The sequence below is a fragment of the Mesoplodon densirostris genome, chromosome 1 (genome assembly GCF_025265405.1).
Source record: "Mesoplodon densirostris isolate mMesDen1 chromosome 1, mMesDen1 primary haplotype, whole genome shotgun sequence".
NCBI lineage: Eukaryota > Metazoa > Chordata > Mammalia > Artiodactyla > Ziphiidae > Mesoplodon > Mesoplodon densirostris.
This window is the reverse complement of record NC_082661.1, coordinates 88,338,448-88,410,536: the sequence shown is the minus strand read 5'-3', so window position 1 is coordinate 88,410,536 and position 72,089 is coordinate 88,338,448. Positions and strand designations below refer to the sequence as shown.

General features: G+C 39.9%; 3 protein-coding genes across 4 annotated transcripts; 2 read left to right on the top strand and 1 right to left on the bottom strand.

Annotated features, from left to right (window-relative positions):
* Positions 1-36,984: 36,984 nt before the first annotated feature.
* On the bottom strand, positions 36,985-62,406 carry BBS12 (Bardet-Biedl syndrome 12). Of its 2 annotated transcripts, XM_060105703.1 has the most exons (4): positions 62,278-62,406; positions 46,755-46,821; positions 43,278-44,188; positions 36,985-43,172 (listed from the first exon to the last, which is right to left on the bottom strand). In XM_060105703.1, exons 3-4 carry the CDS (start codon positions 44,176-44,178, stop codon positions 42,037-42,039), a joined length of 2,037 nt encoding a protein of 678 aa, XP_059961686.1. In that variant the 5' UTR covers positions 44,179-44,188; positions 46,755-46,821; positions 62,278-62,406; the 3' UTR covers positions 36,985-42,036. The 2 variants fall into 2 exon arrangements, with proteins under 2 accessions (XP_059961686.1, XP_059961675.1); XM_060105692.1 differs by having other exon boundaries at positions 36,985-44,188.
* LOC132494504 (A-kinase anchor protein 10, mitochondrial-like) lies at positions 37,844-40,138 on the top strand. Its single transcript, XM_060105704.1, is given in 3 exon segments — positions 37,844-39,127; positions 39,130-39,893; positions 39,895-40,138. Coding segments are annotated over 3 exon segments (1,965 nt in total). The 5' UTR covers positions 37,844-37,978; the 3' UTR covers positions 39,947-40,138.
* A 678-nt stretch (positions 62,407-63,084) lies between the features above and the next one.
* Positions 63,085-66,416, top strand: LOC132488322 (centrin-4-like). Its single transcript, XM_060096349.1, is given in 7 exon segments — positions 63,085-63,189; positions 64,276-64,322; positions 64,324-64,417; positions 64,813-64,861; positions 64,864-64,940; positions 65,551-65,688; positions 65,890-66,416. Coding segments are annotated over 7 exon segments (600 nt in total). The 3' UTR covers positions 65,980-66,416.
* Positions 66,417-72,089: the final 5,673 nt, after the last annotated feature.

Genomic DNA, 72,089 nt, shown 5'->3' with positions numbered 1-72,089 from the left:
CAGAAATCAGACTTAGTACCTCTACTTCCTCTTGCGAATATTTTCTGGGCCTATGACAATTTTTAGTAGTTTCCTTAATTTTCTATCCTCTTGACTTGTTAGTGTTACAGTGATTTTATTACAGCGACCAGAAGTGAAGATGTTTAGTCAATTGACATTCTTACTTACCTGAATGAAAAGTAAACTCACATTTTGCTTGGGTTTCAATGAACCTCTTCACTTGAAGGCACTCGGTCTAGACATTTTGCACTGTTGTAGATTGAAAAACCTGGGTACTCTCATTTTGCAGCTCATCCTATCAAGAAGAGGAGTCTATTCCCCACCCCTTGAATCTATGCTCTTCTCATCTCCTGCTTTGACCAAAAGAATGTGGTAGAAGTGTAGCTGTGTGACTTCCAAACTAGACCTTAAGCTTCTGCCTTGGTCCGCTGGGAATCCTGTCCTGAGACTGACACAGAGGCAGCCAGTCTAGCTTACTGAGGATGAGAGGCTACTGGAGAACCAAGTGCCCCTACTGATAGCCAGCACCAACTGCAAGATATGTGCCAGAGGCCATCTTGGACCTTCCAGCCCAGCTGACCTCCAGCTGTTTGCCCAGGCAAAGCCAGCAAAGTAGCACCAAGCCAATGCACAGAATCATGAGAAATAGTAAATGGCTGTTGGCTTAAGCAACTAAGTTTTAGAGTGATTTATTACACAGAAATATACAATTCATACTTTTTCTTCTTATTCCTGGTAGTATAGTGGAAAACATTAGATAATTTGGAAAAAGGTAGTGAACTAAGGAGAACAGGCAGTAAACTCTATGAAGATGGATCACATGCTTTACTTCATAGACAGCAAAGGGGGAAAATGAAGCAAGTCTCATTGCAGATTGGAAGAGATGAGTGACTCTGCAGATTGGGGCAGTAAGCAGCAAGTTGTAGAGGAATGGCTCCGCCATGGCACACTGGTGACCTTGCACATATCCAAATAGGCCAGGTTTAGACTGCAGTCTGTCGTAAGTCTGGCAGATCCTCCTTAGGATCTTCCTGAAACATGAGAGCATGAAGGCTTGCAATACCAGGACACTTCTCACTTGCTTCCTTATCTGTCAGGGAGACTGACAGGAGACGGGTTCTTATCACCTCCTGGGTTCTGAGAAGGTGTGAGGCTTTCTGCCTTGTCCCCAGTAGACAAAGTGCATGCTATAAAACTGTTGAGTTGCAATCTAGAAGTCCCTGCTTGGCAAGCGTATGCTGCAACTGCTTTGTAGTCATCTGGCTCTTTTGTTTCAGTGACACCTTTTTGGTCTGTAGAACAAGAACCGTGGGAAACTGGCACCTTTGGCTACTCTTCTTTTCATTGTCTATGTAAGTAATAAATCATCTAAAGCTAAAAAGAGCTCATTTTGTCTTTACTGGTCAAATATGGCAGGGCTTGGACGTGGCCTTCACTGCCTTGTGCTTGACACAGGTCAGTAATGAAATCAAAAGAACCAGTCATGAAGAATTAAAAAAACAAAACAAACAAACCCCAAACTGTATTTCTGCAGTTGAGGTGGGATAGATTTGACACATTTTCTGAAATATGATTAAGTGGATTACGTTCTTCCTCCTTCAATCTTCTTTAAAATGTACAGAACATAATATGACAATTATAATAAAGAAAATAAAAAATAGTAACTGCAAAATTAAATGGGGGGCCTCCCTGGTGGCGCAAGTGGTTGAGAGTCCGCCTGCCGATGCAGGGGATACGGGTTCGTGCCCCGGTCTGGGAGGATCCCATATGCCGCGGAGCGGCTGGGCCCGTGAGCCATGGCCGCTGAGCCTGCGCGTCCGGAGCCTGCGCGTCCGGAGCCTGTGCTCCGCAACGGGGGAGGCCACAACAGTGAGAGGCCCGCATACCGCAAAAAAAAAAAAAAAAAAAAATTAAATGGGAATTACATGTTTTACCAATTTAGGTTTAGTGATTTCTTCACTGATCTGTACGAGTTCTTTACATAGTAAAGACATTATTCTGTCATATTTGTTGAATATATGTTTTCCCAATTTGTTTACTTTGGGGGCTTTCTGATATCCAGATTTCTACATTTTTATATAACCAAATCCATAAATCTTTTCATTCGGCACTTCCTTCATCTTTTCTAATTTAAAAAGTTCTCCCCATTCCAAAGTCTTGATAAATATCTCCTTTTATTTTCTGTGACAAAAACATTAATTCTTCAATCCTTCCAGAATTTGTTTCAGTAGATAGTGCAAGGTTAGCCTCTAAACATTTTTTTCCTAACTAGCTAATGAATTTTCCCAGGACCATTTATTTCTTAAACCTTAACTTCTCCATTGAATTTTTTTTTAATGTTGTGCCTTCTTTTAATTAATTTATTTTTTTAAATTTTTGGCTGTGTTCAGTCTTCGTTTCTGTGCAAGGGCTTTCTCTAGTTGTGGCAAGCAGGGGCCACTCTTCAGTGTGGTGTGCGGGCCTCTCACTTTCGTGGCCTCTCTTGTTGCGGAGCACAGGCTCCAGATGCGCAGGCTCAGTAGCTGTGGCTCATGGGCCTAGTTGCTCCGCGGCATGTGGGATCTTCCCAGACCAGTGCTCGAACCCGTGTTCCCTGCATTAGCAAGCAGATTCTCAACCACTGCACCACCAGGGAAGCCCATTGAATTTTTTTAAGTTTTAAAAATTTATGATCAAATTTACATGCAGTACAATTCACTCTTCTAGTGTGCAATTTGACAAATGCATAGAATTATGTGATCACCACCAGGACCAAGTTTCATCATCCTTAAAAAAAAGTTTGACACCTCGGTGGTCAAATTCTTCCTCCACTTCTTTTTTTTTTTTTTTTTTTTTTTTTTTTTTTTTGCGGTACGCGGGCCTCTCACTGTTGTGGCCTCTCCCATTGCGGAGCACAGGCTCCGGATGCGCAGGCTCAGCGGCCATGGCTCACGGGCCCAGCCGCTCCACGGCACGTGGGATCTTCCCGGACCGGGGCACAAACCCGTGTCCCCTGCATCGGCAGGCGGACTCTCAACAACTGCGCCACCAGGGAAGCCCCTCCACTTCTGAATAAAAGGCTTAATGAGATATAATTTACATACCATGCAACTCACCTCCAAAACTGTGTAACTCAGTGGGTTTTTTTTACTATAGTCAGTCAAACAGGTGTGTAATCATCACCACAATTAATTAATTATGTTGCATTTTGAGTATTCTTGGTGCAAGCATGTGGTTTACAAGTATCTTTCCAAGTCTGTGACTTGTCTTTTCATTCTCTTAACAAAGCTTTCAGAACAAAAGCTTTTAAATTTGAAAATCCAATTTATTAGTTTTTTTAAAATGGTATCACTTTTGGTATCACATCTAAGAATTCTTTGCATAACCCAAGGACACAAAGATTTTTATGTTTTCTTCTAAAGGTTTTAGAGTTTTATGTCTTACTTTTAGGTCTATGATCGACTTTAAGTTAATTTCTGTATGAGGTGTGAGATACAGATCAAGGTTCATTTTTTGGAATATGAATATCTAATTTCTGTTGAGTTTTAATGTATCAGCCTTTTAGATTTTTGTAATATAATAGGATCTATTGTTAAGCTATTTTTCTGCACCATTAATCTGTTTGATACCTTATGCATTTGATAATCTAATGCTAGTATCAGATTGTTTTTATTACTATAACTTTATAAACTTAAAATATATATATATACCATAAGTTGAACCTATGCTTCCCACCCTATCCCAAATCTCATCTTCAGTAATGAACACGTGGAATCAACACTTCAATTATTTGTCATCCATGTCCCTAACCAACCTTTACAAGTTTATCTGTACCACCAATAAATGCATCTCAATAAATAAAAAACCTGTGCTCTGGAAAGATAGCCTGGGTTGACTCAGATGTAAAAGTACAGTAAATATTTGAAACTTTAGCTCATATGTCAGTGAAGGTGCAAATACTTTGACATAAATGGTTCCAAGTTGTTGAAATATTTAAGATAAAAATTCATGAGTTTTCTTTTTTTCCTGGTCATTGTTAACTGTCCACAAAGGAAAAAAGTCAGAAAAATGAATCAGTAATACTAAGAATTTAAATTCACTACCATGTAAATATTTTTCCACATAAACAAAATTTGGGTGAAACAGATATTGTCTCTACAAAAGAACCTGATTATCAGAACTGCATAAATACACCTATGATATTAAAGTCTTTAAGGAAGCACATAGAATTCAGGGAAACTTATTGTGAAGATTCCTGCTCCAAAAATGTTTATAAAAATTATTTTCTTCTTTCATTCTCCCTACTCTCTGAATGTGAATAGAGTCCCTAAAAGGTAAAACACTGGACATTAGAAGGAGTAAGAAGAAAAGCAAAAGACCTGAATTATAAACAGAATAACAGAAGCTCTGAGTAACCAAAAAGTATCTGTGAAAACAAACATCCTGTGTTCAAAACCTAAGCAAGGATTCTGCCCACTCTGGGCACACAGAGTGCTACTGCTCCAAGTAAATAGCAAACTAAATGAGCCCGTTTTTATTAATGTCAACAGTGAAAGTGGTCTAGCCAAACTAGTTTCTACCTTATGCAGATATCATTCATTCTTCCACAGTTAAAGATTTTTAAGTTTGTGCAGGCCAGTATGGAGGATGGGGTACTCATCCATGAATAAAAACATAACAATTTAACTGACATTCACTGAGTGCTAACCATGAGCCAGGTACTGTGATTATCCCATATGTCACCTTGGGTCCAGCTTTCCCTACTTTAATCCACTTCTCTGCTTAAAATTACTCCAAGGCTGCCCAGTGATTCCAAAATGAAACAAAAACACCTATATCTGGGGTAGACAGACCAGCTCTTGCCAGCCAGCCTCTCTGGGCTCCTCCCTGTGAGTCCTCCTTCCTATTTTAGATCTCCAGCCCCAGACAGACTTGCAGGTTCCCAAAGGTACCGTGACTTTGATGCCTTTGCACATGCTGTAGCCTCTTTCTCTCCCTACCCTTTCCATTTCCAAGGGAGTAAATGTTCCTTCTTTACATATCCATAGCATAATCTGCCCATGACTATACCAGCACTGATTTCACTGCAAAATTGTTCCCTCCCTCATCTTTGTGATTCTAGTGCTTAGCACAGAATAACAGTCAAAAAATGTTTCTTGAATGAATAGTGGACATTAAGATATAATCTGGAATAGTGTGAGTTTAGGTAGTGGAAATATTTGTTACAGGGAAGATGAGAATAATTCTTCAGAGAAAGAATATGCCTTTAAAAATGGCATAGAGGTGTAATTTTTCAAAAGCCAACTACATTGATGGCTATGGATGCAAACTCTCTCATGCAGGGTTCACAGGAGTCCAGAAACTCGTTCTTATTTGTGAGGGTAAAAGAAAGGTGTGGGCTTATAAATAAAGGGGACAAGATTCACATGGCTTTGTATCAGTCTATAAGAGGTAAAAGCCAGAGGACTAAAGTAAACCTTAGTTTTCATGATTCATCTAAGGCCATAGAGCTCTAGTTTTTTCCTGATACAAGCTTGGGAAAAAATGCATAAGTGGCTCTAAAAAATTATACTGGGGGCTTCCCTGGTGGCGCAGTGGTTGAGAATCTGCCTGCCGATGCAGGGGACACGGGTTTGTGCCCCGGCCCGGGAAGATCCCACATGCCACGGAGCAGCTGGGCCCGTGAGCCATGGTCGCTGAGCCTGTGCGTCTGGAGCCTGTGCTCTGCAACGGGAGAGGCCACAACAGTGAGAGGCCCGCATACCGCCAAAAAAAAAAAAAATTAAAAATAATTAATTAATTAATTAATTATACTGACAGAGATTGGGCTAAAGCTTCTGGGACCATAATGAATGCACAGGACTTTCTTTGGAAGGGTAAAATTAGACTGGTGTGCTATGAGTCAATAGAAATCTAGGAACAACTTCAAGGGATAAGTAAGGAGGAAGAGGAAAAGAGAGAACTCCAATATTATGGAAATATTACTGGACTTGGAGTTATAAGATCTGAAGGAAAGTCTGCTTATCCTTTTTTAATACTGGCATAGGCTAGCCATAACTTCTTTATGCTTGTTTCCACAATAGAAAGAATATGATAAAGTGTCTCTGAGACTTCCAGTTATTATGGTAGATTGGGCCAATAATGAAGATCTACTCATTCCACAAAGTTTTAAGACAGGCTTGAATGTAAGAAAGAGAGATCTCCAAATAATAAAATAAAGAGGAGGGCCTCCCTGGTGGCGCAAGTGGTTGAGAGTCCGCCTGCCGATGCAGGGGATACGGGTTCGTGCCCCGGTCTGGGATGATCCCATATGCCGCGGAGCGGCTGGGCCCGTGAGCCATGGCCGCTGAGCCTGCGCGTCCGGAGCCTGCGCTCCGCAACGGGGGAGGCCACAACAGTGAGAGGCCCGCATACCACAGAAAAAATAAAAAATAAAAAAAAAATAAAGAGGAAACAAGAAGCTAAGATGTAGAGGGTGAGAGAGAGCTAAAAACACTCACAGGGGCATTAGAACAAGATATACAACTAACAGGCTGGGGATTTCTAATAATAGGAGGAAATAGGTTAAGGTGTGTATGGCCCCATGCATGCTAGGTGCTAGACAGAGGTTCCTTCATAAAACTAGGGGCCCAAAAGGCTCAGAAATGGCCTTTCGGCCATAAAATGGGGCCCAGAAAACTCCAACATCTATCAGGGATAGGCATGGAGGAAAACCAGTTGTATACTAAGGATCTCTGTTTGGTAGAAGGGTTATATATTGATTAAATTTTATTAAATTAAATATACATATTAAAATTGAGAGTAACCACTCGAAAGAATAGAAATAATATGTTAACCTTCTTCTTGTCTAGTAGATCAATAACAGACTGTAAAGAAGAAAACAAGAATTAATGTCACTAAAATGACCATACTACCCAAGGAAATTTGGGGATTCAATGCAATCCCTATCAAAATACCAAGAACAATTTTCACAGAACTAGAACAAATAATTTTGAAATTTGTATGGAAACACAAAAACCCCTAAATAGTCAAAAAGTCTTGAGAAAGAAGAACAGAACTGGAGGGATCACTCTCCTTGACTTCAGACTATACTACAGAACTAGAGTAATTTCATGGTACTGGCACGAAAATAGACACATAGATCAATGGAACAGAACAGAGAGCCCAGAAAAAAAAATCTACAAACTTATGGTCAATTAATCTATGACAAAGGAGGCAAGACTATACAATGGAGAAAAGACAGTCTCTTCAATAAGTGGTGCTGGGAAAACTGAACAGCTACATGTAAAAGAATGAAATTAGAACATTCTCTAACACCATATTCAAAAATAAACTCAAAATGGAGTAAAGACCTAAATGTAAAGCTGGAAACCATAAAACTCCTAGAAGAAAACATAGGCAGAACACTCTTTGACATAAATCATAGCAACATTTTTAGATCTGTCTCCTAAAGCAAAAGAAATAAAAGCAAAAATAAACAAATGGGACCTAACTAAACTTAAAAGCTTTTGCACAGCAAAGGAAATCATCAACAAAGTGAAAGGACAACCTACTGAACAGGAGAAAACATTTACAAATGATATGACCAATAAGGAGTTACTATCCAAATACGTAAACAGCTCATACAACTCAACATCAAAAAACCAAACAACCTGATTAAAAAATGGGTAGAAGACCTGAATAGACATTTTTCCAAATAAGACTTACAGATGGCCAACAGACACATGAAAGGATGCTCAACATCATTAATCATCAGAGAAATGCAAATCAAAACCATATTGAGGTATTACCTCACACCTGTTAGAATGGCCATCGTCAAAAAGAACACAAATAACAAATGTTGGTGTGGATGTGGAGAAAAGGGAACACTTACACTACTGGTGAGACTATAAATTGGTGTAGCCATTATGCAAAACAGTATTGAGGTTTCTCAAAAAATTAAAAATAGAACCATCATACGACCCAGCAATTCTACTCCTGGGTATATATCCAAAAAACCCTGAAAACACTAATTTGAAAAGATAATGCACCCCAATGTTCATAGCAGTATTATTTACAACTGTCAAAATATGGAAGCAACCTAAGTATCCATCAATAGATGATGGATAAAGAAGGTGTGGCATATGTATACAATGGAATACTACTCAGCCATAAAAAATGAAATTATGCCATTTGCAACAACGCGGATGGACTTGGAGGGTATCATGCTTAGTGAAATAAGTTAGACAGAGAAAGACAAATATGGTATGATATCACTTATATGTGGAAGCTAAAAAATAAAACAAACTAGTGAATATAACAAAAATGAGATTCACAGATATAGAGAAAAAACAAGTGGTTACCAGTGGGAAGAGGGAAGGCGGGAGGGGCAACACAAGGTAGGGAATTAAGAGATAGAAACTACTATGTATAAAATAAATAAACTACAAATCAATAAGCTAGGATATATAGTACAACATAGGGAATATAGCCAATATTTTATAAGTATAAATGAAATACAACCTTTAGAAATTGTGAATCACTGTGTTGTACAACTAAAACTTATATAATATTGTATATCACCTATAATTCAAGTTAAAAAAGGAAAAAAAAGGAAAATAAGAAGTAAAGAAAATTCATGGTAAATAAACACAGAAAAGGTGGTGAACATAAGTTCAACTATATTACTAATCACAATAATAGTAAATATATTAAACTTATTAGCACGAATTAATGACAATAATATATTAATACTCAGCTCATAAACTTTTAAGATTTAAATGAAATTAGATGCTTTGTAAATTTTTATTAGTTACAACACAAAATGTTCACTCTCAATCCAAGTTCAGGTTTTGCTAATGACCTTTAAGACAAACCAGCTGGAAGATACTTTCCAAAGCATTTAGAGAGTTCAGTACTCAGCTTTCCACAACTGCCTCTCATTTAATGATTTCTTTTTCTCCCAGCAGACCAAGAATGGCAGCCTTCTGACAAGATGAAGCACCCATGTCATTGAAGACTTCTGGCCTTGTTAACTACTCACCATCTGTTTAGTGTTACTGGACTTAAGTTGGAAAAGAAGAAGGAAAACGACAAATTTGGCTCCAATTTTCTTTGTTCTTTGTTCCACTTCTTTAAGAGTTCAACTTGAATCTGTTTTACAATGTAAACATCATGTTAAAAATACAAAGCAAAACTCTGAATCACACAAAGAGAACTGTGGACACTGTCTATCCCAGTGAGTTTCTGGTGCTGTTCTAAAGAGCCTGCAAGGCTTTGGGAGCCACAGCAGGGAGGGTGAGGGAAGGTTCTGAGCAGGAGAGCCCCAGGTGCCTTCCCATAGCTTCCTCAACCTGTTTGGGCTTCAACCCGGCTTCTGTGTGAGATTTTATTTGAAAAGAGTACCACGTTCTTTGTTCAACAGAGGATGAAACAGAAGTTCAGAGAAGGTAAGTGACTTGCCCACTGTTGACAAAGCAAATAAAAAACCAGGGACTAGAAATCAGCCTTTTTCTCTAATACTGTCTGTACACTAGAGACATGATTTTGTTTCTTCTCCTAACAAAGGAAACTCAGGCATTGTGTTAAGTGCTGGGACTAAAAATATAAATAAATTGTGGTCTCAGCCCACTGGGGCCTTTGACTCTATGGCATCATATTGTAAGTCAGATAGTTAAACTATCCAGTGTAGCCTGAGGTTGCCAGGTAAATAGAGACACTCTTATTAAACAGGACATTCCAAGGGCTCAGAGATCATCTCCTGGGAGCTGAGGGAAAAGGCCAGGTCTTTCTTTAGATGAGGATAATTCTTTACCTTTATAAATTTATAAATTATATATGAGTTCTACATGTAAGTGCATAATGAACATTATGAAATACATAAAAGTAGAATTTATTAAAGGAATACATAAAAAGTTAAATACTAGATCTGGAATAAGGAAGCCTAAGTCTCATCCTACTCTGCCACGAAGAACATCTCTGTGCCTTAGTTATCTCGTCAGTAAAATGGGACAATCAACATTGTTCAATGAACAACAGAGTTCAATATCTGTCAGCTGTTATTATTATCCAATGGGTATCTAAAAAAGGAAATAGAGTATGAGTGTGTGAAGGGATGGATCTTTTCTTGGAGCAGTTACATTTGGAAAATTTAGTAAGAGTGGAGGGGAAAAATACTTGAAAAACCAACAACAACAAAGAAAAATACTTTGCTCTGAGGAAGTTCTTAAAGTTGTGCTAATATATATGATAACGTAATAGATGGTGCTGAAATAGTTAGCTTGAACAACTGGTACTGAAAAAGAGCTAAATGATTTACCAAAAAGTTTTAAAGACATTAAACAAGAGAAGAAGCCAGGGGCTTCCCTGGTGGCGCAGTGGTTGAGAGTCTGCCTGCCGATGCAGGGGACATGGGTTCGAGCCCTGGTCTGGGAGGATCCCACATGCCGCGGAGCAACTAGGCCCGTGAGCCACAACTACTGAGCCTGCGCGTCTGGAGCCTGTGCTCCTCAACAAGAGAGGCCGCGATAGTGAGAGGCCCGCGCACCGCGATGAAGAGTGGCCCCCGCTCGCCACAACTAGAGAAAGCCCTCACACAGAAATGAAGACCCGACACAGCAAAAATAAATTAATAAATTAATAAACTCCTACCAAAAAAAAAAAAAAAAAAAAGAAGAAGCCAGAATGGCTTGATGTGACCACATGTTAAAATATTGCTTTGAAAAGAAGATGTAAATGAAGTAAAAGGAAACAGTAAAGAATTGTGGAAGATAAAAATGGCTTTATTAGCAACTAACTATATGGATTTTTCTCTGGGCCTCAGTTTCTTTATCTATAAAATGAGGAGATTAGAGGAGAGAATCTATAAAATCCCTTGTAGCTGGAAAATATTACCACATGGACTTGGTTCTCAATAAAGGGGAATATGCATATATATACATTTTTTTTAAATACGTGTTTTACATACATTTGCTTAGTAGCTAAGAACCAAGATGTACTTTTCTTTCTGTAACTATTTTTCTTATGGGAAAAAAAATAACATCATTAATAAAGAGTTGACATAAGATTTGTCAATCAGTGAAGAAACAATTGGAAAAACTAAGAATTAGAAAAAAATACTCATTATCTCTGAATTTGGCTAATATTATTATTAGGATGGTGATGTCCTCAGAGAAATTAGAACAATTAAGAACAAAGCAAATTTAAAATGATGTTTGTTTTCTTTGTAAAATAAATAAAACCTTAGATGTAAGAATATAAAGGCATAACCTACAAGTGGCTAATGGAAAGAAGGACTTCTGGAAATTCATGAAAAGATTTCAAAGGATGTAGATTGCTTGCAAAACAGAGCTTATGAAATCAGTGGCAATGCTAAATTGAGTCAATTCTAAACATGTAATTCTGGAGCCAGAGGAGTCAGTGTTGAACCGTATTGTTTAAGCCTACAAACATTATTGCAAAAGGAAGTGGACATTTTCCAGAACCTCACAATACTGTAGTCATTTCTAGAAACCAAAGGTCTTAGAAATACGAACAGTGCTAAAGAGATATAAAAAGAGGATGAAACTCTGGAGCGTATGAAGAAAGAAAGTGGGAGACATTCAAATTCATAGAGCCTGGAAAAGCAATAAGCAAAAAAGAAAGGAAGGAGAATCTAGGATTGTCAGCATATCAGTAGCAATTAAAAAATTACTGGGAGCTTCCCTGGTGGCGCAGTGGTTGGGAGTCTGCCTGCCAATGCAGGGGACACGGGTTCGTGCCCCGGTCCACGATGATCCCACATGTCGTGGAGCGTCTGGGCCTGTAAGCCATGGCCGCTGAGCCTGTGCGTCTGGAGCCTGTGCTCCGCAACGGGAGAGGCCACAGTAGTGAGAGGCCCGTGTACCGCAAAAAAAAAAAAAAAAAAAGAAACGAAAGAAAGAAAATATTACTGTCAACAATAGAAAAGAAAAATTTTAATTGAACTTAGGGAAATTCAGTTTGATAATTGGTAAAAACAGATTGCAATAAGGTTTGCTGTAACTAAAAATACTTGATTAGTTAATTCTCTTTGGTAAGTATCCTGTTATAGGAATTCAAATTTCCCAGAATAAAAAGTAACTATAAACTAAAGGTAGTCTCAAAGAACTGGATTAAATCTCAAAATATTATTTGGCCAATTACCATAAGATACCATCCCCAAATAGAACTGATTTTACAGCAAGGCTATTTTTCAGAGAGTTCTGAGGACAGAGATTCTATAGCGCCTTTGGTAAACAATCCAATATTAAGTGAACCCTGCTGTCAAACATTGTCTTTATGTTTCATCAGACTTGCTTTTTCTCATAGGTTAAGATAGCATCTTAGTCAATCTTTCCTGTATTCTCAAGTGGAGGAGCCTGAATATCTTTTAACCTTCTCTTGACGACTCAGTTTTTCCAAAGCACAAATCATAAAATATAGAGCTCAAAAATGAAAGATCACGAAGTGAATTCTCCCCTGTAACCACCACCCAGGTCATGAAATAAGAACCCTGCCAGCACCCAAGACCCCTCCTTGTTCTCCTTGCCAATCGCCACCCCTCCTGCCTCTGCAAAGATAACCACTGACCTGACTTCTAATGCTCTGGTTTACATATGCCTGTTTTGGAAATTTACAACAATGGTTAAACCATGTGTTCTCTCTTTCTTAGTAGCATTTAAAATTGAGATATACTTCACACAACATAAAACCCCCCACTTTAAAGTGTCCATCAGTCTGTTTTTTTTTTTTTTTTTACTATATTCTCTATGTTGTGTATCTGTCACCACTATCTAGTTCCAGAACACTTCTACCACCTCCCCTCCTCTCCAGCCCCCTGCCAAACACCCTGTGCCTGTTAGCAACCTTTTGTTCACTGTTATGCTTGTGAGATCCATATGTTGTGTTTAGCAGCCAATGATTTTTTGAATAGAGCCTAAGGAGTAAAGCACAGGTTTTTCTAATTAATTTTGGTTCCATACACAAGACTAGCGGTTTCAACCCTGGTTGCACACTAGTATCCACCAGGGAGAGTTAAAAATCACTGATGTGTAGGCTCCATCCCAAAAAAATAAATGACAATTCGATGGTGTAGAAGGAGCATTAGCAGCTTGAAAAGTTTTCTAGATGATTCTGTTGTGTGGCCAGGGTTAGGAACTACTAGAAACAACTAATCAGAAGACTTAACCTCACCAGAAGTAGGCTCTAGTTAACAAGACTGATTCTCTTGGGCCCTGGGGCATACTGAATTAGAATCTTCAGTGGGTGGGTCTGGGAATCTGCATTTTGACAAGAGGTTCATGTGCTCCTTATAAGACAGTTTCAGAAATGCTGCAGGAAACCAATAATTATTTCTAAGAAAATAAATGACTTCATCAACAGAGGTTTCTACTGCCTTTAAACAAGAAAACACAAATGCTAGTTTAAAATATTTTTAATACACCAAAAAGAAACTATTTAACGTATAATTTAGAGTAATGAGGAGAAAAATGTATTACATCTGCCTCACTTCTTTTGTTTTGATACTAGCCCAAAGCGGAAACCTATTGGGAAGTAGCCTTTTCCACCTCCTGCTCTGAGGTTAACACAGGAAAACAGGTCTACTTTTTTTAGACGTCAAGCCAGTCTCAGTGCTGTCAACAGACTGTGCAATTCCCAATTGCTTTTCATTCGTAGTGGAAAGTGTACAAAGAATCTTCTTCACATCACCAGATAAACACATTGGGAAAATTTAAAAATGCAATTGCCAAGAAAACTGGCAAACAAAATGGAAAAGGAAAAAGAAAATTCAGAAAGGAAAAAGAAAATTCAGAAAAGAAAAAGAAATCTCCAAATAGTCTGAAACAGACTTCATTTCATATTGTGGTATGATACTAACAACTTCACATAGGGAGAAGAAAGAACATTTTGTTAGAAGCTAGAGTTTGCTTCCTGCCCTTGTAATACCCCGTGTAATGTGCTCTTATCACCTGTCCTGATGGAGACAGCTTATATAACCAGGGGCAAGGGCAGGGCTTTATGTAGTACTTTCCAGATCCTCAGCTCTTAATAATGTATCGCTCTCTTTACTGAAGGGTATCTTCCATTATGACAAGAGGTGTTCTCTTGTTCTACCGCCTGATTATAGACATGACCTCATAATCATTCACCTTAGCAGCTGGACACTAACAGTAAACTAGGTTCTGTTATTTAATGCATTAGTTTAATACACGAGATGGTGTTAAAGTTGTCTGAATGTACTAATACACTTTAAAATTTAAAATGTAATTTTAGTATAGTTTAGATGTATAGAAAACTTGTGAAAATAGCCCAGAGAATTCCCATATACCCTGCATCTAGTTTCCCTTATTATTAAGATCTTATTTTAGTATGGTACATTTATTATAATTAATGAGTCAGTACTGATACATAATTATTCATTAGAGTCCTTACTTTATTTTGATTTCCTGAATTTTAACCTAATGTCTGCTTTCTGTCCCAGGATCCCAGTCAGGACAGCACATTACTTTCAGTTATCATGTCTCCTTACGCCCCTCTGTGCCTATTTCTCACACTTTCCTTGCTTGGTCATAACCTTGACAGTCCTAAGCAGTGCTGGTCAGACAGTTTTTCGAATGTCACACACTAACAAACTTTTAAAGATACCTGATTTATTCCTATATTCAATTAATACACTAGAAAAATTTGACTTACAGCAATATTAAAAGGAAAAAAATCTTTGGGAGGTGGTTCAAACTATTAGAATCAACTCTAATAGACTTGAATAATTGGTCTTAGTGTATATAGAGATACAATACAAGATAGAATAAAATTATGAGTAGTAGTTAGAATTATTGTCATTTCTAAAAATTGGAACTTAACTTTACAAATTAATAAGAATTGACATTATTTACATTCTTCTGGGTTCCAGTCATTGTTACTGTTTTCACATAGCCATAAAGTTAATATTATCTTGAATTCTGATTTTTAATTTGTCATTATTTATAAACTTGTTTATGTGTTGAAGTAAAATGCATACTCGACATTTTAAAGAGCAGTACAGTACTCATTCCATCATATTAATATATTCATCTAAATACTCCCCGTTGTGGAATATTTGGTTTGTCTCCACTTTCTATAATACTACCATTAACACTTGTGTACAAGAACAATTTAAAGTTGAACCAGGACTTCCCTGGAGGCACAGTGGTTAAGAATCCGCATGCCAATGCAGGGGACACGGGTTCGAGCCCTGGTCCGGGAAGATCCCACATGCTGCGGAGCAACTAAGCCTGTGAGCCACAGCTGCTGAGCCTGTGCTCTAGAGCCCATGAGCCACAACTACTGAAGCCTGCGCTCCTAGAGCCCGTGCTCTGCAACGAGAAGCCACCGCAGTGAGAAGCCCACACACTGCAATGAGGAGTAGCCCCTGCTCACCGCAACTAGAGAAAGCCCGCGTGCAGCAACGAAGACCCAAAGCAGCCAAAAATAAATAAATAAAATAAAAATTTAAAAAATAATAAAATAAATAAATTTGAACCAATTTGCATTTTCTCCAGCAATGTATATAAATGCATGCTTTCCCACATGCTCACCAACACTGAGTTTTATCTTTTATATATTTTCTACTCTAGTATGCAATGCTTCATTAAAGCAAACACTGCATTATAGGAGCAAGCTGTGCATTTTCCATGTCTCCTTGTGTAAATTGTTTCTCCTTTTTAAAGTGGAATTTAAATGTCAACCCTATAGATGAAATTAGATGGTAAAAATTTTATTTACCAATATGCCTCTTAGGGAGAACTGTCCTTTTGGGACAACAGGCGTTTATAGTCAAGGGTGAATGTAAGAAGAACTCTTCCTGAAACTAGGGATGATTTAATTGATTAAGGAAGAGGGGAGAGTGACAGAGGAAAAGCAAGAAAGGAGGGAGTAATGAGGAAATAGTGAAAGGTCAGCATGCCACATTCTGAATCCTGCCCTCTCTGTAACTTACTCAGATCTTTAATAAAGTACTTTTAAAAGCCCATAAAGTGCTTAATATGAATGGGTAGATTAGCTGTAGACACTAAGATTAGAGAAGTAAAGGGTGTTAAGAAAGGAAAAACAGAAGCAAAAGGACTGTATGTGCGTGTGCATGTGCGTGTGGTGTGTTTGGGGAGCACAATAAAATTCTCAGAAGTGATATCAAAGTGATATCTGATATCAAAGTCACTTTGATATCAGAGTGACTAGATTTAAGTTAGGGAGACTCCAACTGCTGCCCAGATTATACATATTCACACATTTAAAATAGTAAGCTTTTAATGGTGTGTCACACTTAGTTCTTCCTGGCATTTGAAAATGTTTTTATTCTTGTAGTGCAGAAAAATGTATGTTGTGTTAATACCTTCTTCTGCTTTTTAAAATCCACTAACTTATCTCCCATCCACAAAAGCGACATATACTATATACATATACTATTCTGGCTTCTTTGGGTTTTTATCTCTTATATTTTGGTTTCTTGCAGATTTATATTTTATATTCTACTTGTGAACCCATTACTACTAATTTGGCTGCAGTGACAACAGATCTAAGTTAATTCTTTTTCATATCATTGAAAAAAGTTATCTCACTCTATTGTATTATTCCCTGTTTGCAATAAATTATTATAATGGTTTGAATCTATAGTTGGCCAATTTTTGAAGCTCCAATATTATACACATCATGTACTAAAGATTTTTGTAATCAATTTTAAAGTCTGTCCTTATTATAATCTTTAAAAAATTTTTAATTTATTTTATTTATTCAGTTTTGGCTGCACTGGGTCTTCGTTGCTGCGCTCGGGCTTTCTCCAGTTGCGGCGAGCAGGGGCCACTCTTCATTGCGGTGTGCGGGCTTCTCATTGTCGTGGCTTCTCTTGTTGTGGAGCACGGGCCCTAGGTGCTTCAGTAGTTGTGGCTCGCAGGCTCTAGAGCACAGGCTCAGTAGTTGTGGTGCACGGGCCTAGTTGCTCCACGGCATGTGGGATCTTCCTGGACCAGGGCTCGAACCCGTGTCCCCTGCATTGGCAGGCGGATTCCTAACCACTGCGCAACCAGGGAAGCCCTCATTATAATCTTTAAAGAAGGAATTTTGGACATTTTTGCTCCCTTTCAAACGAGTTTCACTGTCACTAAAAATCTGTCAGGGATTTAAATTTGTTACAAGGGTCATAAAATTTAGAGCTGGAGAGTATAATAGGGATGACCTCATTCAACTCTGTGATTTAAAGGTGAGAGAGAGGCTAACAGAACTTGAATCACCTTCCCTAGTCCCAGCTAGTTAACAGCAGAGCTGGGACTCTGACCCAGGTCTGTGCTGACCATCTCAAAACATATAATAATTAAAAAGGAACTGCTGTTACTTTTACTGGTCCTTTTACTTTAAATCTCCTTTACCTTTATATTTATGCTAACCCACACTAAAATAATCTCATCTTTCTTTCTGTGGACTTTAAACAAGCAGGTCAAAAATTTAAGAGCATAAGAATGAAAGTTTGCCACCTACAGGTCAAAAGAAGGAAGAAATGTTTTACAGTTTTCAGAGTAAAGCTCTGATGCCCCTTATGAAGCAAAAGTGTTTTAGAATACTTCTTTGAGACAGTAGCTCTCAATATAGCACAGGAAGACTTTTATAAAGGGGATTCTGCCTTCATTCTCATCACTGTTGATGTGACAAGTTTTTGCTACATTCTTTTTTCAGTAGTATATGGTAGCAGAAAGGAATGATGGAACACTGAACAGCATGAATCCATAATTAGCCAGGAATGAAAATGTTTCATAGCAACTGAGAACATGGTATTTCTCTTTCTATTGGTATCTCCTCCTCACTGCTAAGAAATATCTGAATGGACAATGAAAACCCTATAATGATATTGGGACAACTAGATAACCATTTAGAAAAATTTCTTTTATTTCTTTTTATTTTTTTTGCGGTATGTGGGCCTCTCACTGTTGTGGCCTCTCCTGTTGCGGAGCACAGGCTCTGGACACACAGGCTCAATGGCCACGGCTCACGGGCCCAGCCGCTCCACAGCATGTGGGATCTTCCCAGACCGGGGCACGAACCCGTGTCCCCTGCAACAGCAGGCAGACTCTCAACCACTGCGCCACCAGGGAAGCCCTAGAAAAATTTCTTTTAGAGCCATATCATCTACTAAAATAAATTCCAGATGGGTTAAATATTTAAATGTAAAAGATGAATAAGACCTTAAAATTACTAGAAGTCTACATAGGTGATTATAATATAACCTTGGGGTTGGAAAGACCTTTCTAAACCTAACACCAAAGGAAGAAAATCAAAAGAAAACAGAGACATTTTACAAACATTAAAAAAGTATAAAGAAAAATCACTGTTCTTTCTTTCACACTAATAATCATAGAAAGGTTAATCAAAATGAGACTGCATTTTCCCTCAAATTAGTGAAACAAAATTTTGGTAATAATATCCAGTGTTGACAATGGCTGTGGAAATGACTCTTCCATTTACAGAGCCTTTTGGAAGAACAATTTGGCAAAAATATATTAGAAAAGCTAAAATGTCCACCTACCTGTTGATCCAGTATCCATCTCTAAGAATTATTCACATGATATAATCATTAAGAGGGAAGATTCATCTATAAATACATTTTTATACCATTGTTTATTATAGCAGCCAAGCTGTAACTGAACTAAATACCTGATTGGATATGGGTTAAATAAATTATAGTAGGTTATTGTGCTGTAATAATATGATGCCACTGAAACTATTTTACTGACTGACCTCTAATGATATTAGGGCTATTTCTTAACATATTACTTGATAGAAGTAGATTATATGGCAGTGTGTTCCATATGATCCCACTTAGAGATTATAAAAAAACACGTCTACATCCATACATACAGAAGGGGCCTGGGAAAACCAAACCCCAAATATTAATAATGGTTACCTTTATGTGTAGGAGGAAAAGAGATCAAGAGTTTCCTCTAAAAATGTTCTTGAAGAATAATGGAAAGAATAATTAATGTGTTAAAATAAATCCCAGAATGGAAGTGTGAATAGGGGAAGAGGAAAAGACAATCCATAGTTAAAGATAAAAAGAATGGGGCACGGCTACGAGGAGAGAAATAAAAGTATTTAGGAAGAATGGAGGTGCCAGAACATTCAACCAAACTGGTGAAGGATAAAGTCAGATGCAAAGTAAGAGAGCCTGTACGACATGATCGAGGCGCTTGGAACTGAGGTCACAAGCAGCACAGGCAAATTCGCATGCCTGCTGCTTTGCACAAGGTGGATTTTGTTCCCCCAGGGGTCAATCTAAAAGAGATAATAAATACTCTAGTCTAAATAAAGACCTATGCTGTCTAAAAAACTCCATAAAAACACATTGCTAAGTGGTCACAGATGAAAACTCATCTAAAAGTAACAAAGAAACTAGATTTTTTAGAATGGCTCATTGAAAAGTATTTCAAAGTATTTGAGAGTATGTCACTAAAATATATATTTTTTAAGTCTCAATGTTTTTACCTATAGAAGAAGACAGAGCTAACCAAAATTCATCTGATTTTCACCCTTTAGCGGAAATTTGCTCCTAGATTCCTTTCTACTCTTTCAAAACACTCATATTCTGCCACATGCTATTTGTATACCCATTAGCTCCTAGAGAAACGGTCTTCAAACTTTTCTCATCATTTGACCCAATATGTGCACATTTACTTATTTATAAATAATATATATATCCTACTAAACTAATATGATATGTAAATTACATAACATAAAAAGATTAAAATTACAGAAAACAAAAGAAAAAGGAAGTAGAAATTCTACTATATTCCTCTTGCACCCCAAGAGACCTTCTCATCTCTGCATCTGCCCCTCTTCAGAGGCCACTGACTGCCATTAGGGTCTCTCTAGTTCCACTGCCAGGCTGTACCTCTAAATAGCTGTGTACTTTGGGAAAGACACGGCCTCTGTGCCTCACTTCATCTGTGAAATGAAGATAATAGTAGAGCCTGTCTCACAGAACTGCTGTGAAGATTAAGTAAGCCAGTGCCTGTAAAGTGTCCCCCATCACACTTGGCATGAAGAAGTGCTCTCTATTGGTAGCTGTGATCTATGATTGACACTTTGCCAGGAGCAATCCTTCTTTAGATGATTGCTGAGTTAAAGTTGATTATATCTGATATTTTAGAATTCCAGCTGTTTCATATAAAATAATGCATGAAGATCTGTCATCTTTCCTTATCCTTCTTTGTCACTGTGCCTTTTTCCTACATTATCCTCCCCAGCCTGGACCTAAGTGCATGACTTTCATATTTTTGCAAAGTTGCAACCTTGTATTCCCCCGGAATGTGTGGGTTGACAGTTTTCTCAGGGAAGATTAGCAATTACTTTGTATTAAAAATACCTCTTCATATTCTGTCTAATCTCTTCATATTCTATTTAAGTTATAGTAATGCTGATCAATCCTGGCTGCACATAATAATCATATGGGGAGCCTTAAAAATCCAGATATCTAGGCCCCAACTCTAGAGCTTCTGATTTAATTTGTCTAAAAGAACCCCAGGTGATTCTAAAGTGCAGCCAGAGATTGAAAACCACTGAACAAGGGGGAAATCATCCCTTTATGTCAGTGTTCTCAATCCTGGCTGTACATTCCAATCACATGGGAAGCCCTTAAAAACACCAGTGCCTGATTCCCCTGAATCTGGAGATATAAAATGATCCAAGGGCTTCCCTGGTGGCGCAGTGGTTGAGAGTCCGCCTGTCAATGCAGGAGACACGGGTTCGTGCCCCGGTCTGGGAAGATTCCACATGCCGCGGAGCGGCTGGGCCCGTGAGCCATGGCCGCTGAGCCTGCGTGTCCGGAGCCTGTGCTCCGCAACGGGAGAGGCCACAACAGTGAGAGGCCCGCGTACCGCAAAAAAAAAAAAAAAAAAAAAAAGAAAAAAAAAAAGAAAATGATCCAACAAGGTGCCCACCCTCAAGGAGCCTATAGTCAGCCTACTGGGGGAGAGAGATAAATACATAGGTTACTGTAACAGGGTGTGGTACATGGTATTTCTATGAACAGGCTGCTGAGAAAACATAGGAGGGGTGCCTAACCTGGACTGGGGAGGAGGAATATAGTCAAGAAAGATGCTAGGAAAGTCTGAGTTTCTACTTTTCCCTTTGAACCCCAAGAAACAGGGTTTTACTAGATTGGCATTCTAGTAGCTGGCATAGCAGGGATTCATGTACTTTTATTTTTTATTAAAGTATGATTGACTTACAATATTATGTTGTTTTCAGGTGTATAACATAGTAATTTGATATTTTTATACATTACAAAATGATCACCACAATGTATTTCTTTTAAAAATTAGTTCAGATTATGTCTATATTCATATTTGTATTTTACCTCGAATTACCTGTCTAGTTCAAATAAATCTCACCTTCTAAAAAACAAAACAAACAAACAAAAAATATCAATGCCTGGCACCCTGACCTCAGATTAGTTAAATATCACTGTGGATGTGGTCAGGCCATTAGTAGTTCTTAAAATCTCCCCAGTTAATTCTTATAAGAAGCCAAGGTTGAGAACTACTGCTTTATGTAAACAAAATACTAAAGTAAAGAAGGCAGCAACCACAGTGAGAACTTGACAGCATGGTCTGTAACAGATGACACATACATACTTCAAGGGAGGCTGACTGAAGAGCAGTGTAGTCCACAATCATCTGTTGCTAACTCCTGAGTCTCCTTGGGTTGGGCCTGGCTTTGCTGCTTTAGGCCAGCAAACCCATGTGGGAGAGAGTAGCCCTGCTACCCAGGATACCAGTGGCCCACAGGAGTCTAGTAACTCTTTAACAGGGTAAAGCACTATACCAAACTTACTATTATTATTATTTGTCATTATGTTCTTCAACTGCCCATGTTCTTATCTCCTCCAGCCACCTTGAGAAGTAGAATGCATCTTACCTAGTATACTCCTTTCCTATTGCTCTTATCTCCAAAGTAGGCACACTGACCCCTCTCATCCATGGGGCATTATTTCTAATTACCAGAAAGAGGGCAAGGAAGGGAGGGGCACAGAGGAGAATCACTAAATTGTAAACCTAGGAAAGGAACAAAAATCTCATAAAATTGTTTTATAACAACATTCCAAATGCCTGACTTACTTTCCTGGGTATATACACAGAGTTAATATTTATTGAGTTAGGTTATCATAATGCATATTTAACTTAAGCCTCAAAGCCACTTTAAGAATACATTTTACAGATAAGGAAACAGATTAAAATAGGTTAAATGACTTGCCCAAGGTCACACATGGGAGAAAGTCAGAATTTGAACAAAGGTCTCCTAGTTTTCAGTCCAATGCATATTTGATCTCATGGGAAGCACAACTTAGAAGCTGACAGATACTTTCCTATCATCATTCTTTTATCATGGAAGGGAGAACCTTTAGTTGGTCTATGGGAGACTATATTCTGTTGCTCCCAAAACCTGGAGATAAGGTGATACTCTAGGGTTTAAACAAGTACCTTGAAGTGGGTGATTGTAGTTATTAGAAGATGTCACTCTAGGGAGATGTTCCTCAAATCAAAACAATAAATTGTCATTTAAAGGGGCCGCAGAGTCAGAGATGGAAAAGATGGCAGAGTAGAAGGAACCTGGGCTCAGCTCCTCCCATGAGCACACCAAAAATACAACTAACTGCTGAACAACTAACAATAAAAAAGACTGGAAACTGCCAAAAAAGATATTTTACCTCCAAGGATATAAAGAAGAAACCAACAAGATGGTAGGAGGGGCTCACTCATAATATAAACAAAGCCCATAACCCCTGGGTGGGCAATCCACAGACTGGAGAATAATTATACTGCAGAAGTTCTCCCACAGGAGTGAGAGTTCTGAGCCCCATGTCAGGCTTCCCAGCCTGGGGGTCTGGCATCAGGAGGAGGAGTCCCTAAAGCATTTAGCTTTGAAGGCCAGCAGGGCTTGACTGCAGGAGCTCCACAGGACTTGGGGAAGCAGAAACTCCATTTTTGGAGGATGCACACAATGTCTTGCATGTACTGGGACCTAGAACAAAGGCAGTGACTTCACAGAAGCCTAGGCCAGACCTATCTGCTAGTCTTGGAGGGTCTCCTGGGAAGGCAGGGTGTGGCCGTGGCTCTCCCTGGGGACATGGACACTGGTGGTGGAGATTCCGGGGAGTGTTCACCTATGTGAACTCTCAAGGAGGCAGACATCTTGCTTGGGTCATCAGCACCAAGACCTGGCTCCACCCAACAGCCTGCAGGCTCCAGTCCTGGGATGCCTCAGGCCAAACAACCAACAGGGTGGGAACACAGACCCACCTATCAGCAGACAGGCTGCCTCAAGACTTCCTGAGCCCATAGCCACCTCTAGACACACCGCTTGACATGGCCCTGCCCACCAGAGGGACAAGACCCAGCTCCACCCACCAGGGGGCAGGCACCAGACCCTCCCACTAGGAAGCCTGTACAAGCCTCTAGACCAGATCACCCACCAGGGGGCTGACACCAGAACAAGAATACTACAATCCAGCAGCCTGTGGAACTGAGTCTGCAAATCTAGACTCAAAGTGAGATAGCATAGGAATATGTTCTAGACAAAGGAACGAGATAAAACCCCAGAAGAACAACTAAGGGAAGTGGAGATAGGCAATCTACCAGAGAAAGACTTCAGAGTAATAATCATAAAGTTGATCCAAGGTCTCGGAAAAAGAATGGATGCAGAGTGCAAGATGTTACATGAAATTTTAAACAAAGAATTAGAAAATATAAAGAACAACCAAACAGAGTTGAAGAACACAATAACTGAAATGAAAAATACACCAGAAGGAATCAATAGCAGAATAAATGAGGCTGAAGAACGGATAAGTGAGCTGGAAGACAGAGTGGTGACAATCACTGCCAAGGAACAGAATAAAGAAAAAAGAATGAAAAGAAATGAAGACAGTCTAAGAGACCTCTGGGACAACATTAAGTGCACCAACATTTGCATTATAGGGGTCCCAGAAGAAGAAGAGAGAGAGCCAAGGCCTGAGAATATATTTGAAGAGGTAATAGCTGAAAACCTCCCTAACAAGGGAAAGGAAACAGTTACCCAAATGCTGGTAGCACAGAGAGTCCCAGGCAGGATTAATCCAAGGAGGAATACACAGAGACACACAGTAATCAAATCAACAAAAATTAAAGGCAAAGATAAAATATTAAAAGCAACAAGGGAAAAGCAACAAATAATATACAAGGAAATCCCCATAAGGTTATCAGCTGATTTTTCAGCAGAAACTCTGCAGGCCACAAGGCAGTGGCATGATATATTTAAAGTGATGAAAGGAAAAACCCTACAATCAATAATACCCTACCCAGCAAGGTTCTCATTCAGATTTGACAGAGAAATCAAAAGCTTTACAGGCAAGCAAAAGTCAAAAGAATTCTGCACATCAAAGCAGCTTTACAACAAGTGCTAAAAGAACTTCTCTAGGCAGAAAAGGACAAAACTAGAAATAGAAAATTATGACATGAGAAAGCTCACTGGTCAAGGCAAACATACAGTAAAGGTAGGAAATCATCCACACACAAATATGATATCAAAGGCAGTGATCATGAGAGGAAGAGAGTACAAATGCAGGATACTTGAAATGCATTTGAAATTAAGAGATCAGAAACTTAAAACAATCATGTATTTATATAAACTGCTATATGAAAACCTAATGGTAACCACAAACCAAAACTCTATAATAGATATACACACATAAAAGAAAAAAGAATCTTAACATAACACTAAAAATAGTTATCAAATCACAAGAGAACAAAAGAGAATAGGGAGAAAAAAGACCTACAAAAGCAAATCCAAAACAATTAACAAAATGGCAATAAGAACATACATATCAATAATTACCTTAAATGTAAAGGGATTAAATGCTCCAACCAAAAGACACAGACTGGCTGAATGGATACAAAAAAAGACCCGTATATAGGCTGTTTACAAGAGACCTACTTCAGATCTAAAGACATACAGACTGAAAGTGAGGGGATGGAAAAAGGTATTCCATGCAAATGGAAATTAAAAGAAAGCTGGAGTAGCAATATTCAAATCAGACAAAGTAGACTTTAAAATAAGGACTGTTACAAGCAACAAAGAAGGACACTACATAATGATCAAGGGATCAATCCAAGAAGAAGATATAACAATTGTAAATATATATGCACCCAACAAAGGAGCACCTCAATATATAAGGCAAATGTTAACAGATATAAAAGGAGAAATTGACAGTAACACAATAATAGTGGGGGACTTTAACACCCCACTTACATCAATGGACAGATCAGAGAAAATCAATAAGGAAAAACAGGCCTTAAATGACACATAAGACCAGATGGACTTAATTGATATTTATATTTATTTATATTGAAAGCAGCAGAATACACATTCTCTTCAAGTACACATGGAACATTCTCCAGGATAGAACACATGCTGGGACACAAAGGAAGCCTCAGTAAATTAAAAAAATCTAAAATCATATCAAGCATATCTTCCGACCATAATGTTATGAGATTAGAAATCAACTACAAGAAAAAAAGTGTAAAAACCACAAACATGTGGAGGCTAAACAATATGCTGCTAAACAACCAATGGATCACTTAAGAAATCAAAGAGGAAATCAAAAAACAGAGACAATGAAAATGAAAACACAATGATGCAAAAGGTTGACATGCAGCAAGAGCAGTTCTAAGAGGGAAGTTTACAGTGATGCAAGCTTACCTCAGGAAACAAGAAAACTCTCAAATAAACAACCTAACCTTACACCTAAAGCAACTAGAAAAAGAAGAACAAACAAAACCCAAAGGTAGTAGAAGGAAAGAAATCATAAAGATCAGAGCAGAAATAAATGAAATAGACATGAAGAAAGCAATAGAAAAGATCAATGAAACTAAAAGCTGGTTCTTTGAAAAGATAAACAAAATTGATAAACCTTTAGCCAGACTCATCAAGAAAAAAAGGAGAGGGTTCAAATCGATAAATCAGAAATGAAAAAGGAGAAGTTATGGGCTTCCCTGGTGGCGCAGTGGTTGAGAGTCTGCCTGCCGATGTAGAGGACGTGGGTTCGTGCCCTGGTCCAGGAAGATCCCACATGCCACGGAGTGGCTGGGCCTGTGAGCCATGGCCACTGAGCCTGCGTGTCCGGAGCCTATGCTCCGCAACGGGAGAGGCCACAACAGTGAGAGGCCCACATACCGCAAAAAAAAAAAAAAAAAAAAAAGAAAAAAGAAGAAGGAGAAGTTACAACTGACACCACAGAAATACAAAGGACCATAAGAGACTACTACAGGCAACTATATGCCAATAAAATGGACAACATAGAAGAAATGGAAAAATTCTTAGAAAGATACAATCTCCCAAGACTGAACCCAGAAGAAAGAGAAAATATGAACAGACCAATTACAAGTACTGAAATTGAAACTGAGATTAAAAAAAGCCCAGGATCAGATGGCTTCACAGGCAAATTCTTCCAAACATTTAGAGTTAAAACCTATCCTTCTTAAACTATTCCAAAAAATTGCAGAGGAAGGAACACTCCCAAACTCATTCTATGAAGCCACAATGACCCTGATACCAAAACCAGACAAAGATACCACAAAAAAAGAAAATTACAGGCCAGTAACACTGGTGAACATAGACGCAAAAATCCTCAACAAAATACTAGCAAACAGAATCCAACAACACATTAAAAGGATCATACACCATGATCAAGTGGGATTTATCCCAGGGATGCAAGGATTCTTCAATACACACAAATCAATCAGTGTGATACACCATATTAAAAATTGAAGAAGAAAAACCATAGGATCATTTCAATTGATGCAGAAAAAGCTCTTGATAGAATTCAACATTCATTTATGATAAAAACTCTCCAGAAAGTGGGCACAGAGGGAAACCACCTCAACATAATAAAGTCCATATATGACAAACCCACAGCTAACGTCATACCCAATGGTGAAAAGCTGAAGGCATTTCCTCTAAGATCAAGACAAGGATGTCCACTCTCACCACTTTTATTCAACGTAGTTTTGGAAGTCCTAGCCACGGCAATCAGAGAAGAAAAGGATTTAAAAGGGATTCAAATTGGAGAAGAAGTATAATCGTCACTGTTTGCAGATGACATGATATACACAGAGAATATACACAGAGAATACTAAAGATGCTACCAGAAAACTACTAGAGCTCATCAGTGAATTTGGTAAAGTTGCAGGATACAAAATTAATACACAGAAATCTGTTGCATTCCTATACTCTAAAAATGAAAGATCAGAAAGGAAAATTAAGGAAACAGTCCTTTACCATCATATCAAAAAGAATAAAATACCTCGCAATAAACCTGCCTAAGGAGACAAAAGACCTGGACTTTGAAAACTATAAGACACTGATGAAAGAAATCAAAGATGACACAAACAGATGGAAAGATATACCATGTTCTTGATTGGAAGAATCAGTATTGTCAAAATGACTATACTATCCAAAGCAATCTACAGATTTGGTGCAATCCCTATCAAATTACCAATGGCAGTTTTTACAGAACTAGAACAAAAAATTTTTTTAATTTGTATGGAAGCACAAAAGATCCTGAATATCCAAAGCCATCTTGAGAAAGAAAAATGGAGCTGAAGGAATCAGGCTCCCTGACCTCAGACTATACTACAAAGCTACAGTAATCAAAACAGTATGGTACCAGCACAAAAATAGAAATATAGATCAATGGAACAGGATAAAAAGCCCAGAAATAAACTCATGCACCTATGGTCAATTAATCTATGACAAAGGAGGCAAGGGTATAAAATAGAGAAAAGACAGTCTCTTCAATAAGTGGTGCTGTGAAAACTGGACAGCTACGTGTAAAAGAATGAAATTAGAACATTCTCTAACACCATACACAAAAATAAACTCAAAATGGATTAAAGACCTAAATGTAAGACCGGATACTATAAAACTCCTACAGGAAAACATAGGCAGGACACTTTGACATAAAATGTAGCAGTATCTTTTTGGATCCATCTCCTAGAGTAATGGAAATAAAAACAAAGATAAAGAAATGGAATCTAATTAAACTTAAAAGCTTTTGCACAACAAAGGGAACCATGAACAAGATGAAAAGACAGCCTACAGAATGGGAGAAAATATTTACAAATGATGCAACTGACAAGGGATTAATCTCCAAAATATGCAAACAGTTCATACAGCTCAATATCAAAAAACAAACAAACAATAAAACAACCCAATCAAAAAAAGGGGCAGAAGATCTAAACAGACATTTCTCCAAAGAAGACATACAGAAGGCCAAAAGGCACATGAAAAAAATGCTCAACATCACTAATTATTAGAGCAATGTAAATCAAAACTACAATGAGGTATCATCTTACACCAGTCAGAACGGTCATCATCAAAAAGTCTACAAATAATAAACGCTGGAGAGGGTGTGGAGAAAAGGGAACCCTCTTGCACTGTTGGTGGGAATGTAAGTTGATACATCCACTATGGAGAACAGTATGGTGGCTCCTTAAAAAATTAAAAATAGAGCTACCATATGATCCTGCAATCCCACTCCTTGTCATATATCTGGAGAAAAGCATAATTTGAAAAGATACATGCACCCCAATGTTCACTGCAGCACTATTTACAATAGACAAGACATGGAAGCAACCTAATGTCCATCGACAGAAGAATATACAATATATAAGAATATACAATGGAATACTACTCAGCCATAAAAAAGAATGAAATAATGCCATTTGCAGCAACATGGATGGATGTAGAGATTATCATACTAAGTGAAGTAAGTCAGACAGTAAAAACAAATATCATATGATATCACTTACATGTGGAATCTAAACAAATGATACAAATGAACTTATTTACAAAACAGAAACAGACTCACAGACATAGAAAACAAAACTTGTGGTTACCAAGCGGGAAGGTGGGGGGGAGGGATAAATTATGAATTTGTAACATATACACACTACTATATATAAAATAGATGAACAAGGACCTACTATATAGCACAGGGAACTATACTCAATATTTTGTAATAACCTATGAAAGAATCTGAATCACTTTTCCATACACCTGAAACTAACACAACATTTTAAATCACCTATAGTTCAATAAAAAATAATTTAAAAAATTAAAAAACAAACAAAAAAACCCTAAAGGGGCCACAGAGTGATGCTTCCACAGGGCAAGTCCAAAATATAATTGAGTAAAAAAAAGCAGTGTCTAATTATTTTATCTTAACATCTGAATAAAGGGTTTGACAACAGAAGTGAGCAAAGAGCTCACCTTCCTGGTTAGTGGTGGGTTCCCACCATTGTGCCTGAAGAGAGGGTATCTGGCTAGTGCTATATCAGAGGAGACTCTTGGCTTGGTTTCTAGCCTCAACAAGTGATCTTCCTAGCTTTCCAGAGACTTTCACACACAGGAGAAAAAAATTCTTGGCTCAATTCATATGAGTATTCTGTCTTTTCTAGTAGTAACGTTATAAATATAAATATGAAATTAGCATCTCAGTTTCCACAATTGTCTGTGAGTTTGGTTAGTGAGTTGATTACACTGATGATGATTACCTCCTGTTAGCCTTACAAAAGTTTGTGGCCCTGTGAACCTATGATCATGGAAACCCTGCAGTTGGGTGACTGCAAGGCATGGCTACCCTGAGAGGCCCTGGACTCCTTTGATCCACCATTGCTTTCCCCTCACTAAATAGACTTTTAGAGTAGACCAATGGCATGAACTAGGGAGATAAGAACTGCCCCTAAACTTAAATGAGTGATTAAAGGCTTTGAAAGTTTCCAAAGGGTGGCTCTAATGTTAGATTGGTCCCTGCTTTACATAGCAAAGTCATCCTTTGTAAAGTCTGGCCATTTAAATCATCATCTTAAAAGAAAAATGGTACAATGCAGATCTCTGATATGGAAATTTAGAAGAATTTGTGAAAGAGGAGATTGCTCTACTGGGTTCCTGGGAATGAAATTTATATCCTGTACTGTGCTTTCTGTGGAGTCTATTGGCTCCTGTATTACTTGTACAGTTGGCCCTTGAACGACATGGGTTTGAACTGTGCAAGTCCACTTACACACAAATGTTTTTTTCGATAAATATATACTACACTAGTACATGATCTGAGGTTGGCTGAATCCTCAGATGTGGAGCCTTGGATACAGAGGGCTGATTGCAGACTTATACTCGGATTTCTGACTGTGACAGTTGGGGATCAGTGCCCCTAACACCTATGTTGCTCCAGAGTCAACTGTAATTTAGTCCAATTCCTTTCCGAGTTGTGTCAGTTGTCATTTCATAACCTGTTGTTAGCCATCTAATTTCTGAGATCGTCATTCCTACTTAGTGCTGTTTTTTCAAAAACTTCAAACTAAATGATTTCTTTTAACTCAGAAATATTACTTTTCATCTGCTTTGTAGCTACATTTTTTTTTCTGGTGAGCTCTCATTGTCTGTTCAAATGTTATTTAATCCATTTTAATCTTTTGCCTTGTACTGAGGTCATTTGAGGTTAAATGGCATTTCTTTTTTCCCCCATGTTCGAATGACATGGATTTTTGTGAATCCCATCTCAGGAGGAGATTCTTGTGGAGGAGATGGGGATGGGCTGGCGCCAGTTTCTCAGTTTCATGGCTCATCGTCTCTCTTCTGTTATAACGACTGAAAATATAGCCTTTCTCTGTAGTCCTTCTCTGTGTGTCAAAGCTAAGTCTGGTTGGAAAGATTTTCTACCTCCAGCTCTGTGTTTCTAAGACGTCTATGGACCTTGCCTTCAAGGTTACATTTATCTTCAGAGCTCTTATTCCTCCAAGTTTCCCAGCCACCCATCCTAATACAAAATGACATTGTTTCACCATTCCCAATGTAGCTCTTCTCTCTCCCTTATTCCAAGTGTTTCTGCCCTGCTTTATTTTACTTGCTTCCAACATTTTTTCCCCCTCAGAGTGTGACTCAGTTCTCCTGGAAGGAAATATTGAAACCGAGTCCCCCTAAAACCGAGTTCCCTTACTGAGTTTATGATTAATCTCTCTATCCAAAACTTTATTCCCATTCTTGTCCCCTCTGATCTCAATCCTGTGCTAACTGAACTAATCAACCGGAGTCAGATGACTAAGATTGCTGCTGTTGATAACATCATTAATGTACTAAAATTGCTGTTGTTAATATCATTAATGTACCAAAATCGCTATTATAGATGCCATCATTAACGTACAAACTCAGGTTGTTTCTACAGGGTAAGATGAGTTAACAGACTCCTCAAGCCATGGACCACTTGGCCAGAGAACTGTAAACCAGAGACATCCTGACTCCCAAAACTATAATTAAGAAATGTCACAGAAATGTCACAAGATGATAATTAATCCCAACCTCTTTGCTCTTCCCCTCTTAAAACTCCTAACTCAAAGACCAAGTTGGAGTGGATCTGGGGCTTGCCTCCCACTGCCTTACTTGGTGCCCTGCAATAAATCCTTACTTCACTGAAAATTCTGGCTGCCAGAGTCTGGCTTTCTGTACTGAGGGCACACGAGCCCTTTGCTTGGTTACAGCATGCACTGAGTATTTCTGATATTCTTCAGAGCTTAGATCACCACAGCACTAGTCAATTCTCCTACATCCGCTATGTAAAAAAATAATAATAGTAATACAGAAACCTCAATTAAATAGAGCTGTGAGACCAGAACAGGAGCTCTCATGCCCTGGGACAATAGCAGAGCCCAACAGGAAGAAGACAGACTCATCTTCTTTGTTGGCAAGGACTCAGCCAATGAAAAGCCATGGACTCTGTTTTGCTGTAACCCTTCCACCTTCCTTTTCCTCCCTATGAAAGTGTTCTCCTTCCTTTGTCACGTGGGGACTTGCATGTGGCTCTCCATGGTTGCAGACCCTGAATTGCAATTCTCTGCTGATCCTGAATAAACCCATCTTTTCAGGAGAAATATCTGGTAGTCTGTTTATTTCAGGCAACAACATAGACACATAGAGTTGGGGTTATTTTGTTTGTTGTTGTTTTGCACTCACCCAGAATGTGATGCCTGTGGGTTAGTTCTCAAACCTGCTTACACTTTTTTTTCCATTCATTTCCTTTCCTTTTGGAAGTACTTGTTAGCAATTTTGGGGACTGTAGCTCACAGTGACCTGTCAGTAACCCCTTCACTCTTGCTGCTTCCCAATTTCTTTCTGCTCATCTTGCATCTGTCCAGCCTCTGGGTGGGCAGGCACACTTGACTATAATCTGGAATACGTTTCCTACAATTCCATTGCTGGAATTTTTTTAAAGATTATGTTTTGAAGTACTAATTAACCCCTGGTCCAGGAGGAGTTATTTATCTTTGGGAAAATGGGCTATAATGTAGAGGTAAGTTAACTGCAAACCTCTTTGTAGTCTGTAATATTCAAGAGGCAGGTTGGTCTCACAAAGATATCAACACTGCACTGGTCTTTTAAGAAATGTCTATACCTGCTTATAGATAGGGTTTCTTGAAAACCCCACTTACTTAGATGAATCAAGCTTTTTCAAGGGACTGTCCTCAGTTTGCAAGGATAGAAAAATTCCTTGAGTAATTAAAATTTAAAGGTATTTCTTATAAGAATTAGAAAAACACCTGATAAACCACATGAGAGTACAAAGCTTTTTTAAAATCTGGAAACAAAACAAACTTACAAAATCTATATTAGAGTGAGACTTCTAGTTTCAAAGGAAAGTATTTATTACAAGATCTACTCAGTACTTAATAGTATGAATACATGCAAATACGAACTTCATGTAAAAAATCTATATTGGGCTTCCCTGGTGGCGCACTGGTTGCGAGTCCGCCTGCCGATGCAGGGGACACGGGTTCGTGCCCCGGTCCGGGAAGATCCCACATGCCACGGAGCGGCTGGGCCCGTGAGCCATGGCTGCTGAGCCTGCGCGTCCGGAGCCTGTGCTCCACAACAGGAGAGGCCACAACAGTGAGAGGCCCGCGTACCGCAAAAAAAAAAAAAAAAAAAAAAATCTATATTAAATGAGCTGAACATCTATGTTAATATTAGTGGCACTCATAATCTTTGTACTATTTTAACAAAAACTACGTGTTAATAGTATACAGAGGGAGAATAAAAGTATTGCTATCTACTCAAGTAAAATAATATCCTTTATTTTTAAAAACAGTTCAATACTCAACATTGTTATTATTCTAACTGTGAACAAAGACGGTATGTATAATTGGAATGATTATCTGTGCAAAGTTCTCACATTATCACATTATAAGACAAGCACCAAACCAAAAATGATATTCTTTTACCCAAGCATGAGCATAATCAAATTACATTTTCTGATACATTTAAAGTAGCCCTGTAAATAAAACAGGCACTCTCTTTTGTTTTGTTGTTACCTTATAGAAAAAAAAAAAGCTTCATATCACAATTAATGCTTAGAAATATAGACTTTTTTATTTTTATTTTTGCAGTACGCGGGCCTCTCACCGTTGTGGCCTCTCCCATTGCGGAGCACAGGCTCCGGACATGCAAGCTCAGCGGCCATGGCTCACGGGCCCAGCCACTCCGCAGCATGTGGGATCCTCCCGGACCTGGGCACGAACCTGTGTCCGTTGCATCGGCAGGCGGACTCTCAACCACGGCGCCACCAGGGAAGCCCAGAAATATAGACTTTGGAGCCAGATAAAACCTTAGTTAAAATTCCAGCTCTACTACCTATTACTTGGGCAAGTTTCTTAACCCCACTAAGCTAATTTCCTCAACCATAAAATGGAGAAAATAGATGTTGCAAAGATTGAGACTACATATGAGTTATGGGCTGAATTGTGTCCCTCTGCCAATTCATACCCTGAGGTCCTAAACCCCAGTACCTCAAAGTGTGACTGTATTTGGAGATAGGGCCCTGAAAGAGGTAATTAAGTTAAAATGTGGTCACTAGGGTGGGCCTGAATCCAATATGACTGGTGTCCTTACAAGAAGAGGAAATTTGGACAAAGATAGGTACAGAGGGAAGATGTTATGAAGACACGGGGAAAAGACAGCCATCAGCAAGTCGAGGAGAGAGGCCACAGAAGAAACCAGCCCTGCCCACACCTTGATCTCAGACTTCTAGCCTCCAGAATTGTGAAAAAATAAATTTCTGTTGTTTAAGCCACATAGTATGTGGTACTTTGTTGAGGCGACCCTAGCAAAGTAATGCAATACATAAAGAATTTAGAATGGTGCCTGGAACATGATAGGTAAGCAGTAACTTAATTAATACTATTATTTTCTCAGAGCTCTTCTAATGTTCATTTCCAAAAACTACACACATAAATTCAGGCCTTATAATGTTCACTTTATGGCTAAGTAGCAAAAGAGACTTTGTTGGGATAGGCAGTCTGTCATGGGCTCTGAGCATCCCTGCATGTCCTTGCTGGGTATTGAGTTCTCTTCTTCCAGGCCATTTCTCAAGTCTGTGTTTGCAGTGAGCAACCTTGAATGATGATGTAATATCTTTCTCCAGACTAATAGGCTTACTTGTGCTTACTATAAAAGTTGTGAATCGCCTGAGCTCAGTGTTCCTCTACTGTAACACAAACTACCATGTGTGTAGGCATTCATCATGGGCTCCTTATTCACCCCTGAGGCACTTGAGAGCGCAGGGGACCAACATAAATTAACATGAAGCTCTGGTTACTTTTATAAAGTCCTTTGTCTCTGACCCAGGAGTCTCGAGTCTTCTGCCAGTGTCGCATGAAATTTTAATAGGCCAACTTGTTAGCTTGTAAACAGAGCAAAATCCCAGACCCTGCATAGTTCTTGCCAGTTTTAACTTGAGAGAGCCATGGTTCTCTGGAAAAGATGAGCCCCAGTGGGTGGGGTTAAGAGATGATTCCATGGGTTCCATAGTGAATGCTTTCACTCAAGTAGTGGGTAAGGGGGAGGGGATTATGGGCTGCCTACTGTCTACCTGTTAATGAACATTTGGAGACTAAGTATGAGAGAGAGGTCATACAACCAAATGGTGTCTTGGTTGTTGCCCACTCACGTTGGGTGGGAGAAGGAAGAATGTGAACATGACAACAAGGAAGCGTGCCCCATGGCACAACCTGAGAAGAAACCAACTGCAGCCACCAAGTCAAGGGGTCCCCAGAGCTGAAAGAAATGCTGTCAGCAAGGAAGAAATACAACTTTTTTATGTGGGATCTTAGTTCTTCGACCAGGGGTCAAACCCGCACCTCTAGCGCTGGGAGCACGGAGTCTTAACCACTGGACCACCAGTGGCTGAAGAAACACAGCTTTGAGTAGACCAAAAATACAAGTTTGTTGAGCACAAGTTGGGCAGCTGATCAAAACCAAAAGTAAACACAAAGTGTTGCTTCCTGGCATGGAGCCATTCTCTCCCTCTACACTTAATACCTCTGGCACCCTCCACCCTGAAGTCATCTGCTGTACGGAAAAAGCCAAGTGTAATGGGGGGACTCTGGGGAAGAAAGTGACTCAAACTTTTATAGCTCTGTTAAATACAGGTGCCCAAGGGACCATGCTACCCAGTCCCTGAGGGACGTGGCTACTGGGCACAGGGTGGCCCAAGGTACCAAGGACTGCAGGGCACGGGGGAGATGCAGTGGTCAGTGGAGGACAGAGAGGAAGATCCCTGGAGCCTGGGTGCTCTCCAGATACTAGGAAGGGCACGGGGAGAAGCTGGCACCAACACTGAAATGTAGAGTCAAAAAAACAACCCCCGAAACAAAACCTGCCTGCCTGCCGCCCTCACTCTCTGCTCCTTCCTGAGCTACCCGTCCGGGAGATAACACCAACTCTTGGAACTGTTAAAGCCCCTAATGTGAACGTGTTAAACTTCTTGGTCCGTGTTTCCACAGGGGGAAAAAGTGACTAAAGGTAACTGATAGGACTGGAGCAAATCTTGCAGTAAAGGAAAAAAGTGACCCTGTGGGTGGGTCCCAATGGCCCAATTCAATGTACTATTATCATGAAAATACATAATTGGCATCGAGGTGTTATGTGATTAAACTTAAATGCTCATAAAGTGCCAGAGGAGATTCTCCCATTCAGGGTATTGCTACAAGTAGAGAAATGAGACAAGCTTCCTGCCAGCCACCACCATGCACTAACCCAGCCTAACCCATCGACAGGTTGGGATTGAGTGTGCTTGCCTCTGTGCTCTGATGCCTCAGATGTTCAGTGTGCAGGTGATATATAGATGTTCTGTGGTTGACAGGTTAGAAGCCTGTCTCAATGGCCCTGACTGTGGCGTTATCTACCTCTACCAGTAGGAGTGACCGATAAACCTGGACAAAATTCAGAACACTGGTTGCCAAGTAAAGTTCCTTGATACCATTTGGAGAGATTCATAGCACTCATCCCTCTGGGAGTCAAACAAGCAAATGCTATATCTCCTTGACCACCACAAGCCACCACCACAAAGGAGGCTCAACTCCTTGTTAAGCCTCTTATTTGGTACAGGAGGCAGGACATGATGTCATCAATGGCATCTCCCAGTTAAGAGCACTTACAAAACACAGGAACCAGGACAACCTTGTTTCAATCTGACTGATCATATGCTTCTCTTAATGCCTGAGTGGCCTTGGATTTTGCCATGCATGGCAATTGAGGCTGAAACTACTGGGTAACACTACCTATGTGACTTAATCAAATTTATATAATGGTGATTCAATTCAGGTTTAACAAGAAATCCTGATATACAGTAACCTGGGCCTACTGGGGTTATGTGCTTGTATGTGGGGAAAATGGGCTACACAGGTATCTCCACTAGCGATGGGAGTTGCCTTTTGGCCCATCTATTGCCTCCTGTAATTTTTGGTAATGACACCAAAGACAGGTAAGACAGTCAAAGCTCCCTTGCGTGGTTCATAATGGATAACAAATTGGTCTTAGGCTACAGTCTGGCTAATAAGAAGACCTACTGGCCCTCCCTTGGAACTTACATTTGACTACATTCAAGGCCCTTGGGAACATGAGTGCGGTCAGTACTGCAGCCTGGCTTCACCCTGCTCCTCAGAGTCTGTTTTAGGAGCCTTGATTTAGTTGGTATGTGAGACCAATTGAATAGATTTGGTACTGACTAAGCAACCTGTTTGCCAGATTAATCAGAGTAGCCGACAGAGTGGCATACTGGCCAAGAACTGGCCAAGTCTGGCCAAGAACGTACCAGGTTGAAGAGTGAATTTTTGGAGGAGGCTATTCACTATGGCTCTGAGTGACGCTGCATACTTTCTCAGGATGCCAGGCCTATCTTTAACCAGTCCATGTCTCAGGCTGTGTTTACATTGAGCAGCCTTGAGGCATGAGGTAGCAACTGCCCTTGGACAAAGAACAGGATTGTTTCTGCTTACTGTAAAAGCAGTGGCTACCCCCAGTGTTCCTCTTCCATAACACAACACACTGCATGTGCAGGCTGCCATCAGTGGCCCTCTGTGTTGCTTTCGTGGGACTTAGAGAACTGGGGAACTGATGCAAACCAACCCGAAGCTCTGGCTACTGCTTTTCCTGTGAATAATAAAAGCCCTTTGCCTCTGATCCAAGCATCTTGTGTATTCTGTAGCATCCCATGAAACAGCAACAGGCTAACCTGTTAAATTATAAGTAGGGTGAACAGCACTCCCACTACTGGGCATATACCCTGAGAAAACCATAATTCCAAAAGAGTCATGTACCACAATGTTCATTGCAGCTCTATTTACTGTAGCCGAGACATGGAAGCAACCTAAGTGTCCATCAACGGATGAATGATAGAGAAGATGTGGCACATATATACAATGGAATATTACTCAGCCATAAAAAGAAACAAAATTGGGCCTCCCGTGAAGCCCCGTGCGGGGAAGGACCAGAACTCCGGGCGGGCGGCTTGTTGTTAACATGGCGGCGGGAGCTACCGGCACGTCTCCAGGAGGCGGCGGGGCCCACACCCGGAAGACGGGTCTATTTTTGGCCTAGGGTGGCGGCCGCTGCAGACCCGGAAGTCCGGGCCAGTTGCTGAATGAGGGGAGCCGGGCCCTCTCTGTGCCAGTCCCCCCGCGCCCTCCGCCCCGACCCGGGCCCTGCCATGTCCTTCTTCCGGCGGAAAGTGAAAGGCAAAGAGCAGGAGAAGACCTCAGATGTCAAGTCAGTTAAAGCTTCAATATCCGTACATTCCCCACAAAAAAGCACTAAAAATCCTGCCTTGCTGGAGGCTGCAGGACCAAGTCATGTTGCAATCAATGCCATTTCTGCCAACATGGACTCCTTTTCAAGTAGTAGGACGGCAACACTTAATAAGCAGCCCAGCAACATGGAGGCTGCTCATTTTGGTGACCTGGGCAGATCTTGTCTGGACTACCAGACTCAAGAGACCAAATCAAGTCTTTCAAAGACCCTTGAACAAGTCTTGCATGACGCTGTTGTCCTCCCTTATTTCATTCAATTCATGGAACTTCGGAGAATGGAGCATTTGGTTAAGTTTTGGTTAGAGGCTGAAAGTTTTCACTCTACAACTTGGTCCCGAATAAGAGCACACAGTCTGAACACGGTGAAGCAGAGCTCACTGGCTGAACCTGTCTCTCCTTCTAAAAAGCACGAAACTACAGCAGCTTTTGTAACCGACTCTCTTGACAAGAGACCGGAGGATACTAGCTCAGCCCAGTTGGAAGGAATTGACCTGAATAATAGAACTAGCAACGCTCAGAATCACTTGCTGCTTTCCCAGGAATGTGACAGTGCCCATTCTCTCCGCCTGGAAACGGCCAGGACTGGAGCTCATTGAGGTTCCGTGGAAACCCAGGAATCCTCCAGACTTATAGTAGCCAGTAGAAATAGTCCCTCTTCTCTACTAAAGGAATTATCAGGAAAATTAATGAAAAGTATAGAACAAGATGCAGTAAATACTTTTACCAAATATATATCTCCAGATGCTGCTAAACCAATACCAATTACAGAAGCCATGAGAAATGACATCGTAGCAAAGATTTGTGGAGAAGATGGGCAGGTGGATCCCAACTGTTTTGTCTCAGCACAGTCCATAGTCTTCAGCGCAATGGAGCACGAGCACTTTAGTGAGTTTCTACGAAGTCACCATTTCTGTAAATACCAGATTGAAGTGCTGACCAGTGGAACTGTTTACCTGGCTGACATTCTCTTCTGTGAGTCAGTCCTCTTTTTTATTTCTCTGAGTACATGGAGAAAGAGGACGCAGTGAATATCCTACAGTTCTGGTTGGCAGCAGACAACTTCCAGTCTCAGCTTGCTGCCAAAAAGGGCCAGTATGATGGACAGGAGGCACAGAACGACACCATGATTTTATATGACAAGTACTTCTCCCTCCAGGCCACACATCCTCTTGGATTCGATGATGTTGTACAACTGGAAATTGAATCCAACATCTGCAGGGAAGGTGGACCACTCCCTAACTGTTTCACCACTCCATTACGTCAGGCCTGGACAACCATGGAGAAGGTATTTTTGCCTGGCTTTTTGTCCAGCAACCTTTATTATAAATATTTGAATGATCTCATCCATTCGGTTCGTGGAGATGAGTTCCTGGGAGGAGGTGTCTTGCTGACGGCTCTGGGCTCTGCTAGCCCCACTGAGGACTCCCACCCCGGGGTGGCCGACAGCTCTGCCATGCAGTCTAGTGTGAAAAAAGCCAGTGTTAAAATTCTGAAAAATTTTGATGAAGCGATAATTGTGGATGCTGCAAGTCTGGATCCAGAATCTTTGTATCAATGGACGTATGCAGGGAAGACGACATTTGGAAGAGTTAGTGACTTGGGGCAGTTCATCCGAGAATCTGAGCCTGAACCTGATGTAAAGAAATCGAAAGGATCCATGTTCTCTCAAGCTATGAAGAAATGGGTGCAAGGAAATACTGATGAGGCCCAGGAAGAGCTAGCTTGGAAGATCACTAAAATGATAGTCAGTTATGCAGCAGGCACAGTGCGATCAGCCGCTAGAGAAGTCCACAAAGCTATGACTCAAGACCTGAGATAAAGGAAATCTGCTTTTGGAAAATAGGAGAACTTTTTTCCTTTGGTTGGATTCTTCCCCACAGCCAGTGAAAACAGCGCACTGTATTTCTTCTCACTGTTGTTCCCAAGAAAGAATGGCAGACAATCCTAGACTTCCACCATCGGCAGAGTGTCGCGTAGACACACCTGCACGTGATGATCACACAGTGAAAGTTGTAGAGACAGAGCGGTGTTGTTTACATTACTAGAGAATGACTAGTTTTCCAATGGCAATAACCCACGTGTGGAAGAGTGTTAGTCCACTGGGATAGGCAGGGGCCACATGCCATGGGAGACACAGAGGCGTAGAGCCGGTATTTGATGCACCTCCCTTGGTGGTGACCCACCCCAACAGCATCAGACAGCGGGTACCAGAGGGGCTTCGCTTGGTCTCCTGAACAGGCAGGTGAGTCGGCCCCTCAGGAGCCAGGCGGTGTGGTGCCAGCAGGTGGCTTTTCTTCCGGGGAGCGGGGTCTGCACAGAGGCGTTAATTTGGAAGGAAGCTAACGGGCCGTGGGTCAAGTCTTGGTGACGTTGTCCTCCCCTTTGGTGACAGTGTATGGTTTTCACGTTTTAATTGCTCCTGAGACGCAGTACTCTTAAAACCAGCTCCCCCGCTGCCGGAAGAGCGAGCCTCTGCGCTGCAAGTGGTAGGACTTGCTCCTCTGAGATTCTGGGCTCCGGTGACATCACCTCCCCTCAGAGTACTTGTGGAAAGGGATGTGCAACAGCCATCACTCCAGTTTTCCCCTGTGGCTCCTTGAACAAAATGTTTATTCCCAGATTGTAGAGTTTTTAAAAAGGTGGGGGGGCAGGTGTGGGGACAGAGAGGCACTCAGCTCTGACTCTCTCCTCTTCTTTGCTCTGCGCTGGGAAGTGTGCAGGTTGTGGCCTTTTTCTTCTGTCTGTGGGGTAACGAGAGGACCCTCCCTGCACGTCCACTTGGTCAGCTTCAGGGTCTGGACCTCGCTGCCATGGGCGGGGCCGCCTGCTCGGCCAGCACACTCCATGCAGGCGGTGCCCGCGCTGCCTCACCACACAGACTGTTGGAGGGACAGAACGTTCTCTTAGGTGTTACTGCTTTTGCTCAGACTTGGCAAAAAATACATATATACACATATGAATATATAATTATCACCTCTGTCCTTGAGAAAGTCTTGAACGAACAGAGAATTTATTCCACTGCAATATTTGGTTGTATAGACACGCACTGTTTCATCAACAGAAGCAGCAGAAAGGCTGTGTATGAGTTTTTGGTACTATGTACCACCTCTGTTATTCTTCTGAAGTGAAGTATTCATGTACTTAAACCATATTCTATTTAATTGTGTTTGATTTTAAAATATATATATGAATTATATTTAAAAAAAGAAACAACATTGATTTATTTGTAGTAAGGTGGATGGACCTAGAGTCTGTCATACAGAGTGAAGTAAGTCAGAAAAATATGTACCGTATGCTAACACATATATGTGGAATATAAAAAAAAAGATTGTAACAAACCTAGGGGCAGGACAGGAATAAAGACACAAAGGTAGAGAAGGGACTTGAGGACACGGGGAGGGGGAAGGGTAAGCTGGGATGAAGTGAGAGAGTAGCACTGGCATATATATACTACAAAATGTAAAACAGATAGCTAGTGGAAAACAGCTGCATAGCACAGGGAGATCAGCTCTGTGCTTTGTGACCACCTAGAGGGGTGGGATAGGGAGGGTGGGAGGGAGATGCAAGAGGGAGGGGATATGGGGATATATGTATACGTATAACTGATTCACTTTCTTATACAGCAGAAACTAACACAACAATGTAAAGCAATTATACTCCAATAAAATGTTTTAAAAAAGAGACATGTCCAGCTACAGAATAAAAATATAGAAACAGAGAACAAAATTGTAAGTAGGGTGAAATCTCTGACTCTGTACAGTTATTGACACACATCAATTATTTTCTCTTAGTAAAAGCTGGCATTTTAGAAACTGTAACTTGGCTACTAGAAAATTTATTATTAGCACGACATATTACCAAAGATTATTTTCCAAAGACTTAGCCAATAACACTACAAAAATAAAAAGCCCTCTGATTCCTGCGAATTTATCTGCATTTGTTCAAGTCCAGTGATAATTTCACTGTCTGTCTGAAGAACTAACAGTACTAAATCCAAAGCTCGGCGCCATGCCTCAATCTTTGGTGTAACAACATCATAAACTCTTGGAATCTGTTCCAGTTTATCTGAAATGTCTGAATTTAAAATCCCACCATTTAGTTTACTATATTCATTCCAGACGTAAGATGAAGGAGAGCCAGAGTCTGTAGCATTTTGTAGATGATGTTGAATGAATGTGCCAGCTTCAAATTCTGATGAGTAACTGGCAGTGTTATACAGGAGAGTTGAAAGGTACCTGTGCCATCCATTGGCCAGGCATTTTAGCACAGTCGGTCTGTACTGTGTCACAGATGAGGCCAGCCAAGAGGAAGTATTATGAAGCCATCCTGAACAGCCTTGGTTTCCTTTATTCACAGACTGCTCCACAAGAATCTGAAGATGGCTAAGACACAAAAATTCAACTGCGCCACCTCCAAGGAAGACCTTCTGCTCTTTTAGAGCATGATACAGACGATAGGCACAAGTCCAGAAGGTATCTTCTTTGGTTTGCATCTGGGCAGTGACTGGACTAGTCAGCACTACTGTAACCAAATTAATTCCTTCTGTTTTTAAAATGATTGCCGTTCTGTTGATCCGATCTGCAGCATCGAAGGGAATGCTTCTCCAGATGGTCACACAGACCCCACTGCCCACACAGTTTTCATTCACTTGTGTCATGTAGGCCACCTGCACTGCTCCTGAAGCCTCTGCAAAAGCCTGCATTACATTGCCATTCACTGATCCAATTACCAACCTCTTGCTGTCTGTGCATTTTTCGATTAAGCGTTCAGACACATTTCCTTGTGCCAGGACAAGGTTCACATTGAACTTGATTAATACCTGTAACACATGATCTGTCCACAGTTCTTCTGAGCCATCTTGCTGAACCTTCATGCTTTCTGATACTGTTTTAATACTTGCAGACTTATTAAATCCCAGATGGCGATAATTCTCTGTGAGATCCCCTTCAACAAGAACTACCCGAATAGGCTGATTCTGCAATTCCTTGATCAGAGCAGTACTAGATATTGATACAACAGTGATATATCCTGGACAGACACAAGAGAAAGTTTCAGGTAAACCCGGTAAGCAGCAAGTGAAGATTCTTGAAATGTCAAAGAGAAATGGCATTGAACAGCTGCCTTGTTGCATACCTGCGTTCTGATATTGTAGCCGTACTGCTTCGTCTACTAACTTCATGCTGCTGTGACCTCCGTGACTCAAACCCACCTCCAACTCCACCAAATCATCACATCTATAAATCTTGGGAGTAGCTGCACTAAGTTGTTCTAGAACTCCATCTGGCTTGCTTATCCATTGATTACCTGTCCTACTAAAATGTCTACTGTGGGTTAGTACTGACTTTCTGCAGCGGGTGTCTGCAAGCAGACTGTTTTTCAGAGTTTGAGGAGTTTGTGATGTGTTTTCATCTGCTTCAACCTTAGCCTGAGACCTAAAGAGCTGAGGTGATTTAACAGGTCTCCCAGAAAGACTGTAAATGGCCAAGGACTGAGAGGCAACATCCTTGAGATCACACTCTTTCTGTATCAAACCAGTACCTGAAGGGATTTGGAGAAAAGGGTATACGCTGACACTAAATGTTTCAGGTCCAGAAAATGTCTTTGTGTTAACCATACAGTCAAATACATTGTGGATAGGCACTTGAAGGGAAACTACCTCTTCAATGCATGAATTCAAGCCTTCTGACATTACAGACACTATTAATGAAATGGGGACACCCAAATGAAGACATTCTTCAGCAGCACTGCTCCACGCACCAACAAGAAACAAAAGAGTACTGGTTCCAGTTCTGTATGTGTTATTTTGTGCTTGAACTGCTTCACTGAGAAGTTGTCCCACTGCGCTGGTTAAATCCAAACTTTCAAGAAGCCTTACTGTTGAACTGATTAACACACTTTCATGACACTCTTCATCTATAATAAATTTGGATGATTTTACTGGGCCTAGGAAAGTTCTTCCTGTTTCTGCAAACGATGAAAGCTGTTGAAGTCCCATGTGCCTTCTTTTGTTTATGACCCTGCAAGCCATCACCATGAATCATCATCTGCAAATAAAATTAAAACTTGGAACTTTATTCAGTGCAATTCATGGTTATAAAAGAAAAGTAAGATACAGTCCCTGCCTTTGAGGAGTTTCTGATATATGTAGTTTCCATTAAATATGGTCAGTGCAATGATACAGCATTATAATGATATTAATGATAAGGGTATGGGTGTGTGGAGGAGGAACACTTCACCCAACAGGGGAAGTGGATCATGCAGGCAACAGGCAATATTTCCAGAAGAACACAATGTCCGAAATGAGTCTTGAAGAATAATTTGAAAAAATAATTAGCAAGTTGAAGGAGGTAGTAGTAAATGCACATACATGTGACAAAAATACAGTGCACTTGGGTAATACAAGTAATTTAGTTTCACGGGAATATAAAGAAAGTAGTGGGGAATAGTAAGACATGAAGCGTTAGAAGAGGAAAGGGGCTGGATCATGAAGGGCAGTATGCGCCACGTCAAACCTGACACTACTTATAATGGGAAACATGCAAGTGCTTTAAGGGGTGGAGATGAAGAAACAGCTTCATGTAGTGTCTGAAAGCATGTACTCTGAATCTAGAAGTCTGGGTTTGAACTTCTGTCTACTGCTTACTAACTGTGTAGCCTTCAGAAAGTTTCTTAACTTCTTTGCCCTGTTTTCATATCTGAAAAATGAGGATAATAACAGAATCTACTTCATAGGGTTATTACCAGGAGTAAATGAGTACAGTGCTTAGAACAGTGCCTGGCACATAGTGCTTTATGAGTACTTGCAATAACAATGATAAATTTATAATATAAAACTAAATAATATTAAAAATAAAATTAAGTAATATTAAAATTATTATTATTATTATTTATTATTAGTGTTTTGGATATATTACCACTCTGATAACAGTGTAGAGAACTGATTGGATGAGTGCCAGACTGGAGGCCATGGTTATCTAGATGAGAAATGTGGAAGAGGGATGGAGGTAAAGGATGGATTTAGCTATTGATTAGAATATAAAGGGGGGAAAAGTACTGTTTAAAAGGAAGTTCGTAGGCTTCCCTGGTGGCACAGTGGTTAAGAATCCGCCTGCCAACGCAGGGGACACGTGTTCGAGCCCCGGCCCAGGAAGATCCCACATGCCACGGAGCAACTAAGCCTGTGTGTGCACCACAAATACTGAAGCCCACGTGCCTACAGCCCGTGCTGCACAAGAGAAGCCACCGCAATGCGAAGCCTGTGCACTGCAATGAAGAGTAGCCCCCGCTCGCTGCAACTAGAGAAAGCCTGCATGCAGCAACGAAGATGCAACGCAGCCAAAAATAAATAAATAAATAAATAAATTTAAATTTAAAAAAGGAAGTTCGAGGGGCTTCCCTGGTGGTGCAGTGTTGAGAGTCCACCTGCTGATGCAGGGGACATGGGTTCGTGCCCCAGTCCGGGAAGATCCCACAGGCCGCAGAGCGGCTGGGCCCGTGAGCCATGGCCGCTGAGCCTGCGCGTCGGGAGCCTGTGCTCCGCAACGGGAGAGGCCCCAACAGTGAGAGGCCCGCCTACCGCAAAAAAAAAAAAAAAAAAAAAAAAGGAAGTTTGAGAGCAATCAGACTTTTTCCAGGTAATATTTCAGAATTCATATCTAAAACTAATAGGAAGAAGTTATAAGAGAAAAACTTCAGCCCAATAGAAAGAACTTTTTAACAAAGTACCCTCTAATTGAAAAGCTGTCTGTAATAAAATAACCTGTCTTGTGAGGTATGGGCTCTTAAAGCACTACAGCTAAAACTGTAGATAACATACACTTCTTTTCCAGCTCTAAGACTTTATTATTCTTCAAGTACATATATATACATATTTTAATATTTTTAAAAAATATATTTATTTATTTGGCTGCATTAGGTCTTAGTTGCGGCACGCGGGATCTTCGTGGCAGCAGGTGGGATCTAGTTCCCTGACCAGGGATCGAACCCAGTCCCCCTGCAGTGGGAGCGTGGAGTCTTAGCCACTGGACACCAGGGAAGTCCCTCAAGCATATTTTTTACCACAACCTTTTAAATCCAAAATATCAAAAAGCAAACAACTCTCGGAGTTTTTGCTTTTCCTCTAATGCTGGCCACAGCACTGGTAAATTTGTTCCTATAACGCCTAGAGTCATCCTTGATTCTGAAGAGCTCCACAGTTCCAGATACACCTTAGGATCAGCAGGAAGCCACAGCACCTGTTGCTCAAGAGTAGCTTCCTAGAGGCTTTCAAGGACTAAGGAGAAAAGCCAGTACAGTCTAAGAAAACATACAACAAATTGTTTGAACTCAGCTTCAAAACCTCTTTTGTGAAACTTTCAGTTCTGTAAAATAAAAATAAAACTCTTGATATACTCAGGTATATCCCTAGACAGCATCAAATTATACTCTAGACTCCAACAATCCTGAGACCCATCCTGTCTTACAGCTCTCTTATCTTACCATATTTTTGCTGTCCTCCACCCCATATTATCAATTCTCTACTTACCCAGTTTAAATTCCCATTTGTGGATTATAATCACTCTCTTGTACATAGACTCTCAAAGTCCTTGTCTCTCTTTTGGTTCATCTTACCTTGCAAAGCCACTAATCTTGATGAAATCCAACTCTCCATGTTTACTCCATGTTTACCCTGGGGCAGCTGAAAATAAACAGAAAAACACACACAACCACACTGACTGGTGTCATTTTAAGTTCATGACTCCACACTGTAAGTCGCCCTAAATACTGCCTGGCAATCTATTTTGTTAGTCCTTTTGCCTTTTTTTTAATGGTTATTGGGTTCTATTTTTAAAAGTTTCATCTACCCCTGAGTACAAAGGACATTCCATATTTCTTCTAAAAGCTTTATGGTTTTAGCCTTTAAAAAATTGAGGTAAAGTTCATATAACATAAACTTAACTATTTTAGAGTATACAATTCAGTGGCACTTCGAACATTCACAGTGTTGTACAACCACTACCTTTATCTAGTTCCAAAATACTTCCATCACCCCAAAAGAAAACTCCGTAGCCATTAAGCAGTCCCTCCCTGTATTCTCCCCGCCAACCCCTGGCAACCACCAAGCTGCTTTCTTGTCTCTGTGGATTTACCTATTCTGGATATTTCATAGAATCATATAATATGGGACCCTTTGTGTCTGGTTTCTTTCACTTAGCATAATGTTTTTAAAAAAATTTTTATTGGAGTATAGCTGCTTTACAATGTTGTGTTAGTTTCTGCTGTACAGCAAAGTGAATCAGCTATACGTGTACATAAATCCCCTCTTTTTTGGATTGCCTTCCCATTTAGGTCACCATAGAGGACTGAGTAGAGTTCCCTGTGCTATAGAGTAGGTTCTCATTAGTTATCTATTTTATACATAGTATCAATAGTGTATATATGTCAATCCCAATCTCCCAATTCATCCCACCCCCTCAGTTAGCATAATGTTTTTGAGGTTCATCCACATTGTAGTATGTGTATTTCATTCCTTTTTATGTATGTATGTATGTAGCTATCATTTTGTTTATGGACATTTAGATTGCTTCTACTTTTGTTATTTTAAAATTTTATTTATTTATTTATTTATGGCTGTGTTGGGTCTTTGTTGCTGTGCGTGGGCTTTCTCTCGTTGCGGAGATTGGGAGCTACTCTTCGTTGCAGTGTGCAGGCTTCTCACTGCAGTGGCTTCTCTTGTTGCGGAGCATGGGCTCTGGGCGCGTGGGCTTCAGTAGTTCTGGCTTGCGGGCTCTAGAGTGCAGGCTCAGTAGTTGTGGCGCACGGGCTTAGTTGCTCCTCAGCATGTGGGATCTTCCCAGACCAGGGCTCAAACCTGTGTCCCCTGCACTGGCAGGTGGATTCTTAACCACTGTGCCACCAGGGAAGTCCCCTGCTTCTACTTTTAGATTATCATGAACAGTGATACTAAAACATTTGTCTACAAGCGTTTGAGGACCTGTTTTCAATTCTTTGGGGGTACATACGTAGGAGTGGTCATTTGATAATTCTGTGTTTAAGTTTCTGTGGAACTGCCAAACTTTTCTGTAGCAGCTGAACTATTTTACTTTCCTACCAGCAGTGTACAAGCACTTAAATTTCTCCACACCCTTGCTGTATTAGTTTCCTAGGGCTGCTTTACCAAATTACCATGAATGGGGTGATTTACAGCAATACATATTTATTATCTCATGGTTCTGGAGCCTAGAAGTCTGAAATCAAGTTATCTGCAGGGCCATGCTCCTTCTGAAGGGTCTAGGGAAGAATCCTTCCGGCTTCTTCCAGCCTCTGGTTGTTCCCAGAGGTCCTTGGCTTTGGCAGCATAACTCCAATCTCTGCTTCCCTTTCACATGGCCTCTTAAAAAGACACCAGTCATTGGATTCAGGGCATGCCCTAATCTGGTATGATCTCATCTTAACTAATTATATCGACAAAGAAGTTATTTCCAAATAAAATCACATTCTGAGATTCTGGGTGGACATGAATTTTGGAGGGGGAACACTATGCAACCCAGTACGCACACCAACACTTCTGTTTTTTTGCATTTTTGTTTTATAATAATAGTTATCCTAGTGGATGTTAATGATATTTCATCGTGGTTGTTTTTCAAAAGATGTTGAACATCTTTTCATGTGCTTTTTGACCATTTGTACACCTTCTTTGGAGAAATATCTATTCAAATCTCTTGCCCATTTAAAAATTGGGTTGTCTTCTGCTTGTTGAATTGTAAGAGTTCTTTATATATTCTAGATACCAGCACCTTATCAAAATATGATTTGCAAATATTTTCTCTGATTTTGTAGGTAGTATTTTTCACTTTTTTGATAATGTACTTTGATGCATAAAAGTTTTTAATTTTAATGAAGTCTAATTTGTCTATTTTGGTGTCATATCTAAGAACACATTGCCAAATCCAAAGTTAAAAAGATTTAACCCAATTTTTTCTTCAAAGAGTTTCACCATTTCATATCTTATATTAAGTTAACTGATACATTTTGAGTTGATTTATGTATATGGTATGAGGTAGGATTCCAACTTGATTCTTTTACGTTTGGATATCAAATCGTCCCAGCACCATTCACTGAAGAGACTATTCTTTTCCCCATTGATTGGTCTTGGCACATCTCTGTCAAAAATCAATTGGCAACACATGTATGGGTTTACTTTTGGACTCTCAATTCTATTTCATTGGTCTATATGAGCATCCTTAAGCAAGGACCACACTGCTTTACTCTAGCTTTGTAGTAAATTTTCAAGTCAGGAAGTGTGAGTCCTCCGACTTTGTTCTTTTTGTTTTAGCTTTAACATTTATGTTTATAATTCATCTTAAGCTGATTTTTGTAAATGGTGTGGAGTAGGGGTTGTTTTTTCCTTCTTGGATATCCAGAATAATTTGTTGAAAAGATAAATTTAAAAAGACAAGACTGAGGCCTCCCTGGTGGCGCAAGTGGTTGAGAGTCCGCCTGCCGATGCAGGGGATACGGGTTCGTGCCCCGGTCTGGGAGGATCCCATATGCCGCGGAGCGGCTGGGCCCGTGAGCCATGGCCGCTGAGCCTGCGCGTCCGGAGCCTGCGCGTCCGGAGCCTGTGCTCCGCAACGGGGGAGGCCACAACAGTGAGAGGCCCGCATACCGCAAAAAAAAATAAAAAAAAATAAAAAAATAAAATAAAAAGACAAGACTGGCCTTTTGCTTTTGTTTTTCATTCCTAACACATTTTGGGAGCTTACTACGTATGAAGCAGTTTACATGCATTATGCAATGTAGCTCTCACAACAATAATATGATTAACTTATTATTGTACCATAATTAACACACACACATATATATAAATATACTATAATTAACCTGTTTTAATTATGTATCAAATGAAGAATAATTAAGTAATATATAAAATTTCATGGCTAGTAAGTAAAAGGTTGGAACTAAAACCCACATTTGTCTAATGCCAAAGTCCCATGTTATTATTACAATACCGCTTTCTGGCTGCCCCTCTACCTAGCATGATAGTAATTCACACTCTCTTTTGTGGAATCTTCCACTGCAATTCCCACTTTCAAGCCTTTCGGCCTTTTTCCAAGCCTTGTTTATACACTTAACATGGATATGCCCAATTTTTTTAAGGTGTCAGAGTCTCTGTTTATGGTTTCCTTTCTATACTATGTTTAAATCACAGCATATCACTGTACGAATGGAAAAGTCATAGAGAATTTAGAGCTAAAGGAATAAGTCATGGGTTATTTCAAACTTAGTCTGTATTTAATTTATGTGAAAAACGTTTCCCAGAGAAGGTATGAAATTAAACAAAACTAATCTACAAGCAAAAAGTCATATATAGCTGATTAGCAAAGTTAATATTCAAGAGATCTACCTCAACATTTCAAAAATCTATTCCAAGTTTCACCAGTGAATTTTTTTAAAAAAGTCTTAGCATTCCCAAGTTTAGAAGAGTTCCTAAATGATTATTTTGAAGAGATTACAATTCACTATAATTAACATAAAATAAAAACTCAAACAAGAATCCCTCTTAGAAGAGACTGAGTATTAAAAGGTAAAGACCGTAAAGAGAATGGTGAAATAGATCATTTCAAAGACGAAAAATACCTCTGGCAACTTTTCTTGGCACTGAACTGACATGATCTGATTCTTGTCTGCTATACGTCAGCACCAGTGTTTTCCACAAACAGCTCTCCGTTTCATTACTGGGATCCCTAACAACTTTATTTGCCACCTTAATGTTCCTTTAACTTTTTAAGTGTGTCATAGAAGAGCAGAGTCAGACTACTTGACTGAGATTTTTGACATCAGAAATAGCCTTCTTTTCCTAAGATCACGTCTAGTCTTGTCTAAGGTACTTGGCTTCAAACACTAAGATATGCAATGTGTTTCAGGAGTTGCATTTAAAAAAAATTAATATTTTCTGACAAGTATGATTAGCTACAAAACCAAGAGTTTGCCTATCTCCAGTCCATTCCCAATACAGTCTAATCATATCACTCCACTGCTTAAAAACCTCCAACTTAGAAAGTAAAGCTTTTACTCCTTTGACTGCCACAGGAGTCCCTTTAAAAAATTAACTGAAATGTTTTCACTCCTTGGCTCAAATATCTGCAAAGCCTTCCCATTTGACTCGAGTGGAAGTCAAAGTCCTTACGATGCCCTAATAACCTGCACTCCTCCCTGTTACCTCTCTAACTCTTCTACTACTCTATCCCTTGACCACTCTGCTCTGGCCTCCTTTCTGTTCCTGGAACATGCAAGGCATGCTTCCTACCTGTGTTTCTGTTCTACTTCTTCCCTCTTTCTGGGATGCTCTTCCCCAAGAAATCTATTGTCTCGCAGCTTTATATAATTATGCAAATCTCCCCCTTTCAACGAGGCCTATCCTGAGCATCCTATTTAACACTGCAAACTCCTCTTTTCCCTTTACATTCTGGATTCCCTTTATTCGCTCTAATTTCTCTTTTCCCACAACATTATCACCTTATAAAATAGTACATACTCTACTTATTTATTTACTATTTATTGACTATGTCCCTCTGTTGGAATGTAATTCCCAGGAGGGCAGTTTTAGTCACTGACATATCCCATATGTTGATAACATTGTCTGACACATTGCAAGTACTCAATAAATATTTGACAATGTGGTTTTCACCACATTTATTAGCTTACATTTAAGTACAGAACTGAAATAAGACTAAACAGATGCCATTGTCAGTATTCCTCCACCATAAATTTAAGGTTCTACCACCTCTGGAGTCGACATGCTTGCTATTTGGCACTGCCTTGGTTGAGGCCCTTTAATTGTTTCCAAAATGGTTCCTCCTTCATATGGTTGTCAGAATTATCTTTGAAAAGCACAAACCTAATCGGATCACTCCACTGCCTAAAACAACTATTCATCTTAGAAAATAAAGTCTTTACCTAGGTAAAGGTGTCCCATAATCTGACTTCAATCTAATTTATAAGGCTCATCTTCCACCTTTCCTTATAAACCCAATGATCTAGTCACACTACAACATGCATTTACGTTCATTTCTGCACATACTATACTCTGATTTGAATATCCTATGCTTTCTTCACCTTGGCAAATGCTATATATCTTTCATGACCCAAGGCAAATGCCACATTTTTGATACAGCCTCCTCCAATGCCTCAAGGAGAAGTAGCACCTCCTTCCTGGGCTGCCAAAGTACTGTCTACACACATCTGCTAAAGCACTTAGCACCCTGAATTAAAAATACTGTATTTATGTCTGTGCCTATCTCCCCCACTACTCTGTGGGTTCCTTGCTTTCATTAATCTTTATACTCTACACTCAGTTCCTTTCAAACCCACCCAATACATGGCATAGTACATGATATGTAGAAAGCATTAAATAAATTTAGTAGATTTAAGAGTGATAATAGGTTTAACATTTTTCCAGATTAATATTATTAATGTTCTATAGTAAAATTAGATTAGTAACAGCTATTTTTCAAGACTGAGTACTTCCGCTCCCCACAGATACACCAGAAATACAGCTACACGTGGAACAACTCCTACAGAACACCTACTGAACGCTGGCAGAAGACCCCAGACCTCCCAAAAGGCAAGAAACTCCCCACATACCTGGGTAGGGCAAAGCAGAGAGATTCCCGCACAGAGGAGCGGTGCCGAGCGGCACTCACCAGCCCGAGAGGCTTGTCTGCTCCCCCGCCGGGGCGGGCGGCGCTGGAGCTGAGGCTCGGGCTTCGGTCAGAGCGCAGCGAGAGGACTGGGGCTGGCGGCGAGAACTCAGCCTGAAGGGGGCTAATGTGCCACAGCTAGCCGGGAGGGAGTCCGGGAAAACTCTGGAGCTGCCGAAGAGGCAGGAGACATTTTCTTCCCTCTTGGTTTCCTGGTGCGCGAGGAGAGGGGATTAAGAGCGCCGCGTAAAGGAGCTCCAAAGACGGGCGCGAGTCGCGGCTGAAAGCGCGGAGCCCAGAGACGGGCGTGGGAAGCTGGGGCTGCTGTTGCCGCCGCCAAGAAGCCTGTGTGCGAGCGCAGGTCACTGTCCACACCGCCCTTTCGGGAGCCTGTGCAGCCTGCCACTGCCGGGGTCCCGGGATCCAGGGGCGGCTTCCCTGAGAGAACGCACGGCACGCCTCGGGCTGGTGCAACGTCACGCCGACCTCTGCCGCTGCAGGCTCGCCCCGCACTCCGTGCCCCTCCCTCCCGCCGGGCCTGAGTGAGCCAGAGCCCCCGAAGAGGCTGCTCCTTTAACCCTGTCCTGTCTGAGCGAAGAACAGACGCCCTCCGGCGACCTACACGCAGAGGCGGGGCCAAATCCAAAGCTGAGACCCAGGAGCTGTGAGAACAAAGAAGAGAAAGGGAAACCTCTCCCAGCAGCCTCAGAAGCAGCGGATTAAAGCTCCACAATCAACTTGATGTACCCTGCATCTGTGGAATACATAAATAGACAACAAATCATCCCAAATTGAGGAGCCAGGAGTCAGTGCTGTGCCTCTGAGGTGGGAGAGCCAACTTCAGGACACTGGTCCACAAGAGACCTCCCAGCTCCACATAATATCAAACGGCGAAAATCTTCCAGAGATCTCCATCTCAACACCAACACCCAGCTTCACTCAACGACCAGCAAGCTACAGTGCTGGACACCCTATGCCAAACAACTAGCAAGACAGGAACACAACGCCACCCATTAGCAGAGAGGTGGCATAAAATCATAAAAAGTCTGCAGACACCCCAAAACACACCACCAGACGTGGACCTGCCCACCAGAAAGACAAGATCCAGCCTCATCCACCAGAACACAGGCAGTACTCCCCTCCACCAAGAAGCCTACACAACCCACTAAACCAACCTTAGCCACTGGGGACAGACACCAAAAACAACAGGAACTACAAACCTGCAGCCTGCATAAAGGAGACCCTAAACACAGTAACATAAGCAAAATGAGAAGACAGAAAAACACACAGCAGGAGAAGGAGCAAGATAAAAACCCACCAGACCTAACAAATGAAGAGGTAATAGGCAGTCTACCTGAAAAAGAATTCAGAATAATGATGGTAAAGATGATCCAAAATCTTGGAAATAGAATAGACAAAATGCAAGAAACAGTTAACAAGGACCTAGAAGAACTAAAGATGAATCAAGCATCAATTAAAAACACAATAAATGAAATAAAAAATACTCTAGATGGGATCAATAGCAGAATAACTGAGGCAGAAGAACGGATAAGTGACCTGGAAGATAAAATAGTGGAAATAACTGCTGCACATCAAAGTAAAGAAAAAAGAATGAAAAGAACAGAGGACAGTCTCAGAGACCTCTGGGACAACATTAAACGCACCAACATTTGAATTATAGGGGTTCCAGAAGAAGAAGAGAAAAAGAAAGGGACTGAGAAAATATTTGAAGAGATTATAGTTGAAAACTTCCCTAATATGGGAAAGGAAATAGTTAATCAAGTCCAGGAGGCACAGAGAGTCCCATACAGAATAAATCCAAGGAGAAATACACCAAGACACATATTAATCAAACTGTCAAAAATTAAACACAAAGAAATCATATTAAAAGCAGCAAGGCAAAAACAACAAATAACACACAAGGGAATCCCCATCAGGATAACAGCTGATCTCTCAGCAGAAACTCTACAAGCCAGAAGGGAGTGGCAGGACATAATTAAAGTGATGAAGGAGAAAAACCTGCAACCAAGATTACTCTACCCAGCAAGGATCTCATTCAGATTTGATGGAGAAATTAAAACGTTTACAGACAAGCAAAAGCTGAGAGAATTCAGCACCACCAAACCAGCTTTACAACAAATGCTAAAGGAACTTCTCTAGGCAAGAAACACAACAGAAGGAAAAGAACTACAATAACGAACCCAAAACAATTAAGAAAATGGGAATAGGAACATACATATCAATAATTACCTTAAATGTAAATGGACTAAATGCTCCCACCAAAAGACACAGACTGGCTGAATGGATACAAAAACAAGACCCATATATATGCTGTCTACAAGAGACCCACTTCAGACCTAGAGACACATACAGACTGAAAGTAAGGGGATGGAAAAAGATATTCCATGCAAATGGAAACCAAAAGAAAGCTGGAGTAGCAATTCTCATATCAGACAAAATAGACTTTAAAATAAAGACTACTAGAAGAGACAAAGAAGGACACTACATAATGATCAAGGGATCGATCCAAGAAGAAGATATAACAATTGTAAATATTTATGCACCAAACATAGGAGCACCCCAATACATAAGGGAAATATTAACAGCCATAAAAGGAGAAATCGACAGTAACACAATCATAGTAGGGGACTTTAACACCCCACTTTCACCAATGGACAGGTCATCCAAAATGAAAATAAATAAGGAAACACAAGCTTTAAATGATACATTAAACAAGATGGACTTAATTGATATTTATAGGATATTCCATCCAAAAACAACAGAATACACATTTTTCTCAAGTGCTCATGGAACATTCTCCAGGATAGATCATATCTTGGGTCACAAATCAAGCCTTGGTAAATTTAAGAAAATTGAAATTGTATCAACTATCTTTTCCGACCACAATGCTATGAGACTAGATATCAATTACAGGAAAAGAGCTGTAAAACATACAAACACATGGAGGCTAAACAATACACTACTTAATAACGAAGTGATCACTGAAGAAATCAAAGAGGAAATTAAAAAATACCTAGAAACAAATGACAATGGAGACACGACGACCCAAAACCTATGGGATGCAGCAAAAGCAGTTCTAAGAGGGAAGTTTATAGCAATACAATCCCACCTTAAGAAACAGGAAACATCTCGAATAAACAACCTAACCTTGCACCTAAAGCAATTAGAGAAAGAAGAACAAAAACATCCCAAAGTTAGCAGAAGGAAAGAAATCATAAAAATCAGATCAGAAATAAATGAAAAAGAAATGAAGGAAACGATAGCAAAGACCAATAAAACTAAAAGCTGGTTCTTTGAGAAGATAAACAAAATTGATAAACCATTAGCCAGACTCATCAAGAAAAAAAGGGAGAAGACTCAAATCAATAGAATTAGAAATGAAAAAGGAGAAGTAACAACTGACACTGCAGAAATACAAAAGATCATGAGAGATTACTATAAGCAGCTCTATGCCAATAAAATGGACAACCTGGAAGAAATGGACAAATTCTTAGAAATGCACAACCTGCCAAGACTGAATCAGGAAGAAATAGAAAATATGAACAGACCAATCACAAGCACTGAAATTGAAACTGTGATAAAAAATCTTCCAACAAACAAAAGCCCAGGACCAGATGGCTTCACAGGGGAATTCTATCAAGCATTTAGAGAAGAGCTAACACCTATCCTTCTCAAACTCTTCCAAAATATAGCAGAGGGAGGAACACTCCCAAACTCATTCTATGAGGCCACCATCACCTTGATACCAAAACCAGACAAGGATGTCACAAAGAAAGAAAACTACAGGCCAATATCACTGATGAACATAGATGCAAAAATCCTCAACAAAATACTAGCAAACAGAATCCAACAGCACATTAAAAGGATCATACACCATGATCAAGTGGGGTTTATTCCAGGAATGCAAGGATTCTTCAATATACGCAAATCAATCAATGTGATACACCATATTAACAAACTGAAGGAGAAAAACCATATGATCATCTCAATAGATGCAGAGAAAGCTTTTGACAAAATTCAACACCCATTTATGATAAAAACCCTGCAGAAAGTAGGCATAGAGGGAACTTTCCTCAACATAATAAAGGCCATATATGACAAACCCACAGCCAGCATCGTCCTCAATGGTGAAAAACTGAAACCATTTCCACTAAGATCAGGAACAAGACAAGGTTGCCCACTCTCACCACTCTTATTCAACATAGTTTTGGAAGTTTTAGCCACAGCAATCAGAGAAGAAAAGGAAATAAAAGGAATCCAAATGGGAAAAGAAGAAGTAAAGCTGTCACTGTTTGCAGATGACATGATACTATACATAGAGAATCCTAAAGATGCTACCAGAAAACTACTAGAGCTAATCAATGAATTTGGTAAAGTTGCAGGATACAAAATTAATGCACAGAAATCTCTGGCATTCCTATATACTAATGATGAAAAATCTGAAAGTGAAATCAAGGAAACACTCCCATTTACCATTGCAACAAAAAGAATAAAATATCTAGGACTAAACCTACCTAAGGAGACAAAAGACCTGTATGCAGAAAATTATAAGACACTGATGAAAGAAATTAAAGATGATACAAATAGATGGAGAGATGTACCATGTTCTTGGATTGGAAGAATCAACATTGTGAAAATGACTCTACTACCCAAAGCAATCTATAGATTCAATGCGATCCCTATCAAACTACCAATGGCATTTTTCACAGAACTAGAACAAAAAATTTCACAATTTGTATGGAAACACAAAAGACCCCGAATAGCCAAAGCAATCTTGAGAACGAAAAATGGAGCTGGAGGAATCAGGCTCCCTGACTTCAGACTATACTACAAAGCTACAGTAATCAAGACAGTATGGTACTGGCACAAAAACAGAAATATAGATCAATGGAACAGGATAGAAAGCCCAGAGATAAACCCACGGACATATGGTCACCTTATCTTTGATAAAGGAGGCAGGAATATACAGTGGAGAAAGGACAGTCTCTTCAATAAGTGGTGCTGGGAAAACTGGACAGGGACATGTAAAAGTATGAGATTAGATCACTCCCTAACACCATACACAAAAATAAGCTCAAAATGGATTAAAGACCTAAATGTAAGGCCAGACACTATCAAACTCCTAGAGGAAAACATAGGCAGAACACTCTATGACATAAATCACAGCAAGATCTTTTTTGACCCACCTCCTAGAGAAATGGAAATAAAGACAAAAATAAACACATTGGACCTAATGAAACTTCAAAGCTTTTGCACAGCAAAGGAAACCATAAACAAGACGAAAAGACAACCCTCAGAATGGGAGAAAATATTTGCAAATGAAGCAACTGACAAAGGATTAATCTCCAAAATTTATAAACAGCTCATGCAGCTCAATAGCAAAAAAACAAACAACCCAATCCAAAAATGGGCAGAAGACCTAAATAGACATTTCTCCACAGAAGATATACAGACTGCCAACAAACACATGAAAGGATGCTCAACATCTTTACTCATTAGAGAAATGCAAATCAAAACTACAATGAGATATCATCTCACACCAGTCAGAATGGCCATCATCAAAAAAATCTAGAAACAATAAATGCTGGAGAGGGTGTGGAAAAAAGGGAACACTCTTGCACTGCTGGTGGGAATGTGAATTGGTACAGCCACTATGGAGAACGGTATGGAGGTTCCTTAAAAAACTACAAATAGAACTACCATATGACCCAGCAATCCCACTACTGGGCATATACCCTGAGAAAACCATAATTCAAAAAGAGACATGTACCAAAATGTTCATAGCAGCCCTATTTACAATAGCCCGGAGATGGAAACAACCTAAGTGTCCATCATCGGATGAATGGATGAAGAAGATGTGGCACATATATACAATGGAATATTACTCAGCCATAAAAAGAAATGAAATTGAGCTATTTGTAATGAGGTGGATGGACCTAGAGTCTGTCATACAGAGTGAAGTAAGTCAGAAAGAGAAAGACAAATACTGTATGCTGACACATATATATGGAATTTAAGAAAAAAAAATGTCATGAAGAACATAGGGGTAAGACAGGAGTAAAGACACAGACCTACTAGAGCATGGACTTGAGGATATGGGGAGGGGGAAGGGTAAGCTGTGACAAAGTGAAAGAGCGGCATGGACATATATACACTACCAAACGTAAGGTAGATAGCTAGTGGGAAGCAGCCGCATAGCACAGGGAGATCAGCTCGGTTCTTTGTGACCGCCTGGAGGGGTGGGATAGGGAGGGTGGGAGGGAGATGCAAAAGGGAGGGGATATGGGAACATATGTATATGTATAACTGATTAAATTTGTAAAATAAAAAAAAATAATAATAAAATTAAAAAAAAAAAAAAAAAAAGCTTTGTCACTCAGAAAGTTCTCCAAATCAAAAACTATGAACTCAATTTGAATCCCAGCTCCACCACCTTCTATCTGTCTGACCTCGGACAAAAGAAAACTCTGTTTCAACTTCTTGTTCTATACGATGGAGATCATAATACCCACACCACATGGTTGTTTGAGAAATTACATGCAGTAAAAGTCTAAAATGCCTGGTGTACAGTAGGGGCACCACCAGTATCACAATACTTTGTCTCTTTAAACCCAGGACATAGTCAAGCTTCTTCAGCCTCGGACAGAAGTGCATCCTGCAACCTGTCGTTGCCCACTCCCTATACACACACTCACCTAGATGCACACACTTAAACACACATACTCATTCACATATACAAAAACACGCTCACACACATGCACACACTCATGCTACACAAATTCACAGTTACACATTTACACTTACATAAACATGTTATATACACATGCACACTCACACAGGTACACATACACACTCACACACCCACATATACTCATGCACACATTTACACACTGACACATGCACACGCAGACTCACACACACACATTCAAATTCATGGCCTAGAATGGGCGGCTGTTCTCCCCCACTATCCCTTAGATAATCCTCCTAAATGATCTTGGAGGAGAAAGCAGTTTCTGCCTAGAAACATCACACAGAAGAGATTGTTCTGACTCTGTCCCTTGGGTCATAATGTATTTCACACCAGGCTGTGCAAATTATGGACCATTTGCTCACGCTGTTTTAGTATTAACAAATCCAGGCTGATCATCACAATTTCCCGGAGACTTTTATAAGAACACATTCGTGGGTGCTACTGCAGATCTACTGAATCAGAATATCCAGGGCTGGAGTCCTGGGATCTATATTTTTTAAAGATTCCTGTATGATTCTAATGATCCATCAGATTCAAGAACCACTCATTTGATTCTTGCAATCACTCTGCATGCTGGCTTCAGATGGAATAATTAATCCATTTCATAGACAAGGAAAGTGAAGATGGGTGAGATTTGACCAAATGACAAACCAGTGAGTGGTAGAGACAAGTCCAAAATGGTTTTCTGACTCGTAGTTCATTCCTGCTGGTAACCAGCTGCGTGACTGTGGAAAAGTCACTTAGACTCTCTGGGCTTTCATTTCATATATACAGTTGAGCTAGAACTCCAGGCTCCTTACCCCTACAGAAGTATGGTAAGAATAATATGAGTGAAGTGAGGGAAAAAAAAAAAAAAAAGACTGAGTACTTCCTACCTAAGACCTAGAAACTTCAATCTGAGCCTATAATTGAAAAATCATTTTCACTAGAAGTTAATGTCCCAAATATAAAAGCCTAAATCACAGAATGATGTAAAAGCAGGTGAACACACCACGCAGCCTTTTAGTTGCCATAAGATCAAACTTGATCCAGGAGAGCCTAAAAATTAGAATTGTTTCTACATATTTGGTCATTATTCATTTCTGGTCTCAGAAATCCTTTTAATATTAGTAGTAAAGAAGAAGTATATGTCCTTGAAACTAATCAAGAGTAACTTTCTCAGTGAGATTAATGGCCTGAAGAATCAATATACTATAATTAAGTGACTGAATATTTTACTTAATTCATGAACTATCTTGAATTTGCATCATTTTAATTTCCACTGGGGTAACTTTACACAGAAAAATAACTTCTAATATTAGAATAACTTTACCTATTTTCCAGAATCCTAATGAGGTTTTGTTTTGGGTTTTTTTTTAAAAATCAATTATTACAGTGCTTGGGTGTCTGCCTGGTATATAATGTGAGCAAGAAAGGATGATGGTTTTGGAAAATGTGCCATGTTTCATATAACTAAAGTAGGAGAAGTGACTTGGGAGACTACTTCAAGAATGTACTTTGCACATTTTTCTTTCCTTACCTTCAAGGAGATAAGTGGGATAAAGGGAAAAACCTAGGCAAAACTTAATGTTCTTCCTGAATCCACTGTTGGAGAATCCAGTATGATTTTTAGAAAATAAAGTACTTACTCTAGAGAAGGCACTGTAGGAGGCATAAAAAAGAGCCCTGATGTCTAAGCGATTAAGCGTTAGAAGTTTTAAGAGACTATCACCTCTTCATTCCTACCACCTCAGTCCTTCCCCCTCACCCTTTAGCTGGTGCCGGACTAGATTCAGAACTGGTTAGAACCAGCAAGTCTGGCCCTTTGGCCAAGAATTTGCTTTGATTTACAGCAGTTATATGGGCATCTGAATCTCGACAGTTACTGAGTCAAGTAGATTTTCAGGCTACCTGTGTCGGACTCAGTGCGGATCTATGCTGGATATATTTGGAAAACAGGCCAAATCTTGGGATTCAACCAATTGAACGGCTGTGGGTGAGAATGTCGGGGACGTGGAAGTCTGATGGTGATTATGGGTGGGTCCAAAGTCCAATCCAGCAAATAAACGCTACAACACTGGTAAAAACTCTTTCCTATGCAGGGAGTCTTCATGTGCATCCTAAGACCCGCACTGCCCCCGTGCCCAAACCACACCCCTCCTGTAAAGAAATGCTGCCTAGGGCTTCCCTGGTGGCGCAGTGGTTGAGAATCCGCCTGCCGATGCAGGGGACACGGGTTCGTGCCCCGGTCCGGGAAGATCCCACATGCCGCGGAGCGGCTGGGCCCGTGAGCCATGGCCGCTGAGCCTGCGCGTCCGGAGCCTGTGCTCCGCAACGGGTGAGGCCACCACAGTGAGAGGCCCGCGTACCGCAAAAAAAAAAAAAAAAAAAAAAAAAAAAAAAAAAAAAAGCAATGCTGCCTACCAGGCCAGAATCGCTGTGAACCAAGGAGGAGGGAAGTCGCTAAAGGCCAAGCCCCAGGCACTGTCGAGGCTGAGGGATGCCTAGCGGCGCAAGGTAAGGGCAGTCCCCTCCGCCTCTGGTAATCCGGCCGGTAAACCGAATCTGGACCAATTCACCGACCCACCAGGCTCTAGAGTCTCATCCCTTCCCCCAGCCCCAAGAGGTTAGAAAAGCAAACAGTATCTCCCCACATCTCCGTCAAAGACTTAGCAGTTGGTAGAAGCACCTCGCTACGAACCTCGCTCTTTTCTCCATCCCTACGGGAGGCTCCAGTTCCCCGAAGTTCTGCCTGGCACTGGGACGCCAAAACGCCCGGGGGAAGAACCTTCCCTTCTGGTTCGCGTTTTGCGCAAGTGCGCCGCGGGCCCAGCTGGGCTAACGGATAGTCCTGGTTGCTAAGAAACCCAACGGAAAGTTCCGCTTAAAGGTAGCCTGGGAAAGGCATAGCGTTACGCTATTGGTAGAGAATAGAGAGAGGGGGATGGCCTCAAGGGCCTTCTTTCCTGCCCATTGGGTGGCATGACTGTCAATCAGTGGGGGGGGGCAAGCCTGTATGGGCGGGGCCGCAGAGAGGTCGGCGAGAGCGGCCTTAGCAACGGCTAGCAGGCTGTGAAGACTACAGTCGGGCTGTGCTGAGGGCGGTGAAGCCCGCAGGTCCCAGTTGAGGGCGCCGGTCGGGGACATGGTGAGTGCGAAGCTGCAACCACTTACTGGGGCTGGGCTGTGGCTGAAGTTTCTCCCCGGAACAAGGAAGGAATTTAGTTTATGAAATGTATTATTCGCCTCCTTTCATGATCCTCGACTGTCATTAGTAACCCCTCCCTTCGTCGCCGAATAGAAGCGCACTGTCCGTAACTCTAGAGACAGAAGAGCAGTTCTCCAGTTCATTTTTTCCCTTCCTCAACCCCAGTAACCGCTACTACCAACGGTGTTGGAGACAGAAACCGCTCTCTAGCCAGAAATGAATTGAATACAGAGAATAAGATGCTTTAAAACCGTTGGAGGGCCTGGGCCTCTAGGAAAGACATCCAGAACTCTGAAAAAAATGGCCGGGGGAGCTACGAACTCTGCCACTGGAACTGTTGAAGTCAAGTGTATCTGCAGTCTAGGGATCAAGAATCTGATGCTGCCACAACCAGTCTTAAGATATGTGAAGCTGGCGTCTAGATACACGGGACGTGGAGTCTCTGCCACCACTGCTTCTTAACCCAGAGCTGGAGACAAGATACTGAAATGAGGCTGCAGAAGAATCTCAGGAGTAACTCTGGGACTTTGCTTGCCAGCAGAAAATGGCAAGTAGCAGGAAGATGACCTCCATCTTCCCCAGATACTGATAATTGGTCCAACATTTATTCTTCTCCAGGTCCCTGGAGTAATCTTTCACCTGGAAAATATATTTTTTCATTTCTCAGTCTCTGCAACATAGAAAAGTATGTGAGAAGGTGGGAAAGGAAATGATGTTCCAATCAACCATGTCTCACAAAATAAATTTTATTATGAGACATACAGGCAGAGATGAAAGTAAATATGCCTTAAACACTACTGTTCAGATATACCAAATAAGGGACTTCCCTGGTGGCGCAGTGGTTAAGAATCTGCCTGCCAATGCAGGGGACACACGTTCGAGCCCTGCTCAGGGAAGACCCCACATGCCGCGGAGCAAATAAGCCTGTGTGCCACAACTACTGAGCCTGCGCTCTAGAGCCTGCGAGCCACAACTACTGAGCCCACGTGCCACAACTACTGAAGCCCCCATGCCTAGAGCCCGTGCTCCACAGCAAGAGAAGCCACTGCAATGAGAAGCCCACGCACCACAACAAAGAGTAGCCCCCGCTCACTACAACTAGAGAAAGCCTGCACTCAGCAACAAAGATCCAATGCAACCAAAAATAAAATAAAATAAAAAAAGATATACCAAGTAAGGCCAATTGTTTTCTGACATAACATCTACTATTCTAGCATGTCTTCTTTGCCTCTTTTCCGTATCAAAAGTCATTAATTTGAAGGAAAAACCTAAGGTGTAAAAAGAACCAGGCTTTCCAGCAAGATATGAATAACTAAAATCACAAATGTTAGCAAAGGGAAAGGGGGAAATTCTTGAAGTTCATTATATGGTAGGGAATAGGATACTTGAATATGTTTATTATGTTTAATTAGTTCATCACTAACTCTTCTTCTTCTGGTACTTTTTCCAGTTACACAGTTTATCTTTTACCCACATGTGTATTTATTACAGGCATCCAACTGCCACACAAGTTCAGGCCAATGGAAGAAAAGATCAGCAGAAATTGAATGAAACCCAAAAGCAAGAAATTAAAGAGGGCTTTGATTTATTCAATGTTGATGGGTCTGAAACCAGAGATGTGAAAGAATTGAAGGTTCTGAAATTACTTACAATTCCAAAACATTTGAAAAACTATCATTGGTTTGTTGCAATCTTTAAATCTTTCTTTAACAGTAGCCTTCTGAAAGCTTGATATAAAATCTCTTCAGTGCAGACACCTACCCCTGCAGTGTACATGCCTGGCCTGCATTAACAAAACAGTATCTTGTTAAGCATTTTATTCTTGTTTTATGAATGAGTAGGCCAAAGCCCATCGTGCGACAGTGACATCCTATGGCACGGTAGGATTGGAACCTAAGCCTGCTGACCTGACTTCCTATGTTTAAGCCTAGTCCATAGTGAAAAAGAGAGAACCTAGTAATTAATAGGTAGTTTAAGAGCTAGGAATGAGATTGTGGCCTATTATAATTTATTTGCTTTCTATTTCAGCTTGCAATGTGGGCCTTAGGATTTGAACCAAAGAAAGAAGAAATTAAAAAAAGATAGCTGAAATTGACAAAGAAGGAATTGGCACCATTCGTTTTGAAGATTTTTTGGCCATAATAAGTGTAAAAATGGTATAGTAGTGATTTTGTTTTTCAATGAAATACAAGCAGTAGCCTTCTACAATTTTTGGCTGAAGCAGTCAGAGGAAGAATTGGAACTAGGTCTTTAAAGATGGGTAGGATTTAGATAGATAGGAATAACAAGATTAAAGATGTTTTCAGGGTAGTAATGAAGACTGTCCAGTGTGGAGAAGAGGTTTTTTGTTAGGAAATAATAAGGATATATGGCTGCATAGAGAGAACGGGGCCAGCATTTTTAAGCCTTGAAATCAGCAAACAATTTATTGAGTGCCTGTTTTTGTCAGGCACTATCCTAGCGAGCATTGAATGAGACAACCTCCCTGTTCTCTTGGAGCTTTTACATTTCTGAAATGGATCTCAGTTACTGAGGTTAATACAAGATAGATTCTCTTTGTCACCCTGTGGCTCTTCCACTTAAATAAACCCTGAGTTTCAATACCTTGAGGGCAGATGTGAATGCATTGGAATAATTGTTAAAAGTCAGAGCAGTAAATAGAGCTCAGCTACCTGCTGCTGTTCTAGACCTCAAAGACCTATACATCCAGACTGATCAAATAAATAAATGAAAGACTAATGACATTTAGTTGTTTCTGTTTTTAAGAGTGAAAAAAATGAAAAAGAAGAAATATTGAAGGCTTTCAAATTATTTGATGATGATAATACAGGAAGTATATCACTAAACAATATCAAGAGGGTTGCTAAGGAACTAGGGGAAAATTTGACAGATGATGAACTTCAGGTAAATTTTACTTATTTGTATAATTATAATTTCACATATAACTTATATACAATTATAATTTATTATAATTTATATTCTTTAGTTGTATTAATAAATACATTTAAAATAAAATTTGGTTTTGAGTATGTATTTGAATGTTCATTTATATCATTATTCCTTTTTAATAGATTTCACATATCCTATTTACATTTCATTTTACAGGAAGTGCTTGACGAAGCTGATCATGATGGGGCTGGAGAAATAAATGAGGAAGAATTTTTGAGAATGATGCAAAAGACCACTCTTTATTAATACTGTTTTTTGTTCCTTCTGGAAAGTTGTTAACAAGTTTGTATTTGTTATAAGTTCCATAATATCTGTATGTATTCATTTTCAGTGTTTAGTTTATGTACACAAACTGGTCTTTTGATATCTAGTCCATGTGAGAAGTTACATGTTTCTACCAATATGTTGTTAAATCTGTAGCATCAAGAAACAAAGGAAATGTAGTAACTTCCTTGAACCATGAATCTGAGAACAGTATTAATTCCAAGTGCTAGTTTTAGAGCCCCAGGGTCCAAAGACTTAGATTTTTTTTTTAATTTAAGGAAATCAGCCCCACATCAAATGAATTTGACAAGCAAGCCATTACTTTCCCTGTTACTTTCCTTTTGTACAACTCTAAAAATGATGACCATTTGCTTTATAACCAATTATTCAGATACGTAAAGCCTTAAATAAAACTATCTGGCAACTTCATTATTTGCTAATTTTCTTCTTATAAAGAAATTCAAAGCAGCACTTATATCATCCAGATTTCCCCATACGTTTGACCCAATAAGTTAGCATTTATTTAATACCTGTGTCCTAGGACAGGTGCTAGGGGTTTTACATATATTATCTCAGTTACTATTTAGAAGCAGTAGTATTAGCTCCATCTTACTACATATGAGAAAACTAAAGTTCAGAGAATTTAAATTTTAAAATTGCTAATTTGCCCATAGCTGATAAAATATGGATTCTAAATCTTACAACCTTACTCCTCATTATGTTGCTTCCCCATGGATAAAAACTCTCAGGATAATTGTGTGTATTTTCTAACTCATATAATTCTATGACCCTCTTGTAATCTAATTTAATTTGTTTTTTTATGAAAGAGCCAAACTATGGGGAGTCTTTTGACCCCCGCTGGGCTGCACAAGAATGGGCCTTGGGCCTGGAACACTTCCTTACCAAGAGATGGAATCCTTATACCTTACGCTGGACTTGTCACCTTGTCTGTAATTATCTTTCCCTATTTCAGACTCAATGTGTACTACTTTGTTCTGCTTAAGTACATGTGTCATATGGCACCTGGCCAACCCCAGTGCCTATCTGTCCCCTTTGGGGAGAGGACGGGGTTCTTCTGTTGCACAAGAAGGGTGTGTGTTGGCCAATTGCCCAGTGTTAGCTTCTGGGAGGGACCTGCTGGCTATAGGAAACTGACACTCACTACTGAAGCTGATCTTTCTCTGTCTCTTCTCTATTCTAGTAAAGCACCGTTCCAGCCAGTACTTAACTGCATTGTGTTTTCCTTAGCAACTCCGATACCAAGATGCAGTGAGTGGGCAGAAGTGCTTCAGGCTTCTGCTCCTGATAATAGGTAACAGATGCCACTTGCTGGACAAAACTCTTCCTAAAATCAAGTACATGGTAATGGTCTTTGGAGCAAGAAAGGCTGGTAGAAAATGTTACTTTAATTGCCCCACCTAATTTATTTTTAGCTCAACTGAAATGAAGACTAAAGTTTTTTGTTTTGTCAACACGAGAGGTTTTTATTTGATTTAAGCTAGGTTGGCATATGCTAATGAATGTTCTTAAGTGCTTCACAGTATTTTTAATTCCTAATTATGTAGCATTTCCTCTAGACTAAAGAACAATATACCTACTAAACATGCTTCATATGTGAAAATTATGGCCTTTAAGTTGTTAAAAGATTTATATTTTTAAGTGGGTAATACACTTAAAAATACACATGAACAAGTTCAAAGAGTTCTAAATAAGTCTCCTTACCATTCAGCCCCAGGTCTCCTCAGAGATAATTATTTTTACCAGTTTCTTATGGATCATTGCAGAGGGTGTATATACCTATGCACATGAATAAAGAATAGATTTTTTACCACAAATGATAGCATACTATATACATTATTAATTTTTATATATTATTTTTTTCACTTAATATATTTTAGTGATAGTTCCAGAGCAATGCAAATCAAATGACTCATTCTAATGGCTATATAATATCCCATTGTAAAGATTATATTTTATTTAATAGTCTTCTATTGGTGGACATTTTCTTTATTTCTAATCTTTAATATCCTTATACATATGTCTCTGTATAGATGTAAGTATATCTGTAGAATTAATTCTTACAAGTGAGATAGTTGAGTCAAAAGCTATATGCATTTTAATTTAAACATTTTTTATTTTGATAGATATTGTCTTCTAAAAATATGTTTGCCAAGTTACATTCTTAATAGTATATGAAAATGCCCATTTTTTGATGAAGTATTACCAAACTTTTTGATTTCTGCCAATGTAACAAGTTGCAAGTCATATCTCATTGTGGTTTAAATGTTCAATTCTATTATGAGAGGCATTGAGTATATTTTCATATTTAGGATCTATTTTTTTCCTTTCTGTGTATTGTCTATCTGTGTCCTTTGCCTATTTTTCTGGTGGATTTTAAAAAGTTTATTGATTTCTAGGAGCTCTTTATATACAAAGGAAATTAATCTTGTCATATGTGTTGCATGTATTTTCCTGTTTGTTGTTTGTCTTTTGATTTTAATTATGGATCAGTTTTTAAATTTTAAAAAGTTTACTTCATGAGATTATTTCTATAGATGTTCAAACTGTTGTAACAGTGAGATGGCAATGATGTGTCTTTTATCAGTATTTATTCTCACAATAACTGTATTTGTCCTACGAGACTGTAGTCTAATTCTGAGAGTTAAAAAGTGGGGGACAAGGTGATTATTTATCATGCCATTGAATTTTCCAATTGAAAAATAATCATCTTTACTTTTTAGATGAGATGATCTGGATTTAATCCAATGCTGGAGTAAGGGAGAGTTTTATAAGCATTAGATCTGTTTGAGTTTGCTTTATATTTGACTGAACCCAACTAAAATGCCTCAAACTCTAAAAATGGCCCTGGGAATATTGCTAGAAGAGGAAAATCCAGGACCAGGCCAGAACTCTTGAGCTATTTTGGAACATATTCAGGCTTCTATGACTGCTGTGGCAGAAATTAACTCCTTAAGATGAGGTGAAGTTTGTTGGGGTATTTACATCTCAAAATGTTTCCCTATTAAAAATACTTTTTGAGGGCTTCCCTGGTGGCACAGTGGTTAAGAATCTGCCTGCCAATGCAGGGGACATGGGTTCGAGCCCTGGTCTGGGAAGATCCCACATGCCGAGGAACAACTAAGCCCGTGTGCCACAACTACTGAAGCCTGCACGCCTAGAGCCTGTGCTTTGCAACAAGAGAAGCCACCACAAGGAGAAGCCCGTGCACCACAATGAAGAGTAGCCCCTGCTCACCACAACTAGAGAAAGCCCGCACAGAGCAACAAAGACCCAATGCAGCCAAAAATAAATAAATAAAATAAATAAATTTATTTAAAAAATACTTTCTGAGATTTATAAATTTTGTAAAAAAAGAAAAAATTGAAAATTATGACTATTTTATGGTTTCACAGTCAAATAAAGGCAGATAATGTAAGATGATAAGACTTAAAAGGCTTGAATCATTTTAGCCAAAGATCTTAGAATTCACTTACTTTTATCCCAGAACAAATTCAAACTTACCTAGTTTTCTACATTTTCCTTCCTCTCCTGTGAGCAAGATCAAATCCAGCAGTATGTGGACAACTTAAGAAGCTGTCATAAAGGCATAAAGGTGGTCAAAATTAGAATAATGCTTACTAAAAGAAAAATCATTTCAATCACTAATCAACATCAAAGTTTTTAGATTGTCTGCTAGGTAGGGGGTGTGTGAAGGATACAATGAATTAGATGTGGATCTTATTGTCTCTAAGTTGACTGGTAGTTCATGTGGTAGGCATTTTCTGAAGTGGCTCTCAGTGATCCCAGTTTCCTGGTATCCTTGCCCTTGTGTAATCGCTTTGTTAAGTGTGGAGTAGATCCAATGATTGGCTACTAATGAATAGAATATGGCAAAAATGATGGGACGTCTCTTACAATATTGGGTCTTAAAAGACGTTTACTTCCCTCTACTGGCACTCTCTTGCCTTTTTGTTTGCTTGCTCTGGTGAAGCAAGCTACTGTGTTTTGATCTGCCCTATGAAGAGAACCACATGGCAAGGAGCTGAGGGCAGCCTCTGGCCAACAGCAAGTGAGGGACCAAAGCTTTCAGTCTGTCAACAAGGAACGAAATCCTGCCAGCAACCATTTGAAGGAGCTTGAAAATGGATCCTTTTCTAGTTCATCTTTGAGGTGGGCTGCAGCCCCTGCTGGCACCTTGATTACAACCGATGAGAGACCCTGAAGCAGAGGAGGACTCAGTGAAGCCACATCTTGATTCCTGAACTTCAGAAACTAAGATAATAAAGGTTATTTTAAGCTACTAAGTCTTGGGAGTAATTAGTTACACAATAAGGGATAACTAATACAGTCCCCCATCTTGAAACTTATGTGTTGACTTCTTACCAGTTGGGTTGCTAGATATACAAGTAGCCAAGTAACAATTACGACTATACATACGAAATATAGAGGAGATTAATTAGACTTATCACATGAGAATATAGTTAAACAGCAATACCATTCATTAGGGTGCTACTGTTCTCTGACTACTCACTTTCAGCCACATATCTGAAATTCAGCAAGTTTTCTACCTAATATTTGTAGCTTGGTGTCTTAGTCTGTTTGGGCAGCTATAACAACATACCACAGAATAAACAATAGAAATTTACCTCTCACAGTTCTGAAGTCTGGAAGTCTGAGATCAGGGTGACAGCATGGTCAAGTAAGTGCTTTCTTGTGGATTGCAGGCTTTTCATTGTATCCTCATTGGAAGGGGCTAGGGAGCTCTGTGGGCTCTCTTTTATAAGAATACTAATCCCATTAACGAGGGCTGTACCCCCATGACCTGATCACTTCCCGAAGGCTCCACCTACTAATACCATCACCTTTGGGGGTTAAGAGTTCAACATATGGATTTGGGGGGGGAACATACACATTCAGATCATAGCACTTGGATATCATGAGGAATTCAGCCCACCAATGAGAGGACCCCTAAGAACTCTATTATAAAGTTCCATTTTGCAGTTCCTGCAACCTGAAACTGTCACTCAAATGACCCTTTTCTTAGAGCCATTGGTTGGTATAGATGTCCTAGAGTTCTGACTGATATTTTAGTTGCTAACAAGCAGGTGCTGGCAGTGAAAGTAACTAACTACTGGGCTTCAGGCAGCACTAAAAGTGGGGTGATTTCAAGGTTGGTGCTGATAGAATCTTGGCAACTACAAAAGCAGACAGACAAACACCTTAAAATGGATGAAAATACATATTGGATGGATCACCATCAGGCCTAGGAGTCAGCAGCAAGCCAAGGATACAAGAATATGTAGCAAAATCTAAACAATTCTTTAATTATTAAAGAAATTGACTCTGAAAATTAAAATGTTACTTCAAAGAAAACTCTAGGTCCAAATAGCTCGGTGATTTCTGCCATTTAATGAAGAGGATATTTAATTCTTCCAGAAAATAGAAAAAGAGGTAACTCTTCCAAACTTGGTTTGTGAGGTCGGCAAAACTTTGTTACCAGAAGCTACAAGCATAATGCATTTTAACCAAGTTAGTTTTGTTTCAGAAAAACAAGATTTGTTTAGCATTTGAAATTTGATCAATGTAATTAATATATCACATTTTAGAATAAAAACCAAAAATGATGTAATCATTTCAGTAGGTAAAAAAACTCACACTTGATCAAACTTAACCTCCATTCATTATAAAAATTTGTGGCAAACCCGGAATAGGAGAGAATTTCTGTTAACTGTGTGAAGGTATCTTCAAAACCTACAAACATCATCTTAATTGCAAAACATTCAAATCTTTCTCTCTGAAATGAGGAATAACAACAGAATGTCCTTTATCACTAACTTCTATTCAATACTGTCCTGATGAGCTAGCCAGTAGAGGAAGAAATAAAATTCTTTTTATTTGCAGATGACATGATGTATACACAGAATATTGAAAAGAACTCATATATTGCTGATGCAAGGCTGTTATGCAAATGCAAATATAAATACAATTGTATTTTTACATACCAGGTACAAATAACTGGAGAATGAAAAAATTTAAGAGACTAATTATAATAGTATTAAAAATATAAAAATCCTATGACTAAATCTGATGAA

Bases quoted from the DNA above. Each gene is read 5' to 3' on its own strand.
- BBS12 (XM_060105692.1), bottom strand. From the start codon at position 44,178: ATGGTGATGGCTTGCAGGGTCATAAACAAAAGAAGGCACATGGGACTT.